The sequence below is a fragment of the Mytilus edulis genome, chromosome 9 (genome assembly GCF_963676685.1).
Source record: "Mytilus edulis chromosome 9, xbMytEdul2.2, whole genome shotgun sequence".
Taxonomy (NCBI): domain Eukaryota; kingdom Metazoa; phylum Mollusca; class Bivalvia; order Mytilida; family Mytilidae; genus Mytilus; species Mytilus edulis.
Genome location: NC_092352.1, coordinates 40545809 through 40601699, shown reverse-complemented (window position 1 = coordinate 40601699; position 55891 = coordinate 40545809). Strand labels below are relative to the sequence as shown.

Sequence of the window (55891 nt, the reverse complement as noted above, 5' to 3'; positions counted from 1 at the left end):
TGTAAGTCAATAATTCGACCCATTTTTAAAAGCCCGTTTTCATGCAACCTTTAGTTTGACCTTTAAACATAACTTATGTATTCAGCATGTGATGGTCAGCATATTTATTCATTAAGAAGAAAAGTATGTCAACATTGAAAAGTGAAACAAGGGAGAGTCAGACATTGAAAAGTGAAGCAAGGGAGAGTCAGACAATATGAATAAACATTTCGTTCTTTTTCGCCCACAAAAAAAAATGATTCGGTAAAACGATCATTTAAAATATTTTTTTAATCTATACATAACAGACCTACAAAAGTCAGATTGCACTTGCTCGCTATCGCTATGTTTATAATCGGGTTATATGATCGTCGGCAGTCTTCGGAGGTCATCTTGATGATTATTTACATTGCGCCTGGTCTAAAATACCAGCAAACTGCTGAAACATTATAACGAGCTCATGCATTGTTTGTTGTTTCTTGTGACTTTTTGTAATTTGGATATACGTATTAGTATGCTATAAATTAAATATGAGAATTTGTAATGCAAATCGGTGAAAGTAACTTGTCATCTAAGATGTCGGACCACCAGTTCATTCATTCTAATTTTGAACATATAAAAAAGTAGTCCTTCCCTGACAAAAATATAGTGTTTTTGGTGTCATAGCCAACAAATTTGTAGAAATGAAGCTTTTAATGCAGGAGAATTTTAGACCATTTTGAACCAAAATTTACTTGTCCATGAGTTTCCATTACAACTTGAGGATTAATGAGCTGCTAAACCCCTAACGGGAGGGATTGTGCTTGATTTTCACATGATGAGGACATATTCTTTCTATCGGTGTAATTGGGTTCTGGAGGTGGCATGTCAGTAGCTGCTAGTAATCCTTGGTTAATTTTTGTATCATTGTCATTTTGCTTAGTTTCTTTTGTTGCCTTTTCTGACATCGGACTCGGACTTCTTTTAAATTGAGATTTACTACGCGTATTGCTGGTTTCTATGAAGTTAAACTTCCGGTAAAATATTTAGAAAGCTGTGTAAATCTAAAAACAAATTGGTTGAATAGATGGGGATTTTGAATTGGTGGTCTGACACCTCATATATTGTGATAAATATTCGTTTCAAATATATTAAAATAATTAGCGAAGTATTTGTATGCTATAAATAAAATAATTAGCCAAGTATTAGTATGCTATAAATTAAATATGAGAATTTGATACTCCGATGTGGACTAACTGTGTCTCTCTTATTGCAGATTCGTAATAGCCTTGGATAAAGATTCAACAAAACACTGCTTGATGGCTATTTATTCTCTGTCAACAATTGAATCATAAATACATGTATACAATATCATATACGTAAATGATGATCGTCGTCCCTTTTCAAACTTGTCCTGGGGATCTGCATACCAAATTTGTACCAAAAAATGGGACAAATTTCTTTTTCTTATCGTTTATTTTCCTGTCTATTATTGGGCTTTTTTCTTTTTTTTTTTTTTTTTCGGAGTGTACATTTTCATACACTTATTCACATTGCCGTCTCAGATTTCAATGAACTATTTTCCTCGCTGAAACAGTTTACAATAGGGATAAATACAAGTCCGTAGAAATGCCACAAAGGACTCGTTAGTGCACAAGGGGCAAACATTTGGCACCAAGGACACGAAGGCTGTAATTTATTAGAACTAGGTACATGAAAATAAGAAAAGATAAGCATACAAACCATAAGGCATACGATATGAATTGGTTTAAAGAACGAATGTAGTATAGAAACTTGTAATAAATTGCAAGACCGGATGAAAATGAGAGAAGTTTAGGAGTGGAAGCTGAGATTCATTTTTAACCTAGTGTGACAATTTCATTGATAGGTACGGAAGCATTCACTACCATATGCGATACCAAGCATGATATCAAGTGGCTTATGTCGTAGGCATGTGTATATTAACATGATTAATGATATAGTCAACTTGCAGTTCAACATTTTTCTCAATCAAATTAACACAATCTTAATCTAAAATTTGATCTTTATAAATATTGAAATTGCTCTGGAACAGATTTATTTATTGTAAATCAATGGAATATTATTTTAGTATAATATGTTCTTTTACAAATATCAATCGCCAACTGTCAATATCAAATCATCGATCAACAACGGTTCTCAATCCATTTAGATTACTTTTATCAAAGTAAAAGAACGCAAAAATATATAATTATCAACGCCTCTTCATAAAAAAAAACTCCTCCTCATTTAAATATTAAATAGTATTTCTCTTAGTTTCTACAATATCAAAAAGACTTTCTTATATCATAGTATACAAGCATAACAACATGCAATCGATTTTCATTAGAAAACCGAACTTTTGGACTAAACAATGTCTGACTTTAGTTGTAAGTAATTGCAAATGTAACGTTTATAATATTTTTTGCACCAATTTATGAGTTAATTGAATATATGGTTGATATCCTAATTGCATATGGTAAATAACATGTTAAATTCACTAAACCGGTCTTTTTTTGGATCATTGCGGAATTTGTAATAACATAAAAACAAGGGTTAAGCAAATCTATTAAAAGATGAAACACATATTCATACTAATATTATGTCATATTTTTAAAGTAAGATCGACATATTTCCAACAGCATTCCATGAAGGTTAAATTTAATTCATGAGCCTTCATATTTTTTTGATTGATATTTTGTAACAGATACAAAACATAGATACTAGAACTAGTACATTATCTGCTAATTGAGTCAAGAAGTTTTCATTTGTTTGCTTTTTCATTTCATTTTCATTGTATGATTTTGGCCTACATTAAGCCATGTGTTGTGTATTGCGAATATTATGTAAATTCTACCAGAGAACTTTTCTATTTTTAAGTTCATGACAGTTTTTCGTCTCCTTGCAAAGTTCAAAAAATCTATAGCAGATTATAAATAAGAAGATGTTCAATAGTGTGTCCGTTTGATGTTGGGTGCATATCAGTTTCGTTGTCATCCGCTTCGTTTGCAAGTAAGCGTCCGACTTATATACATACAGGCTTCCAAATTTGACATTTTAGAATGCGATGTTTTCTCGGGTGATAACAAAAGCTTTCTATTACGGACATCACGAGATATATCAAAAATGGGGTAATCAGGTAAATAAAAGCTCATGGATGTTTCCTTTTTTTAATTCCTTATTTGTTGTTGTCCAGTGCGAGTGAAATTGCCATTTCACGATGAACGAACAATTGAAAATTTCTTGTACGTTGATCTGTTTACCGATTTCACGAAACACGGTGAATAACGAACCTTTTCACGGCTGAACGTGAAATAAAAATGGCAAAAAACGTGAAATAAAAATGGCAAAACACGTTGCACGAAAATAAACCTTTACCACCCTCTTAGACGTGTTTGTGTATTTATAAATCCCACACAAACAAAATTACCACCCATTTGGCAATGGTTTAACAGCCGTAGTGGTGAAGTGATGTTCTGGGTTGACCATATTTATATATCCCAGTTAATAATTCGGGTTTTATTTCTTGAAAGCTAAGAAAACAAATAAAAGTTTTAATAGTAAAAGGACAAAAAAGAAACAAAATCCGAATATTAATTCTACCTTTTTCCAAATTACTTTTTTTTTAATCATTTAATCCGACAGAAATCGGAATGGGCCGAATTGGGAACTTTTAGACTTCAATGACGTAAATGTTTTTAGTACACACCTGTTTAGTCATCTGATCGAAATAAGTATTCAAGTAAATTTTAATAATAAATATCTTATCATACAACAACATTTTTTATATGTAATCGTTAAAACCAGAGTCAAGAATAAACACATTTTCTGTAACATATAATAACATCTTTTGAATGCAAGTTTTTTAACTATTTTAAACCATTATAAAATATATTTGTACAATCATCTGTTTTTAGAAACGGGCATAGAATCTATAATCGTTCGTTTTGAATTTTTTATGTTGTAGTTAATTATTCTTTCTCACACTGTGTCAATAAGTACCGTGACCCAGTATCTTTTAAGAACAATAATGATTTGTTCGAGTTTTCGCATATACGCTTCAAATCATGCATTACCAGTGTACCTCTGATTTTTAATTCGTTAGGTGTTATTTCTCTTTTATAACGATAGTAAAATTTGAAAAATGTAATGACATTTTTCGACCATATTTTTTTATATGAAAAAAGAGTGAATTATCAAATCCCAACATTACTCGTTTGTCTGATAGTATCAGTAATATACTAATTTTGACTATACACGTTTGGAAAATATATCTTACAGTTGCATTTTAATACGTCCTTTCCTCTCACTTTCCAAATGTAACATAAAAAAGTTGGTCAAAATAAGCTTTATGTATTTCTTCCTCTAACATAAATATACACATGCATCAGCAAAAGATATATAAAGACATATCCTAAAGGAAAAAGCATGCAATCAAAATCGATTATATGAAATGAACAGGCATTGATGAAACGATTATGCTGCATGATCGAGTTCTCTACTAAAATATATTTCAGAAGAAAAAAAAACGACAATCAAAAAAGAAAATATTTATCAGAGAAAAGGGGTGGTAGAAAAAAATAAAGAAATTATTTGAAAATGAAGAAAATAAAATATGTTTTATGCTCAATTTTTGTCAAAACGTTTTATTTGTTTGATGTGAAATTGAGCCTAATTTGATATTTTTTCATTAAAATCTTCAGACATGGTAACATCTCCCGAAATTACAGTATCAATTTTAACATGCTAGTACACACGGTAAAAGTCCTCACAAAGAAATGTCACCCAAACCGGACACAGACTCCGAGCCGATCAGTCTTCGTGAGCCTAGCAAAAAAGTAGAAAATATCAATTTCAAATCTTTAGTTTAACCTAGCCGACGTTTGAGCCCCCGACCTCAAGACTCGAGGTGAGCACGCTACCACTAGATCACCGATGCGGTTTAATATAGATGGAAAGATTTCTTCATAAACAAAGGGTTTTTAGCTCAAACCGTGATATTCGGTTGTTTTTTTATAACTCTATAATTGTCTAATGTAACGCTAAATAGTTCTTTTCAATTTGGTATTTATCATTAAATATACCATTTGCTTATGTATCATGGTACCAAGAGTTGTTTGACTTCTCCTACAACAAATAAGGTAAACACGCAATAAAAATGTCGGCAAGTTGCAGTTCTTATGAATTCACTATACATTATTAAAATATGAAGATGTTATATGATGCGATTTCCAATTTGACATCTACCATAAAAAAGAATTAGGTTGTAAAAAAGCCATGACTGGTCACCGTACCTTTTAAATTGATGGACAAAATCAATTAATACCGTACGGGCGGTATGGTATATAAGGTCCCTGATCAGCAAAAAGAGACACAATATTGCATATATGATATGTTTTAATAACGTTTTACTTAGATATGTGTTTTGTTTTTTGTTTATAAAATTTGTTGCTTCTGTTTTACCATATTTGAGTACAAACTAGTTTAACTTCACATTAAATGGGCTTGAACGTCGTCACTGATGTATGAGGTGTTAATATATCAATATCTCAAACTAAGAAATGTTTGTGATAAGGGAGAGTTTTCAGAGTGTGTTTTCAGTTTATTGACAACTTATCTTGACTCGAGAAGTTTAAGGGTTTGAACTAAGCATAAGAAACCTGTTTATTTCGTATTTTGACCCATACTTATCGTTTTTAGTTTGTTCCGTTGTTTGGTTGGTATGATCATTAGTGAAAACCCCGCACTCCTTTTATTTATAGATTAATAATGGAAAGACAAACGTTTTGCACACATTACATGTTACAACATTTATGAAAAAATGTAATTGTCTAATTACATCCAAAAGGGAATCGAATTTTAAGAAACCTAAGCAAGCACTCTATTTTTAAGAATATAAAACCAAAGTTAATCATTTTCAGCAATTTTCTAGTTTTGCGACGAATTCATCTGTCTCAACAACTTCAGAGGAATCGGAAAAGAAAGTTGCAGTTATCGGTGCTGGTGTTAGCGGGATTTCTGTCTTGAGAAATCTAACATTGCCAATAGGTAATATAAAACCTGTTGCATTTGAAAGAAGTTCCACATTTGGTGGTCACTGGTGTTTTACTAACGACACTCTACCTGACCAATATGGATACCCGTCATCCTCGGCAATATATAGTGGTCTCAGGTAAATTACATTTAAATATGCGTATATATTTAACTAAAATAAAATAAAAAGAAGAGCATTTAAAGGTGGAAATGAGAACGAATGAAAGGCTTTAACAAACTTCCATGAATGATATTTTTTTGGTTAGAACTATATTATATTTCCAAAGTTTTGATGAGTTCAATAAATGTTTGATAGACCTGATAAAAGATGAAGACGTAGTTATAGCCTTTTGATTAGGTCGATGCACGTTTTTATACTATACTAATGGAAGTATACTGTTTGACTGAGGACATAGTCAATATACGTTCATCTGGGGCCTGTTTATCGAAACTGTCCTAAGATCGGTCCTAAGAATTTCTTAGGACAGAAGTTAGGATAAAGTTAGGACCGACTTACGACACGTCTCAGCATGCACATCGAAGCTATCTTAGGATTATCTTAGCTAGGATGTCCTAACTGATGTCCTAAGTATTGGCGTAGAAGAAAATGAAAATTTTTTTCATTTAAAAATAAAATTTGATATCAAGTTCAACTAATAATTACAATTTTTAAAATATGGTTAATCAGCAACTCATTATTAGTTGTAAATAAAAGGTAATACATATTTTTTTTATATCATAATTGTACATTTAAAATGTATGAAACAAAATATATTAAAGACAAAAATAATAACTTAGTTTTATATAAAAATTTAGCAAACTAATTGTATTTACTAGATATAATCGGTAAAAATCATTATATGCTTTTAATTGAGTTGAATTCGAACTGTCACGGGTTCATACTTTTAAAAGTTCAAAGTGAAATCTCGTGCATATTTCATATAAATACGGAGTACTTGAACTTTTTCATTACTGTTTAAAAAAAAACGTGTGAAAATGAGCAAGAGACGAAATCCGAATTTTACAGATGCTGAACTACAGACTCTCCTAGACGAAATTGAAAAGGATAAGACTTTGCTATTTAGTAAGCTTTCAAATGTTGCAACTAATGGTGCTAAGAAAAGGGCTTGGGATACCATCTGCAGTAAAGTAAATGCAACCAACACCGACCACAAAAGAACGGTAGATGAAATTAGAAAGAAATGGAGCACGAACACGAGTATTGCTAAAAAACAGGCCTCCCGAATACGCAGAGAATCCAGGAAAACTGGTGGTGGACCACCTCCTGAAGAGCTAACTCCATTACAGGATAAAGTTGTAGCAATAATAGGCAACACCCCCATAGATGGAATAGACGGAGGTATTGACACATGTCCTGGAATGGAATTTGATGGAGTGCCCGCTGAAGAACCTACACAGACAAGAGATTCGGACTCTTCAAATGAAAATGGTAAGCTTTTTTTATTTTATTTTATTTGAAAGTAAAAAATATACATTCACACTTTTGTGTAGTATATATTACATATTCTGTCTGTTAATGGCAGGAAAACACATTTAAGATACAAATTGCATACCCGCTTCTGTATTAGAATTCAACAGCAAACATTTCACAAGTTTCTTATCAGTTATCCTGATCGTTCATGAAATATTTGCCACTGGATGTAAAACAAACAGCAGTCAATCTATAATTAAACCACCGTGCGTTATTTGTGTTGATTCGATTTGGCCTTTAAGGGGTATTACTGAAACATTCATCAATCTGTCAATCCTATGTAGGTGTTTGTTTTGATAGTTCTGCATGATTGCATGACTTATAGAGACTGCAAGTTCATATATTATTGTTCTCTTATAATTTAATTTTGATTTTGTTGTATATGACAAATATATGGGGTTTTTTTCAGTATTTCGTTTAATCAAACACACCGATTGATCTTGCCAACCCCCCTTTTTGAGCAGTGACCATCTGCATTTCGAACTTACAAATACAGAAACTATGCATGTATTATTCATTATTTTGACGTTTTGTTAATTATTTCAGACATGTCCTACTCTTCATTTAGTGAAGCAAGGTGTACCAGGCAAAATTTGTGTGGCAATTCGTTTTCTTCTGGTGCTTCATCTTCCTAATCCTCGAAGGGGAAATATAGCGAACCAACACCAGAGGATTGTAAGTTGGTAGAAATAGAAGGTGAACGGCTGAAAGTAGAAAAGGAACGTCTCCATGTTGAAAAACAACGACTACACATTGAACAGCTTAGACTAGAAATCGACCAACAAAGGCTAGTAACTGAACAACAAAAGCATCAGCTTTATATGGCAAAGCTCAACATTAGCATGACACAAATGGGTGTACATGTAGCAGATACACCATCAACCAGTGTAGAAAAAGACAACCCGTCAAGCTAAAACTCTTGTGTTGTAAAAATGTTTTGCTTATAAATGCATCATGTTAATGTCATACTTATGTATTTAGTTATTTGATTTATTTAAGCTTCTGGTAAATTCCTGCTGTAAATTAAAGTTTTAATTTCACATATGTATTTAGTAATCAAATAAACACAAATACAGATATATGAATAAATGTTATATTCACGTTCTGTTGTACATTAAATGTGTTTGCAGAAAATATCCCTACAGTATACTGAATTGGAAAGACCAAATGTATATGCACTGAATTACAAGTTTTCTGACTTGGAACATGCACATAAATATGGGAATGCTAACAACCTCCCCCTTTTTTACAATGAGAATTGAAAACAGTTTTATATCTTTTTTTTATTTTGCATCAAAATCTGCCATTAATCAGTCTCTGACGCACAGCAGCTCCGTCGTTCAAATTACCATTGTAGCGTTGTCTGCCAAGACGTCCACGGTCTTCAAAATTGTCTGCTGGTAATGGAATTCTATGTATTATACACATGTTGTGCAATACAACAACAGCGATAACAATGTCACAACATCTCTTTGGGGTATACAATAGTGTGCCACCACTTGTGTCTATGCACCGGAAACACGATTTCAGCAAACCAAAGCTTCTCTCAACAATGCTTCTTGTCTGCATGTGTGCTTCGTTGTATCTTTGTTGTTGTCTTGTCCCTGGATTAAGAACAGGTGTGAGAAGCCAAGGCCTCAATGGATATCCACTGTCACCTAACAGCCACCCGTGTCCTATTGTTCGGTTTTCGAACATTTCACTAATGTTAGAGTTAGCCCAGATAAACGCATCATGGGTTGCACCTGGCCACTTGGCAACTATATTCATGAACTTCATATCCGAATCACACACACCTTGAACATTAACGGAATGGTAATTCTTCCTGTTCACATAGATATGTTCATCTACCGACGGGGCTCTAATTCTAATATGTGTGCCGTCTATTGCTCCTACAACATTAGGGAAATTTGCAACATTATAGAATCCTTGCATTACACTTTGCAACTCTACTGGGTCTGTAGGCATTACAACATACTCTTACTAAGCATTGGGTTACATCCCGGGTAATGTTTGAGACGCTTGACTTAGATATATTGTGGACATCTGCATTCACGAGTTGAAAACTTCCAGTTGCATAAAATCGCAACACCACCATTATCTGCAATGATACTGGGAATGCTCGTGATCTCATTGTAGGCCGTTTCGTTTCAAATCATTGTCAAACATTCTACAAAGGTCTATTATCAATGGACGGGACAATCTATACTTGCGGACAATGTCATAGTCATCAAGATAGTCCAGCGGATTATCATAGTCCCTAATAAGTCTATTCCGACGAATATTGTATGCTCTTCTTCTTAGACGTATATATGCGGCAGCCATGTTTGTTTATAAATTGACCGTCCTAAATCTATCTTAAAGTTAGGACCATCCTAAGTCCATCTTAAGACACCTAAATTGGTATCCTTAAGTTAGGACAATATCTAGGATTTTCCTAAGTTGCGACATGTTTGATAAACCCACTTAGGACTAAGATGTCTCCTAAGTTGGTCTTAGGACATGTCCTAATCCTAAGAGAGCTTCGATAAACAGGCCCCTGGTCTATAAATCAAGGCAATATTAGTTTTATTGATGTTTAAATCTCATTAATTGATTTAGATAAGAAGAAACAAATCAGTTTAACACACAAAGACCGAGGGAATCGCGTAAACTCAAAAAGGAACTAGACCGAGTGCGTCAACAGGGTAAGCGCCTCCTGCTGTGCATGCATCACCTGCCATGAGAATTCACACAAAATGTCACAATCGGTAATAGATCAGACTTTGAACGTATATTTGTTCCTCCTAACAGAAGTTCTTCTGGAATATTTGTTATAACCAATGCTATAATATCTGTTCCTGTTGGAACTCTTTATTCCTTCAGGAACATATACTGTTCTATTTCTTCCAATGGAAATTATATTCCAGAGTATGTTTTCCCTTTGGAACTAATATTATAAAGGAACTTCTATTCCATGACATTTTTATATAGAAACATGTTAAAAGATGAAGGGCAAACCCAAGCTTTAGAATAATATGATTTTATAATAATTATATTAACCGTCTAAATACAAGATTGGTTTCGATGCTTTTGTTACAACAAAGGCTTAACTGTTGATGTATAAATGCTTCAAAGAAGGAAGATACGCTTAAAAAAGAACGTTTAAAACTTTTACACTTCAAAAACGTTGATACTCCTATCAATATAATCTTCCTAGCAATCTTTGTAAATATCAGCCCATATAATGAATAAGCGATGAACATTGGCGTCAATTTCAGAACTAATTTACCAAAAGAATTGATGACATTTCCAGGATTCGAACATGATAGTACTCTACCAACATTTCCGACTCAGGATGATATTTTTGACTACCTCAGAAGATACATAGATCATTGTGACCTTAAAAAGTATATGAAGGTAATAATATATTAAAATCATAAATTTAACTAATGAATCTATTAAGGCAAATTATACTTTATTTGTTAGTATTTTGGATTTTGGTGAATTCTATTTGAATTTATAACTCGTTAAGCTGCATCTTCCAATCGAAAAAATAATATGTTTACCATTTATATTTCTACAGATACAATCAACTGAAAATTTATGTAACAGACCTATGTATGTCAATTTTTATCTACTGTAGCAAAACAACTAACGTTGCATATTAAATTATTAATTCAAGACGTGTACTCATTGAAATTATTATAATTAGAAACTCATTCGATCATTCTATCGGAAATTTTATCAACGTTACAGAAATATGTATAATTCGACGGTTTTGTTGGGATTCTTATCTTCAGTCCTTTACTTGTGTCTATAACATTCATGGTATCAATAATACTGCACCAGATGCGCATTTCGATAATTAATGTATGTTCAATGAAATCCTAACCAAATACATACGTAACAGTTGAATACCTGATAAAACCTAAAAGGACCTAACTTAAAGTCAAAGAAATTGATTCAGAGATTTGCATAAAGGAGATCCACGCCCTTATGACATTTTAATAAAACAATGTCCATTTTGTATGCCAGTACAAAATTACTGGCTGCTGGGCTGGTGATACCTTGGGGATTAATAGTCCACCAGCAGTGTATAAACATAGTGGCAGATGTAACATTCATGGTGCCCATGTAACTACACAAGATGTACATTTGGACAATTGATTTCACTTCAGTGATGCTCTAAATTCCAAAGAAAAACCAAACCTGTACGTTGAACCAGAGCTTGCATGAGGGAGATGCCTACCTTAATAAACATTATTTCCAAAATTTTATAACAGTAAATTTCCATTCAAAAATTCCCTATTTCATGCCAGTACGGAGGCACTGGCTACTGGGCTGGTTCCACACTCGAAGAGCGATTATATGTGCCCTAAATTTAAAATAAAAATAGAAAATTCAAAAATATTATATGTCGTTACATGCAAAATAATCAATGAGCAAAAAAGTATAACTTTGAAGCACTTACAATTGCCCCTTCCGCATGGTTTATAACCTCCGATTGTTGATATCTCCTGTTTAGATACTTTGGATGTTTCTAGAATATCTTTGAGGTTTTTGGGTCTGCGGTAAGCCATAACGGGAGGTGATGGAAAAATCTCTTTAAGGAAGGATCATTTTCAATAAAACGGGATTTTAATTTTCTGGGCCGTCTTTAGCTTTCATCCTGACCTGACAAATCTTACATCCATTGTCCACAAACACTGGCGTCTTATTGAAAATGATCCTTCCTTAAAGACAATTGATTTCACTTCAGTGATGCTCTAAATTCCAAAGAAAAACCAAACCTGTACGTTGAACCAGAGCTTGCATGAGGGAGATGCCTACCTTAATAAAAATTATTTCCAAAATTTTATAACAGTAAATTTCCATTCAAAAATTCCCTATAATTCAATATTAATTAAATATGACAAATATATGAAATATGTCGTTACATGCAAAATAATCAATGAGCAAAAAAGTATAACTTTGCATATAATTAATAGTCCACCAGCAGACTTATATCTATTATAAATATTAGGTTAAATATTATATAAGTAGCATATCCAAAGTAGATTTTTCCATCACCTCCCTAACATCATTTAGGCATTAGACTTAATGCCTAGGCGTTAGCTTATTGCCTAGGATTTAAGCTTAATGCCTAATTTCACTTATTGCTGCTAACATATAATTTCACTTATTGCCGCTAACATATATATATATATGTTAGCAGCAATAAGTGAAATTAGGCATTAAGCTTAAATCCTAGGCAATAAGCTAACGCCTAGGCAGTAAGTCTATTGCCTAAATGATGTTAGGCATTAGTCTTAAATCCTAGGATTTAAGCTTAAATCCTGAAAAATGTGAGCAGGCATTAAGCTTAATGCCTAAAATGTAAATGCGAGTAAATAAAAGACATTTATTCATTTAAATTAAAATATTTTTGTTACATAATAATCTTATGATAACTGTGGCCTGTTTATCGACACTGTCCTAAGATTAGTCTTATAAGATATTCTTAGGACAGAAAATATGATATAGTTAGGATCGACTTACGACATTTCTTAGCATTCTGCACATCGAAAGCTATCTGAGGATTTCATTAGCTGGGATGTCCTAAGTATTGGCGTAAAAGAAAATAGCAAATGAAAAAAATGAAATATTGTATCAAATTTGACCAAAAACATTAATTCACACACCGATTAATTATTAGAAAATAATTACTAGTTTTAAATGAAAGGTTATAAATATTTTTTATATTATAATTGTAGATCTAAACTCTTTGAAACAAAATATAAGTAAAAAATATAACTACGTTTTATATTAGAATTGAACAAAATAATTGTAAATAGTAAAAATTAAATATATAATCGGTAAAATCATGTTATGCTTTGAGGGACCTGAATTCGAAGCGTCACGGTTTCATACTTAAAAGTTCATAGGAAAATCTCGTGCATCTTCATATAAATACTGAATACTTCAACTATTTTATTTTATTACTGCAAATAACATACGTTTGAGAATGAAAAGAAGAAAAAAAATCAAATTTCACCGATTTTAACAATGCAAAAGTACAGGACCCAGTGTCATCCTAAATATAAAAAAGAAGATGTGGCATGATTACCAATATGACAAATCTCCACAAGAGACCAGAAATTAATTAACAAATAAAATATGTTATTTATATTAAAATGCATCAAATAATAATTTAGAAATATAAAAACTTGATAGAAATTTGTGTTAAAAAATCATTTTGTTATCACAAATTGTCGAACTATTAACAAAGACAATTTACTTATCCAATAAAAAAAAATAGAAAATGGTGTGATAAAAAAAAATCCAATCTTAATTTGGTCTACTTTTGACAAGTTCAAACCAGCTCGACTAATGAAGTGTACAAATTTTCAAATAAATATAATTATAATTATTCTATAGAATCTCCCCCCTTTTTGAATTGGATAAAATTACTTTTTTTAAGTCTTTTTGATACTTATTTATACCACACAAACACGAAAAAAGTATGAGTTTATTCTGTTTTTCAAAATTACTAAATAAACTTACTAATTTTGAAGATCTGTCAAATGAATGTATATTTATAAATATAGAATTAGAAATATAATAAAAAAAACGACTCTTTATCAAGAATAAATCACCCAATATGCATAAATTCCAGAGTTTACTTATTGCCTAAAATTATCTTCGGCAATAGGATGAATAATCATCATCAGATTTCAGGCAATAAGCTTAATGCCTGAAAATTTCAGGCAATAACTTAATGCCTAGGCGTTAGCTTATTGCCTAGGATTTAAGCTTAATGCCTAATTTCACTTATTGCCGCTAACATATATACAACCCTACTATACTATTCTTCAAATTAGTCAATATGTATTAAAAAAAAATCCTTTTTTTTTTAATGTCAATGTAATAATTTTACTGTATGCGCGATAACATGTATCAAATAGTCCGTTTTTATGTATGTTGCGTTTGTTTTTGTTGCAGTTCAGTGTTTCTGTTGTTCCGTATTTTCCTCTTAAAGGTGTCAGACCACCAATTAAAAGTCCCTATCTGTTCAACCAAATTTTGCAATTTTCACAGCTTTCTAAATATTTTACCTTAAGTTTAACTTCAAGGAAACCAGGTATATCCTGAATTGTACATGTACCAGCTTTCTACATGCCAATTGTCAACCAATGTTTAAAGTCTTATAACAAATTTCTGATCTTGAAAACACAGGTACTACCAAAATAACTCACGGTTTTCTGGAAATCTTAAATTAGTGTACTATGTAGCGCATTAATCCTGAATGTTTAACGCAAACTCATAGACAAGTGAATTTTGGCTCAAAATAGTCTAAATATATTTCCCTTTCACCAAAAGTGTCATTTCTGCAAATTTGTTGGTTAGTTTAAGTAAACAATGACATCCAAAGCACTATTTTGTGTCAGAGTAGGACTACTTTTACGCTCTAAATTGGAGGGAGTAATTGGTGGTCTGACACCTTATAGTTGATGTGTTTCCGTCGGTTTTGGTTTGTGACCCGGATTTGTTTTCGCTTAATCGATTTATGACTATTGAACAGGGTAAACTATTGTTTCTTTATACAGCGAAATGATGAAATAAGTGATTTTGATACTATTCCAATAAGAACAGGTGGTGAGAAGAATCGACATTCAAATAAGCACGTGATTGCAAATATTGCGCAACATGATTCACGACAATATTACGAATATTAAAAAACTGAGTAACCATAACCATAATAATAATAATAATAATAATAATAATAATAATAATAATAATAATAATAATAATAATAATAATAATAATAATAATAATAATAATAATAATAATAATAATAATAATAATAATAATAATAATAATAATAACCGAAATAATAATAATAATAATAATAATAATAATAATAATAATAATAATAATAATAATAATAATAATTATAATAATAATAATAATAATAATAATAATAATAATAATAATAATAATAATAATAATAATAATAATAATAATAAACACTCTATACAATGATTCTAACAAGTAATATACGAATCGGTAAACTTATACATCCTAGCCCTTTATCGTAAACATCGGACATTTTGTAACCACATCTCTGTTACATTTCAGTTCAATACAGTCGTCACTAATGCTGTGCCAAAGCATCCAGATGACTTTAAAACAAAATGGGAGGTAACTTACTGCCATGTCCAAGAGCCAATGAATACAACAACAGAAGATTTTGACGCAGTTATAGTTTGCAGCGGGTAAATCATTCTAATCATAGATTTAATATGTTTAACAAAAATAGTTCATACCAAGATTGCCAAGGTTATTACTCGAAAAAAATCCATAATGATATCTTCGATGATTGACAGCCAAAAGAAAATGATATTCAGATAAATTTAAAAACATGTGGTGGCTGCATGATATAAATTCTTCAAATTCATCCAGTTATGTTCAATTTAGAGACCAGAAGTAGCAAACTACTGAAATTTGACTAAAATGTTTCATTGGGCTACAAAAACATGAATATGTAAACTTCAATCTTATGTATATCTATTTTGAAAGGATATGTTGATAAAACCCATGCATATCAATAGCACATACATACCGATATGCTAAATTGCAACGATTGGTAGAAATGAAATAAGACGAATGATTGATTGTCCCTAAATTTACCCTCTAAAAACTAAAACTTTGGACAGCAATTAATACAACATTTGTGAGGTTCGAACCTAATCTTTCTTTTTATAGTACAGCGCCGAGGAGTATAAGATCAGATTTATCATCACAGTCTTATCTCATTTGAAAAATTTGTCTACAAAAAATGCGTATGTACAAAATAAAATTTAGTTTTATAACTTTTTTCTATCGAAGTTTAATTATCTTAATAATTTAATGATTTTAGAAATTGTGTATTTCCAAATGTTCCCCCTTTCCCTGGATTAAAGGATTTCAAAGGAAGACTTCTTCACAGCAGGAACTATCGAAAGGCTAAAGAGTTCAGGGGTCAAACGGTAGCTGTGATAGGATCATCTTATTCAGGAAAAGATATTGCCCGACAATTGTCTGATGTTGCTGATAAGGTAATGAAAGTTTTCACATAAAATCATTTATCCTGCAATGTACAAATAAAGTCTCCTCTTACCCCGCTTTCATGATGAGCAAGCGGTAATGTGGATATATCTTCTTGCGTAACAGTTCATTTTGTGGGTCCTCTTCGCGGTCCACGTTTAACTATGTCGATTTCTTTGATTTAGATTTTAACCACTAAAGTTTAAAGTGTTGGGTGTAAATTTCAGGATAAAAACAATATATGTACATTGTCGGAAAATATAAAATGTATTTGTACTCGATACGAAACAGGAGAAAAGCTCGGCGAGCCTCGCTTTTCGTCATGTTTCTAAAGCTCATACAAATAAATTTATATTTCCACCAATGTACATATATTGCATATTGACCAATACATCTTAATAAAATGTATTTTGCATTTCTATATTCAAACGTATTGTAAATATGTATTAAGACTACTGGTCATGGAGATTTCTCAGGACATTCGAGGTGAATAATAGGTACTTTTTGTATATAAGTTTAGTTTACTGTAAAATAAAAAAAAATATGAATGACAACGCTAATTTTAAGCAAACTTCGAGACGAAGAACAGCAATTCAAATGCAACATTCATTTGCTAAGGTTTTTTAGTGTGCGTATAGTGGTTTTGGTTTATAAATAGAAACACAATATCCTTACTTTTCTATTGTAATTTGGTTAGTTTTTTAGTCCACCTACAAAGAACTTTTTTAATCATAACACCAACAGTCTACTGCCCGTTTTAATTGTACTATGCTTTGTAAGATTTTCCAACAAAGGTTCTGATGATGCCTTGTTCTTGTCTGTGTGTTTGTTGTTATGATTGAAAAATTTCGTTGAAGGATAAGATGGTAGAATTTTTAGATGTTACCAGTAATATATTCAATTCGTATACCATTAACACGTTTAATCCCGCTGCAAATGTTTGCACCTGTCCTAAGTCAGGAATCTGATGTACAGTAGTTGTCGTTTGTTTATGTAATTTATACACGTTTCTCGTTTCTCGTTTTTTTTTTTAGACCGTTGGGTTCCCGTTTGAATGGTTTTACACTAGTAGTTTTGGACCCCTTTATAGCTTTCTGTTCGGTGTGAGCCAAGGCTCCGTGTTGAAGGCCGTACATTGACCTATAATTGTTTACTTTTATAAATTGTTATTTGGATGGAGAGTTGTCTCATTTGCACTCACACCACATCTTCCTATATCTAAGAACAAATGTATAGCGAGATGTTTTAATGCAGCACGCCTGTTGTCTTTCTTTCTTTCGATTGGTTATAAGGACTGGGATCAATTGCTTTTTAGTACATCAGGCTTTTTGTTATTCTTTGTAAGTTTAATGAAATATCTTCTTCTTTCAAAGGATAAATTTTATTATTTTTTGTTGTTCTTTTAACACGTATCCGGGAAACTTTTACTGTACGAGAAAAGGGAAAGTAAGGAAAATGTGATCCTAAACCTTCCTCTTTGGTAATTCTGGACAAAATACTAATAGGCTTTATATTTTATCTTGTAGGTGTATATTGCACATATAGATCAGCCACTTAACACTATATATCCAAATGGAAATGTTATCGAGAAGAACTACGCTGCTCAATCAATCACTAATTCGTCGTTAATTCTTGCAAATCGAGAGGAAATCGAAATAGATTCTTTGATATTATGTACTGGGTATCGATACAGATTTCCATTCCTATCTGAAGATATTCTCAGTATCGATGATGAGCACGTATCACCACTATATAAACATGTTCTCCATCTTGATTATCATTCGCTTATGGTAATAACATTATTGAGAAACATAGCAACTTACCCAATATCTTTCAGTATGGGAAAATTCGCAAGAGCAGTTATTGATGGCAATGCAAATCTTCCACTAAAGATTGATATGAAAAAGGATATTGCAAGTGAAGTACAATGGAGGCGCGCGAACAAATTGGTAGGGCCACGATGGCACTACATGGACACTCTCCAATGGGATTTTGACCAAAGTTTAGCACTAATAGGAAAATTTGACCCGTTACCAGAACTTCTTCAGATTTATTGGAATTTTGTTGAAAGGCATAGGGAAAACGATTTCATAAATTATTGGAAGTACGACTACCATATGAATGGGAACAATAAGATAGTAGCAACTAAACGAGAAAAAAGCACGGATTTTAACCTCCCGCAGAAAGTTTTTGCATAGTATTATCAAAAATGAAATTCAAATAAAACTTAAGCTATTGAGTTTAATTCATAAGTCTTTATATCGTTCAGAGTGTTTTTAGAAGATTTTTTTTATATTACATCTACATGTACTCCATGGGTTCTCGGTGGCCGAGTGGTCTAAGTAGTTACCACAGTAATCACTAGCCAGTCAACACTGAGCTTGTCAGTTCGAACCCCGCTCTTAGGGTTGCACTCGAATCCAATCTTAATTGACTAGGATTTTTAGTTTTCCTATCGAGGGTCAGTGGTTTTCTCCGGGCACTCCGGCATCCTCCACAAATAATAACTGGCCGCCACAAAATAGTCTAAATGCGGTGCTTAAAAGTGGCATTTAAACAAAAAAAATCAATCAATCAATCATGTACTTCATAATATAATTGCAATAGAATTGTAATAACTCTTTCTTCTGTGACTTCTGTCCATCCATAGGACTGGTGTTGCATCAAATTTCGTTTTATGCATAAAGTATGACATTCATAAATGACGACGTTATGCGTTGTTTTTTGCCATATGTTTGTTGTCTGTCGTGATAGGTGTATGTCCATGTTTTTGTTTGTTTATATACCTTTCTGTATTCAACCGTATATTTTTTATCTGCTGTACATTGTTTTAACTACTTTACAATTTTAAATCTTTTGCTTTCAAAATAGAAAAATGCCATCATGAACCGCATCTTTTTAAATAGGTACTACAATTGAACTGCTTTTTGCAAGCAACAAAGCATCATCAACAACATGTATTTGCTTTCTGTTGTTTATCCATTTATTCTTCTACATGCTAAATGTAATGTGATATGCTCATTAACTCTGTACTGACTTTGTAGTGGTATCAGAACAATCATACTTTTCCGTAAATTTACCAATTATGTCCCATTCCCTAAGCCTTTGTGTATTGCTTTGATGTGTATCTTTGTACTCGATTTATGAGATTTTAATATGGTTTAACTACTGTTGCCTTGTTATAACAAAGATGTTGTGTTTAAATCATATGTTCACTCTGTAAGAAAACATGTATGCTACCTGGATTCAAAACTGTTACCCTAAAATGAATGCTATTTGCCCGACTTCTAAATAATGCATGTTTGTCTGAGATGTACAACGTACCACTTGTTTGAGGCACAAAATGCTTGATAAAAAAAAACAATTAACAAAATGTATATAAAATAAGATTTTTCGTTTCTGTAAATAAAAAGTAATATAACAAAAATACCGAATTTCTTGGATCCGTGATCAAATGGCCTGCTATATGGCTCAAACACTTCAAACGAATAGATAACAACTGTCATATTCCTGATTTGGTACTGGAAATTTTTTATGTAAAACATGGTGGCTTACACCTGGTTTTATAGCTAGCTAAACCTCTCACTTGTATGACAGTCGCATCAAAATCCATTATATTGACAACGATGTGTGAACAAATCAGACAGACATAGAAATGTCAAACATAGTGGTACAGCAGTCAACATTGTGTTATAATCTTGATCACTATAAAAACAAACAAATATATAACAAAAAAATCATAAAAAGGCATATAGACAAAGCACATAAGCAAAAATTAAAGACAAAAATCAACCCAATGACGGGATGTATAAATACATATCCACGTTATATGTATCAAAAAAACACAAAAAAGTAGATGGACAAAGCACATTAGCGTACATGAAAAGACAAGAAGACACACATTTTATAATAGTTCAATAACACAATGGCGGGATTTATAAATACGGAGCCACGTCATGTGTATCAAAGAAACACAAATGGGTATATAGACAAAGCACATTTGCAAATATGAAAGACCAGAATACAAAAATTATCATAGAACAATAACACAATGACGGGATGTATAAGAGTTTCTTCGAATTTATTGAAATTTCTGTTAAAAGTTCAGGGAAAGCGATTATAATCACTACTGGAAATACGATTACTCTCTATGAATGAGAACAAAGTATGTCTAGCGACACAACGACAAAAGGACACCAGTTTTAACAGGTCGAAAACATTTTTAAAAAATATAGAACTCTGCTCATTCAGTATCACTATTTACCGAATGATAAACATTATATGTTTTATTTTTTTATTTCCACTTTTGTTATTATTATCATTTCATTATCAACGTTTTGTGAGAATGATTTTTCAACATTATACTTACAGAACAATGAAAAGTAGCGTAAAATTGCAATCGTATGTTCTACTTTTCGTCAAAGATATTGCCACAAGACATAAAATACACAGTACAATGGAGAGTATTTTTTTCAAATGCTCTTCATTTTAAGTTAATTGATTTCCACTGTGTCTAAGACGGCTCTAGAGTATGAGCAGATCAGTAACCAGTAATTCGCTACTGAAGTGAAGATATGAATACAGTTTTTATAAAATTTTGCATCTAAAAGAAATTGGTAATCATTTTTAATTGAGAAATATTCAATCGCCCTCATTCATAACTGAAATTTCTAATCCTGGTACTGTTGATCCTTTTTGGTTTAATAGCTCTTCAACTTTGTTTAGATTGTGGATATTCAAAGAGGGGCGTAAAAGGCGTATCTGCAGGGAAGATAGTTATCAAAAGTACCAGGATTATAAGAACGCGAAATAAAATTGTAATTTCACGATGAACGAACAATTAAAAATGTCATGCACGTTGATCTTTTCACTGATTTCACGAAACACGGTAAATAATTAATCTATTTGTCGTCTACACGTGAAATAAAAATGGCAAGTTGCACAAAAATATCCCTTTATCACCCTCTTCAAATATTTCGTCATTTAGCAGAAAAGACATTTGATTGTTCTTATGCACATCTGGTGCAGTGAAATTGGTACCGTTAATAGTGTTATGTTTTATAGTCGGAGTTCAATTTGGTTTATAAAGAATTTACATTTCTATCTAAATTCTAGAATTCTGGACATTGATTTTTACTTTTTCTTTCATTTTTTTTTTTACTTTTTGCGACATTCGTAATCAATAAACCATCTCTTTAAGGGACATTGACCATACCCTTTTCCCAGTCATTGAAAATGTATGATACTGAGTTCATGAGTCGGTTCTATGTGATAAAACTACAAAACATATATTCAAAAAGTTTAAACTTGTAGTAATCTATTACTGTAAATCTACAAAGTATTATTTTAATTTTGTTGGTATACTAATTTACTGAAATATTACAAAGATTGATATTGTTGTCATATTTGCTGACAAATAACAACATCATGAATATATTCTCAAAACTATCTCTTGAACAGCACGAGAAGAGTGATATTCTTTCATGCGGACTGTGAGATAAAATCAAATGTTAATGCACATCAAACGAATGGACAGCAACTATCATATTCCTGACTTGGTACAGGCATTTTCAAATGTATAAAATGTAGGATTGAGCCTGGTTTTATAACGCTAAACCTGTTTCCAGTATGACAGTCGCATCACATTCCATTATATTGTAAAATTGTCAAAATAGGGGTACAGCAGTCATCACCGTTTCACAATCTCAATCAGAACAAAAACAAACAAATATTTAACAAAGAAGCACAAAAAAGCATGTATCAAATTTAACAACCAAGTTCATTGCTTACATATTTTTGTACTTTAAATCAACCCATAAAGGATTGAAACATTTGAAGTCCTATGACCGAATGGCTACGTTCACATCAACTCTTGTGGAGAATCGATATCGCGTGTTTGGCGTCAGAATGTAAACGTCACATAGGCAGAGATATAAAATAATTTTGTCGTTCAAAATCTTTCAAATTATTATAGAACAATAAGAAAACATGGTACATTCCTGTATTGATTTACAATTCCTTAACATATGATCGTCCTGAATATGCTTGAAATATTTGTTTCTCGACCTTTTTGGTACAGGAATTACTGTTTGATCTTTGATAATTGCTTTTCTGACATTTTTGTTTCTGTTGACAAATATTTGATAAGAGCATATTTACATATTTAGCATAGTCATATTGTTAGATGTTATGTACACAAAAATAGAAACTGTGGTCACAAGAGAGTCGGTGTTATGTCACATTGTTTACAAGAGTGAAATGATATTGCCGCCCTAACAATTTGAATAATACAAAGTTATAGAATGATCTTTATTTTTCATCCCTTCTTGGCTTTTAACCAATCACATTTACATCTGCATCCCTGAAATAATTAAAAAACGATATGATATATTGTTAAGCTCCTCATATCCGTCAAGTATTTTACATCTTAGGTACAAAAAAATCAGATTTTTTTAAGATGTTGAATCATATATATTGAATATAAAAAAGAAGATGTGGTATGATTGACAATGAGACAACTCTTTACAAGAAACAAAATAACACAGAAATTAACAATTGTAGGTCATTGTACGTGCATCAACAATGCTTTAATTTCTGTAACTTTCGAAGATCGTTATTTGCATAAGAGAGCCGGAAAATATAAAAGTAATATGCAAAATTCAGAGTCAAATACAAACTGGCAATGTCATAGCAAAAAAACGTAAAACGACGAAAAGATAAACAGTTTAAAGCACAATGTAGAATAATAAAGACCACATATGAAATAAAGCGAACCGACCAACCACCGAGGTGATATTATATAGATATAGGAAGATGTGTTATGAGTGCCAATGAGACAACTCTCCATTCAAGTCACAATTTATAAAAGTAAACCATTATAGTTCAAGGTACGATCTTCAACACGGAGCCTTGGCTCACACCGAAAAAAAAGCTATAAAGTACACCAAAAAATTACTAGTGTAAAACCATTAAAACGGGAAAACCAACGGTCTTATCTATATAAAAATGTTTGTCGACTTCTAAAGGAAGAGAAAATATCACAACTTACTCTTTCTGACAGGTAAACAAGTAACGTGATGTACAAGATAAGTCGTTCCATGAACCTTTGCCATCCAAGTTGAACAGAACACAATCTTCGTCTGTGTTATCTAAACCGGTTCCGATATTGTTGGTTCTCCGGGGTACCAGTATGTTTTGGAAACCATTTGTTGAGTTGAAATGAACATTCAATGTGTTTCCTTGAAAACATCCGATATTCCAAGTGTTGATGTGGAACTAAAATAAAATTTCGGGGAACAAAAATCAAGACAAATAATTAGTCGGTACAAAATGTAACTATTGTATATTGATAAATTGAATGTATCTCTTATTATTTTTTTTATATATACAGCCTCATATAATTGAATGATATATCTATATAAAAAGTAAAATCACAAAAATATTGAATTCAGAAGAAAATTAAAAACAGAAAGTCTCTTATCAAATGGCAAAAAGCTCAAACACATAACAAAAAAATGAATAACAACTATTGGAAACCACCTGCCCTATACTACAGACATGATAAGAATAATAAACATCAGTACTTACATGATGAGTTCTTTGGGATTTGACTCACTAAGAAATTTTGTAAGTCCGTCGAGGATGGTTCTGCCAATGTCCCAAATACAGACGAGTACACAGCCTTCAATGTGATTAACAAAGAATCTTTCTAATTGATTAAATGTTTTTTGTTTTCTTTCTGAACAAAACGTATATCGTATAGGTCGGATTTACACATAACATAATAGTTCAATAAATGGTATGTAATATAACGAAAATATAAAATATAAGGTGTTTTTTTTTATATCTGTGCCGTTTGGCTGTTGTCTCATTATTTTGTAATCGTATAATAGAAAGTTTGTTGACTGTTATAGTTTATAGACAGTTACATATCACTGTGACACATACAATTATTGTTTCTTTTTGAAATATACATGCCTGTTTTCTTTTAATTATAAACAAAATGGACAAGACACAAAAATACTTATTTTATTTTGCAATCATACGAAGCATGTAATTTAACAAGTAATGCACAAATCGTGATAACAAACATATTAAGTCCGAAACAGTCCAGACAAAAACATGTAAATATAAATTATTGTTTTTGACAGATTTTTTGGAAACAGAGTCTGTCCGTAAACGTGTATGCAAAATTTTGGTGTTTCGATTAATATCTCACCAATGCCTCATACCATGTCGCCTTGTCGTGACTCAAAAAAAAGTAACACATGTCATTATGTTGAACCCAGTCATCAATGCATCCTTCTTATACTGTGTAAATATATAACAAATGTATATAAACATCAACTTGCAAATGCTCGAGATGAAAATGGAGTAAAAGCTATTTTAACAGAGAATCATGTGAACGCTAAATATGCTGGACCTATCATTCAGTTTTTGACAGTACCAGAGGAGTAAAAATACTATATATATGTTATAACTTGTTATTTTGCTACAAATTAGAGTTTTGATGATATATAGGTTTTTTCCCCCAATCATTTAATATAACTCTATTTGAAAACTATATGTTGGAATATCTTTGATAATTATCAGTGAGGTGTGAAAATTTACATTATTATTCACATTTAAGGTGTAACACCACTAATTCAGGCCCGGCCAGAAAGCACATACCTGAAAGTAGTACATATTTAACACAAAATAGTTCCTACGCATGAGTGTTACTTTCAAAATATGTAGAATATTTAGGTATTTTTGGTATCAAATGAAAGCTGAAGGACATGTGATCATTGTAGAACACTTTTGGACTTTTAATTTTGAATATTAAAAAAACTGCATCAAATTTTAAAAAGAGGGTACATTTTGTCTGTTTGTCAGATCTGAAGTACCTGTTTTGGTACATCCAAAGTTCTGGGAACCAGTTCTTCCTTATTTGCCATTAATGGTATGTTGATTTTTTTCAGTACAAGACACCATAAAGTGTTGAATGAGTGGTGTACTTCCTTAAGAGGCGGGTGACCCAAAGAAGGAAAACTTAATTCTGTATATAACTTCATGTTGTATCGTCAGTTTTTGTATAAATGTTACCATGGCAAGTAATATGTATGCTTCATCAAACAAAAATTGTTAATTTATGACAAGGGGGGGGGGGGGGGGAAATCATGATTTTTTTTTATCCGTTTACATGCTTGACTTGTACTTATAAATCAATATTTGAATAAAAAAAAATCTGTCTGATCTGAATTTTCCTAGGTCTTACCTGGTTGCCATGGTAACTATTGTTCCTAGAAACAAAACAACAGCTTTAATTTGATTCTAGTGTCAAACTATGTTATCGTGTTTAGGTTTTACAAAAGATATGACAATATTTGCCCCACTTTGTATACATAAAATTAGAATTTTACTTCTTCTTGCCCCGTTGCCATGGTAATCATTGTACATAAAAACAAAATATGTCTTCCTTTTGATTCATATGTGAAACTTTATTGATATGTGTAGGATTAACAAAATATATTGAAACATGTGCAACACTTTGTTTACACAAATTTTGAAAAAAATACAAAGAATTGCTGTTGATTACTGTGTCGGCCATGGGTAACAAAAATGTTTTTCGATGAAAAAATAGTCTGGTGACCTATATTTTTTTTTTTTTCAAAGCTCATTGTTTGGATCATTTTATGTCAAATTTAAGAAAAAATTCATTGGACCAATTTTTTGGAAATTTTAACAAAATCTTTTTTTTTCATTTGCACTATATGTTGACGAAATGGGGGTAGGATGTAATAAATATGTATATAACTGCTATTATTTGTGTTTTATTTACATTTTTAACATTATTTATGTACTAAATGAAGAACAGACCTTTCAAAAAACTTTCAAAGGCCTGAAAAAAATCCAGGATTTTTACTTCAGGTATGTATTCATTCACATATGTGATGTGCCGACTTTGGTGGCCGTTACCATGGAAACGAGTCTGGTGACATCATATTTTTAACTCAAATTTTGATAGAGGCCATTGCATAGTATATGTATGCAAATTTTAATAAAAATTCATTGGTGAAAAAAAAATTGCTTTATCTGTAGGGATCCACCTTAATGACCAGCACAAAAAAAAACATTATCTTTACATTTTGAAAAAAGTTGAATCTTAAAATTAAAAAACTGATATTTCTATGTCCGCCATTTTGGATATTACTGAAATTAGGGGTTTTAAGACATATGTCTTATACATTGTATCCATGAGAAGCACAGAAGAAAGGTTCCTGCACAATGTAATGATAGTAGCAATACGTTTAAACACATTTCAATTGCCCTCCCAAAAATAATAAGCTTACTTCAGTACACTGTCCGCCATGTTGGATTTTACCGGAAGTAGGGTTTTTTGAGACATCTAATCTATACAATATATCCAAAAGTAGTTCATAACAAAGGTTGTCTAAACTCATAAGTCAGAGAAATCATTGGCAACATCACGGAAAAAGCGAATAAGTCCACAAATACTGCATAGAAAAAAAGGTTGAGCAACACAAACCAAACCAAAACTCGATGAGCTCATGTGGTCCTGAGCGGTGAGTAGCTCCTACTCCGCGTTTGGTATATGTCGTGTTGGTAAACAAGTGCAATTCCGGTGTTTATTCGGATGCGGTGATAACACAATCGAGCAAATGACGATCGTGGTAACATTAATAGATCAGTTCCGAAGTCATCTGATATTCCATAACGGTAAGCTTACTTTCTATGGGATGACGCCAACGCTTCCTTTTAAGTAGGAACCGTCTTACAAGGGTCACCAAACGTTAGTCTATTTTGCGAGAGGATATTAACATATAGCGGAACATGAAGGTTTATGGAAATGCGAACTTTGTTTCTTTTTAAATACGAAGCTCCTGCAACAATGTGCAAGGAAGTTGAATCATAAATGAAGAAACATTTTGGCGACAAAAGGAGCTCAATGCGTACCAATTTGTTGAACACCACGTCCTCCAAACGTATCAAATATGTTCTTAATCAAAATATATAATAAGCGTACTTTTAAAATCTTGAAGAGTACTTAAAAACAACAAATCAAAAGAAAAAAAAACATCTTCCAAAGAGAACGAAGATGTCAATGCAATAATGACAGAAAGTAGTTAAGAAAAGAAGGAACGTCATGACAAAAAAAAAAGACGAGCAGTCTACTTACATGAATTGACAGATCACAAATAACTACGAATAAGTTTGAGCAAAACGAATGATAATGCCGAGGAACGTATGTCCTCATTAGGGAGAATCAAATTGTTTTCCTTTAGACACCCGTACGCGTCATAAGGTCATGTAATAACACGCATTAAGTCATATTATAAATGCAATAATAGGAGGACGGGCTTTGGTTTATACAAGAAGAACATATTTGTAATATTCTTTGCTCATGTCGCTTCGATTGAGAGATACAAATATATATTTTTGCAGCTGTTGCTACATAGAAAGTTCACAACTGGAAAATTATTCACAACTTTTTTTCTCATTTGAAATGTTAAAACAACTAGGAGATTGACAATGAGGCAACTATCAAACCTAATCAAAAGGATGAGGACTTAAACTAGAGTAATGTAAGTAATTCAAAAACGAGCAAAGCCAATACCGTAAAGTGAACTATAAACTTGAAAAAAGAAAACTAGTAGACTGAAACAACAAACTAAAAACTAAAATGGAGGGCAGCAACTACTGAATTTCAAGACTCTCAGACTTTAATTATGATTTCTACTCACAACCGTGAAACATGCTGTAGGTGTAATAATCGTCACAAAATTTGTAAATGGATGTTCAATGCATATAATTTTATTTATTACACTGTCTAAATTCCCCACATTAACTCTGTTCACTGCTTGATCTCTCATTTTCCCTATAATAAAAAGAAATATAATTTGTTAAATTAAACGGGTTTTGCATGCAACCGAAAGTTACGGTCATGATAGTTAAATACCTTTTGCATTTTAATGTGCAATAAAAATTAGTGAAAAAAGCATAACTTCTTAACAAATTGTAAATACATATAAATAGTTGAAGACGTGATATGCTAATTAAAAAAGATATACTATTGGTCCTGGTAAGGAAATTTGGAAAAATATATCACGTGGCATCTTTCAGTTTTTCAAGTTAATTTTACTTACTGATTTTAAAACATTTATCCTTTCTCTTAATTTGTTTATTTTACTTTTGTCTATATATCAACCTGTAAAAAATAAAATCAGAGTACAATATAAATACCATTTTTCATTACTTTTCATTATTACATTAAAACCAATAGATATTGCGGTCAACAAAGACTATTATTTTGATATTTGATTTTAAAGGGATCAAACTGGGTGTACAAGAGAAATCGTTTCAACAGCTTTTTGGTAGATATTCTCGAAAAGTATAACGGAAAGATCAAAGAGACAATGTTGATGAACACAGAACCAGAAACAAAATGGCTTTTCACCTCAATTAAAATTTACCTTAGTCCAGTAAATATGCTCTAAAAATATAACATAACTTGTGCAAAACCTTCCAAAAATAATCATGACATGACAAAATAGATGCATGATAACAACAGTTACACATCTTTTAAAATATTAGAGACGTCTTGAGAAGAGACATAAGTCATATTTTAAATGTTCTAAAGGTATCGTTTGAACATGAAAAAAAGGCAACGTAATGATAAACGATAACAGAATTTTTATGTTCTTTCACGTAGATGAAAATAAGTTGTCTTTCTTACTACAAAATAATATATTCTTCAGTACCCTCTTGGTGCATATTTCGAAAATGTCTATAAAAATAGGCTTATGCATTTTCAACGGCGAATGGATAAAGGCAACCGACGTATACCGCTGTTCAAAAGTCACAAATTGATTGAGAGAAAAAATAGATCCGAATAACAAACTAAAACCGAGATGTTATTTTTAACTCGTATTTCTCCTCTATAGACAATCAAATTTTGAGATTGAAAATGGAAGGCGTGTATAAAACTAAGTATAGTTATTAGATCAAAACAAACTGTAAGAAAAATAAATATTGCTTCGAGTTTGTTATTTGGTCTGTTAATAACAAGATGCATCAATAGTTCAAATATGAAAAAAAGATCTGTTTTGTCGTTTTCTCCTCTTATATTTAAGAGCTAATCGCATAAAGTTCAAAAGTAGCGAGACCGTGTTGGTCGACGGAGTAAGCTTCTTCTCCTATGCAGGCATAATTATTATTATTTATGTCACCATGACGGAGGTCGGGTGACATATTGTTATTGTTCCATTCTTTTTTTATTCATAATCTTTCTTTTTATTCCACACTTTTTTGTCCAGACTATTTCTCGGAATTGTATGGACCAATGATGATGGAACTCTAACATAATGTTAACCCCAGGTGTAGATGTGCAATCGGGGGTTGGCACTTTCAAGATGGCTACCGTTGTCATGGAAACAGAAAGAATGTGAAAAATCGGAAAGTCTTCCAAACTAAATGAAACTTTATGGAAATGTTACTTGGCATGCGAAGACATGCCACCCGTCTTTGGAATTTTCAAAATGGCCGCCTTTGCCATAGAAACAGTACAACTATGAAAATTTTCAAAATGCTTTAAACTCTCTGAAAATTAGCAGAATGGTGTATAGGGATGTATTTAAGTTAATTCAATGTTAAAAAATTTCGAAATGGCTGCCAAAATGGCCGCCATTGCCATGGAAACAGTACAAATATGAAAATTTTCAAAATGCTTTAAACTATCTGAAAAATAAAAGAATGGTGTATCAGGGTATATATGTTAATTCAATGTCTACAAAAATAGAAATGGCTGCCATTTAGTAGCAATGGGTGGACCAGGGTGACATCCGTTATTGCTCGCAATGGCAATTCTAGTTCTACATGCAAATCCACACTCAGTAAAATAATGTCACAAATAGGAAAAGTACAAACCCCCAAAAAATACAGATCAGATGCATATTCCCGGATCTAGGGATAAAAAATGTGACAACATGTCGCTAGTGATTCATATACAGACAATTTCAGTTGCATATAATGTGAACTTGCACGAGCAAAACTTATCAATTGCAATATATAGACCCCATAAGGCATAGTGCAAGCTACTGGTGAGACCTGGGAAGTTGACAATGAGGAAAGCAGCTAAAATCAAGACGTTTGTCATAGAATGTAGTTTGAAGTTGACAATATGTATAACATTCAAAACTTTAGATATTACTGTTTTGTCAATAATTAACATCTGATTAACCTCATTTGTTGAATATACTTTAAATCATTTTTTAAGGCCATCTTTTACTATAGAAAGAATGGTATCGAGAATGTTATCGAGACTGCTGGTGGACTTTTTGTCCCCGAGGGTATCACCTGCACAGTAGTCAGCACTTCGGTGTTGACATGACCATGATGAATATCAATTATATGGTATTTTTTATAAATTTCCTAATACAAAATTATGAATTTTTGAATACCTAAGGATTTTCTTATTCTAGGAATAGATTACCTTAGCCATAATTGGCACAACTTTTGGGAATTTTGGTTCCTCAATGCTCTTCAACTTTGTACTTGTTTGGCTTTATTACTATTTTGATCTGAGCGTCACTGGTGAGTCTGATGTAGACGAAACGCGCGTCTGACGTATTAAATTATAATCCTGGGACCTTTGATAACTATATAGATGTTTAGTCGAACATATATATATACTATATGGTCATTTTTTATAAATTTATACTTGTTTGGCTTTTAAACTGTTTTGATATGAGCGTCACAGATGAGTCTAATGTAGACGACACTCGCGTCTGGCATATAAAATTATAATCCTGGTACCTTTGATAACTATTATATAGACGCCCCGGCTGTATTTCGTTCTTAACCAGTAACATTTGTTTTAAACCGCTCATATTATTTATTTGTTTACTTGAAGATATTATACATATATGACTTAACAATGAAATTTCATGCTGTCCAAAAGTGGTGTTATGATTAAAGTTGGAAGGAATGAAATGCAATTAATTAAATCATGTTTTCTATCAAACCTTTTGAGTTCAATTCGTTCTTGTCCTGTAAGCACACCAATCTGCACCTCATACAATGTCTAGGACCTGAAAGTAATAGTAAATTAATTTTACAATATATTTTAACAAAAAGGAAAAGTTCCCATCTAATTTGATCAGTTAGATACAAAAAAAATACAAGTATGTAAAATTCTGGGTATAAATTCATCCTTCACAGATAATAAGTACTGACAATGCAACATTGTGTGTTAAAATCTTTCAAAATGGGTTACGCTACGAATTTCAGGACCTTTATGACATGATTGAGGGTCTGAAATGTGTGTTTGTGTGATTGATTATAAAAATGTATGAGTCGGCGGCATTTTTTGTCAGTTGCATTGAAACTGATTTAACAAGTGTAGATAAATCTACACTTGTTAGCTTTATGTTGCCATTGCCACTATGATTAATGGCAAACATTTTTATAAATCTCATTTTATTATAAGTTAGTTTCATGCATCTAACAAACATTACTTACAAACTTAAACACCTTTCATTAAACTCATTAGATAACAGGATTCAAATTTTATATTTGCACCAGACTCGTTTCTCCTACAATAGACTCTTCAATCACGCTCGAATAAAAAAAAAGTTAAAAAGGCCAAATAAAGTACGATGTTGAAGAGTATTGTGAACCAAAAATTCCTAAAGTTTTGCCAAATACAGAGAAGGTAATCTATTCCTGGGGTAAAGAAAAGCGTTAGTATTTTAAAAAAACAATCGAAGTTTTGTAAACAGTTAATTTATAATTGATTCGAGCGTCAGTGATGCATCTTTTGTAGACGAAACGCGCGTCTGGCGTATATATATAATTTGAATCCATGTATCTATGATGAGTTTATTATGACCATATTATACTAATGACATTATAGTAAAACATACCTCCACAGTTCTGATAACAATTTTTGCATTGTTCAAACGGCTTGAATTTATGTTCTTCTCCACATGCCTTTATTTGAGCTCTGTTTTCCTTTCGTGCAACATTTAATTGGTGTTCCAATTCTGTTATTGTCGCCCTTTTTACTTGTCTGTCTATCCTTTCTCCGGCTATGCGAGAAAATATATTTATCTGATTTTAACGGTAATGAAATATGGAATACAATTATAAAAAGGATGGAGCAGATACTCAATAACACGCGAAGGAGGAAGCAGTCAGTTACCCTCATTTCCCCGAATACAAAGAAGCCAATAAAAAAGACCCCAAAAATAAAGAACTAGTAGAAAAATTGCTCTCCTTCGCCGAATAAATCAACAAGTATCAATTGTAATCCTTCCTTTCAAAAAAATTGAAAGTGATCAAGAGGCATACGTCCCCCCACACACACAAAGGAGCAATAATCACTTGCCCTTATTCCCTGAAAACAAAACAGAGAAAAGTAGTGAAATGGGCTCCTTCCAGTCACACAAAGTCGTAATTAGTCAATTTCTGTACAAACGGCATTAATGATTTGTATTGTAAAATAGGTTCAAATAATTTCACTAAATAAAAGCCTCGATAAATGTTGAAGAGTGTTAAGTGTCAAGCATCACAGCTACATGTACAATTGTCTCCTTCATTACCATATATTTTGGTAATGTATGAAAAATTATAATATGTCATTTCACCAATACGATGACTTCTTAAAAATTTTGATTATTTTATCCTAGTCTTTCTAATAAATAAGACATACATTACAACTATTGTCAATTTTTGGTTCCTGTAAACGTGCAATTTAACATAACTATAACTATACACCAATTGACTGATCTAAAATTATTTTTTTTATCATTGCAAAGCTTCTTTACCTTCTCAGCGTTTTCATATGTACCCATATTTTAAGAGACTCTCGGTATCTTATGTAGCAGTCAAATGACCATATCAAAAGCTTAAACACAATAAAAACGAATGGATAACAACGGTTATATTTCGGACATGGTACAGGCATTTTCTCAAGCAAAAATGTGAATTTAACCTAGTTTATAGTTAGCTAAACCTCTAACTTGTAGACAGCCGCATAAAATTCCATTATATTGACGATTTATGAACGAAACAAACTGACATACTAGGTAAAAATGTATAATAATAAGTTCACAGTAGTCACCATTATTTTATAGATGCAATCACTATGAAACAAACAATTATGTTAATGAAGAAACACAAAAAACCTGTAGGCAAAGCACATGTATATCAATTTAGCAAAAATGAGTATACTCGCTCACCCTTTTCATTATCTTCAGACCTTTCCTCTATTCGACTTGTAACCTCCGTGCTATACGTGTCCTCTGATATAGATCTCCTTTCTATAGAATCAATTTCTCCTATTTCGTGGTCTTCTGTTTCAATCAGGTCAGACATCTGCCGAATATCAGGAACTTCATTAGTACATACCATCTGACACTCGACCAAAATTATTATAGTCAGTAAAGTAGGGAAAATGTTCATTTTTCTGCTAAAACACAATTCAAATTATTATATATACACATATTAAGTAGATAATTAAGGATTAGTCTAAGATGAGTTGATATACCGTAATTGTGATGTGGGTGAGTGTAACTAACGTCATTAAATAACAAACATAATACGGATACATAGGTTTGTCATGCGGGCTATTTTTTTCAAAACGTGCATAGTTGAGGTTATCTATTAAAAAAATAAAGTTTTTTTATAATACATTTTTCTTCAACATGTCCATTTTTGTGATTAAAAATTAAATGTGTTATAAAAATTGGACCTTAATTTCAGACAGAAGGACCTTTTAAAACAAAACAAAGGTCATGTGTATAGGGTTTCAACTGTTCAAAGTAGCGAAATATTGTATCATACTCAATACAATGACCGAATCTTTATATTATCTAAAATGTACAAAATATAAAATTGTTGTCCTGTTACTGAAATTAAAATTTAAGCAAACCCATTGTACTTTGCAACTCTTTCACCTTAGTCTACAGTATGAAAAAAGAACTATTTTCATAATAATTATCTTTAAAACGAATGATAAAAAATAAATATTTATAAAATGTAGACTCATATGAGTGATCATTGACATCCGGAACATTACGAATACATACATGTAATTATTTGTGAATGTGGGTCATACTGCGATAATTGATAATTATACAATTGAATTGGCTAATGAGCGTGTAATAACCTACTCTCATTTTTAGCAAATTGATGTAGGTAACATTAAGTGTTAAAGTCCCCAGGGTTGGCATAAATCTACGTAAGGTTATGTGTGGAAAACCTCTTCATTTTCACCCAAGTGGTATTTATTCAAATATAACTAGGGTAGATATTGCGGGTCCTTCAATCCGTTGAAAATATGCGTTTCAATCTCAATTATGTTTATTCTAACAAGTGTTAACTTTCTTAAAGGGGCACCAGCTACGAGATAATAGTATATAAAAAAAATGAAAAAGTATTTTTTCCACTCATTAATGAAGGTGAAATAGTGAAATGATAATTCGCTTTTAGCAGCCAGTATGGTTCATTTGTCAAAACGATCTATGAAAAATCGATGATGAATTATTCACCTGCAAGTGAATGATTCGAACGCATGGAATCCGTATTCATGTGTACTTCAATTTAACCCCTTAGCCAGAGATAAATTACGCATGAATTATGCGTATTCAGTTTTTGTAAGGGAAAGAATGATAAAACGTTTTGTGTATATTCTAATATGTTTTATTAATAGCTATTTTGAATAGTCAAATGATATTACAATACAAACTGAATAGTTTTTATGAAAACTTGTGAGATTTCCGCTGCTTTTTTGTTGAATAAATGCAATTTGAATACTGTGACGTTATATTTTAGCCAAGAGTAGTATGTACATAAAGTTGTAATTTTCTTTGGAAATGAATTAATCACATGTGACTGTACTTTTAAGCTTTAAATGAACTTTTTTTTTATTGAAAGTAAAATGAATTGCGCGGCTTGTTTTAAAACTAATAATACATACAATTGTTGATATTTAGACTTGAACTTCAAATTTTGAACTAGCAATTAATTCTGATATAAAAATTTAAAAAGACAATTCATGTTTATTACAGACTAAGAGTGGGTAGATACTTTGTGATGTTCTTTTATCTCAAAATATCTACCCACTCATACTCTTAAAATGTCTATAATATAATATATGAATAAAGTATATAAATTACTACATGATAATACGCCCCATAAAGAAATTTACGTGATATACACATATATGTGCGGTATTAAATCAGAGGATTTTTTCAAAATACAACAGAAAATGTACATATGCATAACTATGATTTCTTACATGTTAAAAGTATGAAGTAAACTGCCACGTATGATGAGCATGCGTATATTGATGTTCGGGTGAAATTATCATTTCTTATGCTACTTTAAATCATCATGAAATTTATGCATGGTATTCTTCTACTAGTTGCAAATGCATGCTCGAAATTACTACTACATGACATGATTCATACATACTACTCCAAAACGCCTGTTTGATAGACTAATATCTTATATACAAACTAAAAGAGGGACGAAAGATACCAAAGGGACAGGCAAACTCATAAATCTGAAACAAACTGACAACGCCATGGCTAAAAATGAAAAAGACAAACAAACAACAGCACACATAAGGTTCAAACCCTCTCAGGTTTTTTCATTTATTTTAAGATGGATTTTGCTCTTTTTTAAAATCAATTTTGAGCATACAGCTCCTAATTTTCTATGTTTTCAAGTTTATGTTGTTCTCAGATATATTTAGCCGTTTTAAGGTATATTTTAATTAAACAGCTCTTTAATTGCCACGTATTCATACATCCCTGGATTTCAAGGTTAGGTTTGAGCGTCCCTCAGATGAAGTTATTCTTGGGTGTATTTGGCCGTTTTAGGGTATATTCTAATCACACAGCTCTTTACATTACCACGTATTCGTACTTATATTTGAGCTTCCCACAATCAAAGTTGTTCTTGGATGGATTTATCAGTGTTAAGGTTTATTATATTCATAAAGCTCCTTACATTTCTATGTATTCACATATCCCTGTATTTCACGGTTAGATTAAAGTGTCATAAAATAACGGATGCACTAAATATTTGAAAGGTTATGTTTATTGAATATTGTTAAAAGTTGATACTTCAAAGTTCAACAGCGGTTTCAGCACGTTTCAATAAACTAAAATGCATTCTAAAATGTAAATGTATTTCAACGACCATGATATTTTACTTCTTTTGAAATAAGTGTACACTGGTGTTTCAAGACAAAAATTGTTAACTGAATGGTGAGTTTTCCTTAAGAAGACGTCAGTATACCCTTATCTTATATAAAAAAATTATAATAATATTTATGATAACATATATTTCTTTTTGATATGTGTACGTGAAATCAAAATGGGATCGTTTAAATATGATGCCTTGTGAAAAAGGTTCAAGTTTACAAATTTTAAAGTAAAACATTGTTTTAATTACTTCCTAATTGTGCGTGAAATGATCTGATATGTATGCCACCGGACGAAGCATAATAAATAATTCATTTTAGTTTGTAGAAAAACTTACCAACTTTTGACTTGAAACAATCAACAACCTGTTGCCATAAATGGTTCAATATTTTGATTTGCAGATGTTAGGTATCATATTTCTTACTTGGATCAGATTTTATCTAACATGTTTAAAAATCAATGCTTTGTTAGAAATTATGTATTGAAAAATATATATATTTATTTTCCCATGAAATATATTTAGTAGAAACAAATGCTAAATGTGACACAGAAAAGGTTAAACATGTAATCATGGTAATGTAACCATTATTGTTTTTTAAACCTAATTGGTTTTTTTATTCTTCAATGATATACAGTGCATTTTGCTTACCTTCTCCTACTGACTTAAGAATGTACTTACTAGGTGAAATTTTAAAAATCAAGAAATTAAAATTGACACTACATTTTGAAAGAGCACCAGTTAAAGAACAAAATAAGCTAAAAATATTAATAGGTCCTTTTTGAGTTTTAAAAAAAGCGGGAAAAGGTTGACTCGGACTTTTACCTTACATTTGCATTGTTATTATTTGAGTCTCAAATAAAAAAAATAATAAGAAATTGCTTAAAGTTTGGAAAATGGCCTTTTATGAGCTATTGAAGTCTTTTATACAAAGAAAAGTGGGTGTTATGGGTCAAAATATTTTACCATGTAATGATGTATAAATACCAAGGTGTCCGAACATTTAACACCAATTTCCAAAACCTCACCTTAGTACATCCTTAATCAACACTGTCGACGATCAATAGATTCTGATTTTGAAGGTAGAGAATTATCGTCCCACTTCTAAAATTCACAAGGAATAAAATTTTATAAGTTATCTGCGAATCTTTTTTTATTGTAAGTCTTTCATCACTATATTGACTCAAATCTAAGGCACACATTCTGGTACTTTCCAACTAATTATGTTAATAACTTTACTGATAATGCATTTTAAATAAAATTTTAAATTTCGTATTCATTCTTGAGCCCCTCCTTTTTCCGTATTTTGAAACTTTTCCGTGTCTGTTAGACGTCACGTACAAAAATATCTAACGTTCGATAAGGAAGCTTTCTCAAATCTACCTACCTACCCTAACATTCACCTTTTAATTTTTTAAAGGGAAACTTCGCAAAAAAATCAAAAATTGATATTATGTTCATTCTGTATAAAAATGTTCAAATTCATAGATATTAAAGTTTTATTCCGCTAGATAAGCGATCACCATCGATTTTAAATTTAGAGTATCAATTCTCCGAGATCCGCCATCTTGTCTTCTTTCCCCGATGAATAAAAACGATATGTCTATAAACCACAAAGAAACAAAACTACAGTAACCGATGTAGTCGTAATTGCGTGTCGATATCTTGTCAATCGTACGGTTGTTTAATACGACTAACTAACTTGATACGGAAAATATTCTTACTTTTTTTAAATTACCATGGTCTGTTGTTTTTAAACTGTTGATATTGGAATTAGGTGAAAAGTCAAAGTTGAAATCATAAATAAGTGTTCCGTGAAAATTGTTTTCGAAAATATAATTTGTTCATAATTCTTTAAAGTAATAAACTTTTTTCAAATATATTTTGATCTTCCCTTATCTGATCACCAGCATGGCTAAAGGTATTACTTCCAAAGGTATTGTGAGGGGTGTGAGGTGACACGTCCAGGTATTCAAGCGATTTCCTGTCGGGCTTGCAAGTTCATGCATCGTTTCACTTCTGCAGGTATTGATCAGTGTACACGGCTGATAACTTATAACTTATAACTTTCCATTTTGAACTATCAGATGTATAATATACAACTCTGTCTTACTTGTCATTACTAAACTCATACGCTTGTTTATAAATAACATTTCTGGTGTAAAGAATATAATTCATAATATATAAATAATACCCAAAAAATAAGATTTGATGAAATTAAAATATATTTAAATATTTTTTCCAAGGGTGAATTTGGGAAAATGTAATATATAGTCATTGTCAATAGTGAAGGACAGATTGGAACAGACCAGAAATATTGATTTAAAAAAATGTACGCACTTGCCGACGATTCGTTTATACGACTGGATATAAAGTTACGGAACTATAGCGCAATTTAAAATATATACGTGTATACATTGAACATAAGAAAAAAACATATATTTTGAATAAATAGGGGTAAAAGTGTTGTAAATAGACTAGCCAACGTATGCCAACAGTATGTAATCATCGAATGTCGATAGACTACAGTTGTATACCAAAAGAAGAAGAGAACCAATTTGATTTAAATACAGGTCGATGTATAACTTTTGCTTTGGTTCATTGAAGCTGTGGACCTAGGAAAATCACAGATTTATATTTCAATAAGATTGTTCTCAAACAAAGGAAGGAATTCGTCATCACAATTGTTATATATGCCACTGGACGAACACTAATTATCCCCAGGGGATGTGAATATTTTGCTGGGAAACTTTTGAGTATCAAAGTTTCAAATTAATTTCGGGATTTATTTTCTTTCTTGGTATTCAATAACCGAAAAAAGAATAAATTACTTGTTCGCTAAATAGGGATATTCTTGTCAGATAAAAGAATTTTAGTTATATTTAAAAAATAGGGAAATATGACATTAAATTGGTTCTGTCTTTTTTTAAACATCGTTAAAACGATGTGTGTCTAAGGTGAACGCCACAAGAACCCTGTAATACTAGTACGAGAGTATAGCATGTAAACATTCCTTCTCAATAATATGGTTGTATTGGAAAACTTTTCATACAGATTGACAACTCATTGTCCGATATGCATGTAATATTTGCCACATGACGCCCATAGTTCTTTCTACCATCATCACCTTATTCCTTGATATTGCTGTAAACATCGATGGTTCACACCCAAACAAAATGGGAGTAATGAACCTTCAGAGCTTCTCCGTGTTATACACTTGTGAAATATATAGACGAAATTTCTGTATTGAAATGAATCTACATCTCACAAACAGGATTTTCAAATAACGATTTTGAGTAATCACCTTACAAACCAATATAAACGTATGGCAAGATATAACCATGAAGGAATTTAGTTTTTGTCAGAACTCATCACTATATCATAAACGTATACGTATATATATGCATACAGTTTCAAATATCAAGAACAAGCGTTCGATGTCGATAGTCTGTTCTCTAACTGTTCAGAGTTAGACATGTCACTTGTTCATTCTTGGAAGCCTTCATATTCCCCGTCTAACGATGGGAACTCTTTCTGATTGTGTTGACTATAAATGCTTGTATGGTAATTCTGTCGTTTATCTGTACAAGCGGTTGCATTTCCTCTCCTTTCCCAACAAACAAACGAACGAAACGCAACTAGTCTGATTTCTCTGGAGCTCATCCTCAATGGCTCTTATACGTCAGGAAACTTACATGTATACTAATAATGATTGTTTCATGAACAACGATGTATGAACGAACTATTATAAATTCGTCAATATCTGTAATGCATGACTAAAGTATAACTTTTATTACAACTACTGTATTACTTATTTGGATTAATGACGGCTATCATGTTCAACATTGCACAACTATTATCATAGAATTTTTAAAAAAATCCTCAAAAATCCTCAAAAGATATAATGCCTTAGCTTAGATAATTAGTATTCTTTTCACAAAAAGTTCGTGTAAATGATTGTCAAATGAATTTAATTATGTAAGAATAAAATGTTAAAAAGAAACTAAAAAAAAATTATGCATGTTGTATGTTGTATTTTTTTGTCAATTAAAAACTTTAAAATTGCAATAGTTTTATTAGCATTTAAACACAGCCAGATTTGAATACAAGTTAAGAAATTCCGGTAAAGTCAATGATATCAAACAGATGTACAATGGTATATCAAATTGGGTAATATTGCATTTAGTTTTTATTAAAGATTAAAACTACTATTTTTTGCTTCATATTTGAATCTTTACGCCAATTGCCGCTAAGAAAGTAATCAAAAATTGTTTCCTTTTATTTTTATACACTTTCGGAATTACGAATCTGAATTTTATTTTCAATTAATTTACACAATTTAATTATTGTATCTTTATTCTCATCGTGTATTTAATCTTAGTGTATTAACATCATGACAGCATATACTCTAATCCTTTCTATTTATCCTTTCCAAATAACAACATTTATACCTGTGTACGCTTGAACTCACACCTGCGGCTAAATAGCTACAAGGTAAACGAATTGACCTCAAGCCGAGAAATATACAGTGACCTTTACAAAATAATATACACACTCTGCTCACACATTAGTTGCATTGAAATGATTATCAAAACAATAACGGTAAATAGAACTGAAATATTTTCAGTTCAATATCAGTAAAAATGTTCAATAAATATTTTATGAAAAAAATCTCAACAATAATTAATTAAATTTATTCAAAAACATTTACTAGAGATAATTTTATAGGAGTTTAATTCAATCAATACAAAACGGTATATATATGCATATTCACTTTCGTTCATTCTTATATTGTGGTTTATAACTTCGACCATTCGTCAGCTGTGCGCTTTTAATTACGTATATTGTCGATAAGCTATAAGAGTTAAACAGATTTTATTTTTTCCCAGAATTCAATAAATCGGGCTAATACGTCACGACCCACTCGAGAATTCAACCAAAAAAGTTACAAATACTTGATTTTCTCCGTTATTAGAAGGAATATAAATTTAAAACTTTGCAAATGTGTTTTTTATGTTAAGATGAACATAATTAGATGATAAGTAAAAAATCGCGGAATTTCCCTTTAAGGATATTTTTCTGATGTTGTCTTTTGATGTTTTTCAGGTTTATGGCAAGTGGTGATCCATCAGACGCGGAACACCGATTCGGCGAGACAAACGAATTTGTTCGGAAAAAATATAACCACATCATGAACTTTCAACTTCAAAAAATGGTCATAACCATATAATTCTAAGGTAGACCATATGCTACAATATATTTTTCTGTGGGACAATAGCGAAGTTTTTTTATTATTAATGTTTTTCTCTTCTTTACCAGAGCGGCCGTTTCATTATACCATTAGAGGAACTTTTGTCACTTCTGTTACCAAAAGAGCATGTACCTACTTGCCAATATTACAAATGTCGGCGGTTTGTATCCTCTTCCCATACCTTGTTTACTGATTTGTTTCTGCGGACGATATTATTACACATAGTATTTCTTGAGTTACTAGCTTTTAAATCTTTGCCTATGTGGTATGTGATAAATTAAGTATGAGAATTTGGGCAAATAGATGAAAGTAACTTGAACGTCATCAAAGTTGTAAGACCACTAGTTCACTCTTTCTTATTTGAACATATAATATAATGAATTTGGTAACATATCAGCACTAGGTACATGAATATAAGGAAAGATTTAAATTGCCATGGAACATATTTTGTTAGTGTAGTTCAATGGAATATTGATTTAGTATAATATATTCTTTAACAATTATAAATAACTATCTTTTAATACAAAATCATCGATCTACAACGGTTCTCTATTCATTCAGATCATTTTTATCAAAGTAAAAGTATGCAAAAATATATAATTATCAACGCTTCTTTATAAACAAAACTCCTCCCAAATTAAACACTCATCTGGATATATTTAATAGTATGTATCTTAGCTTTTCCTTTACCAATAATGCAATCGATTTTTATTAGAAAAATTAACTTTTGGACTAAACAATGTCAGACTTTAGTTGTAAGTTATTGCAAGTGTAACGTTATAATATAAGCTGCAACAATTTTTGAGCTAATTCAATATATGGTAGACATTATAATTGCATATGGTAAATAAAATATTACATTCACTTAAACTATATATGTTTATCTTTGTACAATTTGTTATAACATAAAGAGCAGGGATAAGCCAATCTATTTAAAATTAAAGGCTAATTCATACTTATATTTTGTTACATTTTTTTTAATTAGATCAGCCTATTTCCAACAGCATTTAATGAAGGCTTAATTAATTTCATCTGCTTTGATATAGTTTTGATTGATATTTTGATATTAATTTATACCAGAAGTAGTATATTATCTGTCAATTGAGTCCGGTACTTGCCATCTGTTATTTTATTTCAATGAAAGGATCGATGTTTCGATGTTATTCTATGATATTATTAAGCCATGCGTTTTCTAGTTTGAAATTCATGTTAATTTTACCAAGGAACACTTCTATTTTTTAAGTTCATGACAGTTCTTTGTCTCCTTGCATAGAAAACAAATGTACACCAGCTTAAAAATTAGTGGATGTTCAATTCTTTGTCCACGTTTGGGGTTGGGTTCATAGTAGTTTCGATGTTATCCGCTCCGTTAAGAAGTTAGTGTCCTACTTATATACAAACCCCTTACATTTTTTAAGTGCATGTACACCAGCTTAAAAATTAGTGGATGTTCAATTCTTTGTCCACGTTTGGGGTTGGGTTCATAGTAGTTTCGATGTTATTCTATGATATTATTAAGCCATGCGTTTTCTAGTTTGAAATTCATGTTAATTCTACCAAGGAACACTTCTATTTTTTAAGTTCATGACAGTTCTTTGTCTCCTTGCATAGAAAACAAATGTACACCAGCTTAAAAATTAGTGGATGTTCAATTCTTTGTCCACGTTTGGGGTTGGGTTCATAGTAGTTTCGATGTTATCCGCTCCGTTAAGAAGTTAGTGTCCTACTTATATACAAACCCCTTACATTTTTTAAGTGCATGACAGTTCTTTGTCTCCTTTCATAGAAAACAAATGTACACCAGCTTGAAAATTAGTAGATGTTCAATTATTTGTCCACGTTTGGGGTTGGGTTCATAGTAGTTTCGATGATATCCGCTCTGTTAAGAAGTTAATGTCCTACTTGTATACAAACCTCTTACATTTGACATTGTAGAATATATTGCTTTCTCTTGCCATAAATAAACGTTCTATGAGGTATAGTATGCGATATATTGAAAATGTGATAATCTGGTAAATACAAGCTACTGGATGTTTCTTCATTTTAATTCCTTATTTGTAGATTTTTGTTTTGTTACGTTTAGTGGGATTTCTTTTGTACATTATATTCAGAACGAAAATAAATAAACAATTGGAAAAATTAATAGGGTCTGAAAAGAAGGTCGACAGAGATGAAAAACAGGCACTTTCAACCGGTTTGCGTATAGATGCATACCACACACACAAAAGTACGACCCATTTGGCAATGGTTAAACTGCCGTAGTGGAGATCTGATGATCTGAGCTGACCATATTCATATATTCAAGTCAATAATGAAGGTTTTATTTCTTGAAAACTAATAAAAAACTTATTAAGTTGAATAGTAAATTTTTTTTTATCATTCAACCCAACAAAAAGAACATAATAGGCCGGATAGAGAACTTCGGTAACGTAAATTTTTATGGTAAAACCCGTTTAATCATCCGATCGAAATAAGAATTTAAGTAATGCTTATCATGCAATGACTTTTTTATGTTATCGTTAAAACCAGAGTCCAGAATAAACAATTTTTTTTTCAAAATATGATAACATTTTTTTGAATGAATAACTTTTGTAAACCATTATAAAATTTATACTGCAACTAGTTGTGTTCATTTTCTAAATATATTTACACAGCTATAGTTTGTGCACTGTCAATTTCATCATCGATCCCCTTTCCTACATCAGAGGTTCATTAAAGGATGATTATAAGTTTGATATTGAATTAACCATTTGAATAGCTATCAATGTATTAATTTAAGTTGCAGTATAAAAACAATATTAGGTCAATGTCAGAAAAATATAAACTTTTTTTATACTCGCTAGAACCTCGCCCTTTCCCAGTTTCTAAGCCTCATAGAAAACAGTTTATATTTTTCTGACATTGACCTAATATTGTATATTTATATTTGTACAATCATCTGTTTGTAGTAACGGACATTGAATCTATAACCGTTTGTTTTGAATTTTTTATGATGGCGATATTCTTTTCGTATATTGTGTCAATAAGTACCGTGACCCAGTATCTCTTAAAAAGATAATAATGTTTGTTCAAGCTTTCGCAAACAAACGCTTTAATCAATGCATTACCGGTTTGCCTCTTCTTTTCAATTCGCTACGTGTTATATCTATTTTATAACAATATAAGAAATTGAAATATGTTACCTTATTTTGTATATGAAAAAAGAGTGAATGATTACTGCTGAAATCCCAACATTACTCTTTTTATCTGATTCAATGTTTGACTATAAGCTATAGCAAATATATCTCACAACTGCGATTTATAACCTATTTTCCCTCTCACAACATAAACAGTTGGACAATTTGAGTTTGATGCATTTTTTCTTCTAAAATAAAGGAGTAGGTCCGGTAAGGACCGATTTTGGCCTCAAATTTTAGGTTCATCTGACGAAAGATTTTGACCACTTTCTAAACACTTAAGTGTCTATTTTATTTGAATTAATTAGTTTATGTGAAAGATTTTAACAGATTTTGTCATTAAAAACGATCCGATTCAAGCTCAAATATGAAAAATCTACCTAATATGCCGAAAAATGTCACTTTTCAGATGGATTTTGGTAAAAATGAAAGTGGCCGCATCCGTGTTCAATCTCAACCTTTATATATGTTATGTATTATCATAAAATACAACTTACATTTCAATATTAAGGATGAACACGAATGCGGCCACTTTCGTTTTACACGAAAACCGTCTAAAATTTAACTAAAATACTAGAATTATGAGGATTTCAGTAATTTAGCATGACTTAATGGTACTAGTACCGGATATATGTGCATTGTATTGTCAAAAACAGCCCATATTTATGTAGCAGAAGCATTCTACTGTCCAATAAATAACTAAAGGTTTACATTTTAACAATTTTGTAAAACTGCTATATTTTTGGGGCCAAAAAGGGGTCTTACTGAACCTACTCCTTTACACATAAATTAGCGATTAGTATATAAAGACAAAGCAAGCAATCGAATTCAATTAAATGAAATGAACACGAATTCACGAAACGATTATGCTGCAAGATAGAGGTGTCTATTGAAAATATTTCAGAAGAAATAAAAAAAGAGAAACATTTATCAGGGAGAAGGGCTTGTAGAAAAAAAAAATATGTAGTCATTGAAATCTTTAGACAAAGTAGCATCTCCTAAAACAGTTTCAATTTTGACATGCTAGTACATATGGTAAAGGCCCGCACAAACACATGTATCCCTTCCTGGAGACAATTCTCTTACACTGAGTCGAAGAGTCTTCTCACGCAGTCTTAGCGAGGAAGCAGAAAATAGCAATCTCAAATCTTTGATTTAAACCATCCACAGTTTCAGTCAACAACTTCCCACAATGGAGGTGAGCACTCTATCACTAGAACACAGATTCGGTTTAATAAAGATGGAAAGAGTTCTTCAAAACAGAGAATTTTCGGCTCAAAACTCTATAATTGTCTAAAGTTACGCTATTCAGTTCTTTTTAATTTTGGTATTCATTAATTAATTCACTATTTTCTTATGTATCATCGTACCAAAAGTTGTTTGACTTTTCTTAAAACAAACAAAGTAAACGTACAATACAAATTCTGCAAGTAGCATTTCTTATGAATTCGCTATGCCTTATTAAATATGTAGATGTTATATGATCAGAGGCGGATTTAGGGGGGCAGAGGGCCCGGGCCCCCCCTTTTTGAGAAAAAAATTGGTTGCTTATATAGGGAATCATTGAAGCGTGACTGGAGCGGGCCCCCCCCCCCCCCTTTTTGAGAAAAAAATTGGTTGCTTATAGAGGGAATAATTGAAGCGTGACTGGAGCGGGCCCCCTCTTAGGTCAGTCAGTGGCCCCCCACTTATGAAAATTTCTGGATCCGCCACTGATGATGTGATTTTAAATATGAAAATTAACCATTAAAAAAAATGAGTTTGTAAACCATGATAGGTCACCGTTCGTTCTTAATTGATGGACAATATTAATCAATAAACAAAATTGAAAACAACAACAACACGTTTAATAATTCTATGCGTCCGAAGCGCTTTTGTTACGTTTAGTGGACTTGTTTTTTAACAAACTATCACCGTTCCCATGGGAACAAATTGTGTCCCTCTTCTTGCCGACTGGTTCGTTTATTCTAATGAGGCTGACCTCATACATGATATTCCGAGGAAGAATTGCTTTCAGCTATAAAGATGATGGTCTCTTGCTAAATAACTCAAAACTTGGTGACTATGTTGAACGCATTTATCCCATCGAACTAGGGATAAAGGATTCAGCAAATACAGTTTAGTCTGCCTCGTATCTTAACTTACATCTAGAAATGGACAATGATAAGAGCGTAATGTAGTGGTTATTGCATCGGATTACTAACACAAAGGTTCCTGGTTCGATTCTTGTTCACGGGATGAAAATCTCAGGGACTGAATTTTCGGCTCTACCTTGACACCATTTAAGAGTATGGTCTTTAGGAAACGATGATAGTCCGTCGGAAGGGGACGATAAATGGTGGACCCGTGTTAAGAGAGAGCCAGATCTCTTGCACGTTAAAGACACCTTGTAGATTTCGAAAAAGAGCAGGCTAATACCGCTACAATGCAGCACTCCCACCGGCAAAGTGAAAAGGGATTAATATAATTTGCAAAACTTTCCCAATCCACAATGAATGATATGTTTAAACTAAATGGACAATGAGGGTCGGTTAAAAACCAAACATTACGACAAAAGTTATGATTTTAGCGTCCCAATTTTGAACTTTCTATTTCTTTTCAGGAACATTCCAGCAATGCCTGCATACGGATGATATCTCCCAATTGATACGATATTCATGGGCTTGTATTTCCTATCATGATTTCCTAGATAGAGGTTTGCTTGTCTCAAGGAGACTATTTAACCAAGAGTTTCAAATGGTGAAGTTTAATTCACCCCTTCGTTAATTGTACGGACGCCATCACGAGTTGGTTGATCGTTATCGGATAACGTTCCACAGATGATATCAGATATGTTACTTATGTCGTAACTAAAATACTTTTTCATTATTTACGAATCTGACCTTCCAAATTAGACTATTTACCGGGTTTTTAATAATATCAGCTACACGACTTGTGCCACATATGTAGAAGGATCTGCTTACCCTTCCAGGCATTTGAGATCCCCTCCAGTTTTTTGGTAAGGTTCGTGTTGCTTAGTGTTTAGTTTTCTATGTTGTATCTTGAGTGCTTTTATTTGTCTATTTGTCTTTTTCATTTAAAGCCTTGTTGTGGTCAGCTTATTTTCAATCTATGCGTTCGAATGTCTCTCTGGTATCTTTCGCCCCTCTTTTGCACACATTCACTTTTACAACTTTTATAAACACAAACGTCATTTTAATTACTTCCAAAAAGGAATAAATTTTCAATTAACCAAGTAAAGTTCTTTATTTTTAAGACCAAACAACTAAATTTAATCATTTACCGGTACCAAGTCAGGAATATGACAGTTGTTGTCCATTTGTTTGGTTTGTTTGAGCTTTTGTCTTTCCCATTTGATTAGAGACTTTCCGTTTTTAGTTTTCCTCGGAGTAAAGTAGTTTTGTGATTTTCACTTTTTACAGCAATTTCATACTGTTGTGACGAATTCGCCTTCAGCAACAACTTCAGAGTCATTGGAAAAGAAAGTTGCAGTTATTGGTGCTGGTGTAAGTGGGATTTCTGTATTGAGAAATTAGACATGGCCAATAGGCAATATAAAACCAGTCGCATTGAAAGAAGCTCTACATTTGGTGGTCACTGGTGTTTTACTGTATAGTCAAGTCAAGGTCGTTAAAAACTTCCATTTGTTGTTGTCTGGTGTTTTACTAACTACACAGATTCAGACCAGTTTGGATATCCGTCATCCTCAGCAATATATAATGGTCTTAGGTAATTCAGTTAAAATATAAGCACTAAATTATTCTGATATGGAGTTCTAGATCAAATTGATTTCTATGTTATATTCTTCAATGTCAAGCATTCATAGCCTTTATTTTAAGTTTAAATGAAGCGACAAACCATTTTTGTCCAAGCTCTTGTGTTGTAAACATAAACATGCCTTCAATTGTATATAGAATGAAATTCAAAACAGTGTGGCTGTGGCCATTCATTGACACATTAAATTCATCCATTGACTGGGACAATTTAGGTGAACGTTTGTATGTAACGACCACTTCTCACTTTGTACTTTTTAAAGACACTTAAACTATGGGGTCACCAAAGGTTCTCAACACCTTAATAAAGTAATTCGAAAAATTAATCAGAAATAACGCGATGTTTTGATTTATATCAATTATATAAATCAAAACATAAAGGTTATTCCTGATTAATTTTCGAATTATTTTATAATTAAAGGCGTTAAGAAACCTTTGGTTACCCCACAGTTTAAATGTCTTTCGTAGGTACGTCGTGAACAGTGGTCGTTACAGACAAACGTTCACGTAAATTGTCCCAGTCAATGGATGAATTTAATGTGTCAATCAATGGCCACAGCCACACTGTTTTGAATTTCATTCTAAGTACGTACTGGGAAGAACAAAACAGTAGTAGTTTATTGATGTTAAGGTCTCATTACTCAATATACAAGACACAAATCAAGATAACAAACAAAAACTCAAGGAATCACATACACTAAAAATAAGCAAGTCTGTTTGTGCCGACATGGTAAGCAACTGCTGTTATGCATACATCACTGACCATGCGAATATACACTGAGTCAAGATGTCACAACCAGCAAAATTATAGATCAGTCAACTATTCAACTTAGCTTACCAAAGTGAAAATTGAAATCTCTGTTCTGATCTGAGAAAACACTTTATATAGATCATTTCAAATGTTAACTATTTAAAACTTTACACTTAAAACTTGCATTTATGTGTAGTCATCGATGTTTTTATTGCTTAGTCTTAACATTTGATGAGTGAATGGTTCTATATGATTCAAAGAGGGAAGATATGATTTTAAAAGAACGTCCTTAATTTTACACTTTAGAAAAGATTATACTTATAATTTAATTTTCCTGGCAAAACAGTTCCTATTAATGATCATCCCATATAATGAATAAGCGATGGTCATTGACTTTCATTTTAGAAATAATTTACCAAAAGAATTGATGACATTTCCAGGATTCGAACTTGACAGTACTCTACCAACATTTCCGACTCAGGATGATATTTTTGAGTACCTCAGAAGATACATAGATCATTGTGACTTTGAAAAGTATATGAAGGTAATATCATAAATGTATTCAAAATCATAAATTTAACAAATGAATCTGTAAGGCAAATAATACTTTATTTGCCAGTACATGTTGGTTGTATTTAGCTGTTTATGAATCTTGTTTGCAATTATATCTCATTATAATAAGCATGTTAAGTTGCATCTGACAATTGAAAAAAATAGTCCATAAAAACTAGCAAAATCAAACGTTTGACTTTGTCAACCAGCGGAACGAATAGAAAACAAATGTCATATTCCTGACTTGGCATGCATTATGGGATGAAAAAGAGATATAGAGTTTATAACATCAACACCAATTCTTTGAATAATAATAAAAGAAATCAGACATGGTATAATGCCAAAGTACAAATTTTACTATATGTGTGATATTTTGTACAGCGAAATGATTAAATTAGGAATTTGTGATACTAGACTCAATGTAAAGTAAATGAGGTTCGATCAATATATATATATATTCAAGCTACCACTTGATTGCGCAACATGAGCCTGGAAAATGTCTCAAATATTAATAAACAAAAACATGAGTTACTTTCATAATATGATTAGAACAACCTTCCACAAAATTAATTTAACCAGTAATATGAGTCGGTGAACATATTCACCCTAGCCCCTTATTGTAAACAATGGATATTTGTAACAGCATCTCTGTTGTATTTCAGTTCAATACAGTCTTACTAATGCTGTGCCGAAGCACCCGGATGACGTTATAACAAAGTGGGAATTAACTTACTGCGATGTTCACGAATCATTGAACACAACAACAGAAGATTTTGAAGCAGTTATAGTTTGCAGCGGGTAAATGTTATGAAGATGACACGCGCGTCTAGCGTATTAAATTATAAGCCTGGTACCTTCATAACCGTTCACACCACTAGGTGAATTCCACTGCTGGTGGAAGTTTCGTCCCCGAGAGTACCACCAGCCCAGTAGTTAGCACTTCGGTGTTGCCACGAATATCAATTATATGGTCATTTTTATGAATTTTGCGATATACAACGCTGTAATGATTTTCCTATCCCAGGCATAAATAACTGTGTCGTATTTGGCACAACTTTTTTGAATTTTGGGCCCTTTATAACTATAGCTATAACTATTTTCATCTGAGCGCCACTGATGAGTCTTATCTAGACGAAACGCGCATCTGACGTATTGGATTATAGGCCTGATACCTTAGATAACGATTTACTGATGATACATTTAAAATGTCCAACAACACATATAAATACCAAGATCGCCAAGATCAATGGAATAACCCCTAATAATATCCCTAATGATGGATACCCAAAAGAAGTGACATTCATTTAAATATAATAAGTGGTGACTGCATGAAGTATAACTACTTTGAAATCATCTAGTTAAGTTCAGAGAACCGAAGTAGCATATAACTGGACTTAATATAAATGTTTAATTGAGCCTGAAAATGTATATTTTAAACTGCATGCTTGAGTATTCTATTTTGAAAAAAGTAACATAAAAAAATACCGAACTCCGAGGAAAATTTAAAATGGTGTCTTTAATTTAATGGCAAAATCAAAAGCTCAAACGAATTTATAACAACTGTCATATTCCTGCCTTTTAACATTCATTTTCTTATGTAGGAGCAGGTGGATTAATCCTAGTTTTATAGCTAGTTAAACCTCTCACTTGTATGACAGACACATAGAATTCCAATATATTAACAACGAAAGGATACGTTGAAAACAAAAGTAGAATATCAATAGAAAAGACAGGCAAAATTACATTTTTTTTTTAAGAAATGAAGTAACACAAATAATTGCAATAGGTACAAAACTTGTTCATGGATTATCCCTTATTAAGTACTCTACAGACTTTTGGAAAGCAATACATAATACATTTGAGATTTGAGCCGAATTTGTCTGTTTTATAATACAGCGCCGAGGAGTATGGGTGATGCATTATTATTCGTTGGATACCAATTTTTGTTTGTTTCGTGAATAAACGTAATTCACGAATTAAAATGTTTAACAAACAACAAATTTTCTATTGAATTTATATACAAAAATTGCCAAAAGCCACAAAAATGCAACTTGTCCTCTATCTATGAAAATTAATACCAACGAAATTGTGAATCCAATGTATAAGATCAATTTTGTCATTTTTGTCTTGTCTCATTTGTTAAATACTGTCTACAAAACAATAATTATATATGTTAAACTAGAGGCCTAGTAATTACAGTGGGAAATATTTTCTAAAAATTTACAAAAATTGTTAAATAATGACTATAAAGGGCAATAACTCCTTAAGGGGTAAACTAAAAAATTTGGTCATGTTCACTTATTAGTAGATCTTACTTTGCTGAACATTATTGCTGTTTACAGTTTATCTCTATCTATTATAATATTCAAGATAACCGAAAACTGCAAAATTTCCTTAAAATTACTAATTCTGGGGCAGCAACCCAACAACAGGTTGTCTGTTTTCTCTGAAAATTTCAGGGCAGATAGATCTTGACCTGATAAACATTTTATTCCCTGTCAGATTTGCTCTAAATGCTTTGGTTTCAGAGATATAAGCCAAAATCTACATTTCGCCCCTATGTACTATTTTTAGCCATGGCGGCCATCTTGGTTGTTGGCAGGGTCACGCCACACATTTTTCAAACTAGATTCCCAAATGATGATTGTGGCCAAGTTTGGTTATATTTGGCCCAGTAGTTTCAGAGAAGAAGATTTTTTATAAGAATACTAAAATTTAAGAAAAATGTTAAAAATTGACTATAAAGAGCAATAACTCCTTAATGGGTCAACTGACCATTTTGGTCATGTTGACTTATTTGTAGATCTTACTTTGCTGAACATTATTGCTGTTAACAGTTTATCTCTATCTATAATAATATTCAAGATAATAAGCAAAAACAGCAAAATTTCCTTAAAATTACTAATTCAGGGGCAGCAACTCAACAACGGGTTGTCCGATTCATCTGAAAATTTCAGGGCAGATAGATCTTGACCTGATAAACAATATTATCCCATGTCAGATTTGCTCTTAATGCTTTGGTTTTTGAGTTATAAGCCAAAAACTGCATTTTACCCCTATGTTCTATTGTTAGCCATGGCGGCCATCTTGGTTGGTTGGCTAAGTCACGCCACACATTTTTTAAACTATATACACCAAAGATGATTGTGGCTAAGTTTGGATTAATTTGGCCCAGTAGTTTCAGAGGACAAGATTTTAATAAAAGATTACTAAGATTTACGAAAAATGGTTAAAAATTGACTATAAAGGTCAATAACTCCTAAAGGGGTCAACTGACCATTTTGGTCATGTTGACTTATTTGTAAATCTTACTTTGCTGAACATTATTGCTATTATAGTTCATCTCTATCTATAATAATATTCAAGATAATAACCAAAAACAGCAAAAATTCCCTAAAATTACCAATTCAGGGACAGCAACCCAACAACGGGTTGTCGGATTTGTCTAAAAATTTGAGGGCAGATAGATCTTGACCTGATAAACAATTTTATCCCTGTCAGATTTGCTCTAAATGCTTTGGTTTTTGAGTTATAAGCCAAAAACTGCATTTTACCCCTATGTTCTATTTTTAGCCATGGCGGCCATCTTAGTTGGTTGGCCGGGTCACGCAACAAATTTTTTAAACTTAATACCCCAAAGATGATTGTGGCCAAGTTTGGTTTAATTTGGCCCAGTAGTTTCAGAGGAGAAGATTTTTGTAAAAGTTAACGACGACGGACGACGACGGACGACGGACGTCAAGTGATGGGAAAAGCTCACTTGGCCCTTTGGGCCAGGTGAGCTAAAAAGAGAAAAAAAAAAGAAAATTGGAAAATGAATACAAATTCGGAAGGCAAATTGATGTTCCGGAAACACGTGATTTATACCATGGAATTTTATTCTTAATATGTATACACTGTATTTAAAAGAATGTATATGTTATATAATTAACACTTTAATAATTTAGTATACTTTACTGAGCTTTTCCCTGGAAATTCAGTAACTAATAACAGGGATACTCGGGTTAACGCTGTAACCCCAGTAAATTGTTAAAATAGCAGATATGTAATAAAAGATATTTACTTATAAAAAAAAAAAGAAAAAAAAGGAGATGTTCCATGATTGAAAATGAGACAACTCTCCATAAGACCAAATGACACAGAAATTAACAACAACAGGTCAACATACGGCCTTCAACGATGAGCAAACTCCATACCGCATAGTCAGCTTTGAAATGACAAATGTAGAACAATTTACACGAGAAAACTAACGGCCTAATTTATGTACAAAAAATGAACGAAAAACAAATATTTATGTACAAAATGAAGTCGTGTTAAATAATTTTTTTTCAAAGTAGTTTAATGATCTTAATCAAATAATGATTTTAGAAATTGTGTATTTCCCAACGTACCCCCTTTCCCTGGATTAAAGGATTTCAAAGGAAGACTCCTGCACAGCAGGAACTATAGAAATGCCCAAGAGTTCAGGAGTCAAACGGCAGCTGTGATAGGATCATCCTATTCTGGAAAAGATGTTGCCCGACAATTGTCTAATGTCGTAGATAAGGTAATATTTTACATGAAATCATAGAATACATGACATACAACTCAAAATTTACATCTTAAAATGTTACATTCAATTCTATACTAGTTAGAAATGTAAATAATTGTAACATATGTATGACAGGTTTTGGTTCCTCATTTATCGGACATGATTATTATTATTATCAAAAATATGCTCTTCGGTTCTAAGGATACTTTAGTTCACTTTAGTCGTACTTTAACACGTGTCAGTCCGAAAAAGGGAAAGTAAGGAATTGTTTAGCTAAACCTCCCTCTTTTGTCTTCTCATGATAAAATACTAATATATTTTTTATTTTATCTGGTAGGTGTATATTGTACATATAGATCAGCCTCTTAACACTATATACCCAAATGGAAATGTTATCGAGGAGAACTACGGTGTTCTATCAATCAATAATTCGTCGTTAGTTCTTGCAAATGGAGAGGAAATCGAAATAGATTCTTTAATATTATGTACAGGTATAGATACAAATGTCCATTCCTATCAGATGATATCCTCAATATCGACAATAAACACGTATCACCACTTTATAAACACATTCTCCACCTTGATTATCATTCACTTATGATAATTACACTATTAAGAAACATAGCGACTTACCCACTTTCTTTCAGTATGGGGCGACTCGCTAGAGCAGCTATTGATGGAAAGTCAAATCTTCCACTAAAGATTGATATGATGAAGGATATTGCAGGTGAATTACAATGGCGGCGTGATAACAAATTGGTAGGGCCACATTGGCACTACATGGATACTCTACAATGGGAATATGACCGTATGCTCGAAAAGGAACATTTGATCCGTTACCAGAAAGTCTTCAGGTTTATTGGAATTTTGTTGAAAGACATAGGGAAAACGATTTCATAAATTACTGGAAGTACGACTACCATATGAATGGGAACAATGAGATAGTATTGACTAAAAGAGAAGAGAGCACTGATGTTAACCTCTCTTGAAAGTGTTTGCCTAATTTAATCATTAAACTGATTACAAATAAAAGCTTTGCTCATTCAATTCACTTCAAAAACTGTTATTTTTTATCGTTCAGATTATTGTAATGATCA

At 31.9% G+C, this 55891-nt stretch overlaps 4 protein-coding genes and 1 long non-coding RNA gene across 6 annotated transcripts; 2 read left to right on the top strand and 3 right to left on the bottom strand.

Annotated features, from left to right (window-relative positions):
* Positions 1-5902: 5902 nt before the first annotated feature.
* On the top strand, positions 5903-18784 carry LOC139488389 (trimethylamine monooxygenase-like). Its single transcript, XM_071273940.1, has 5 exons — positions 5903-6148; positions 10762-10900; positions 15602-15738; positions 16383-16560; positions 18076-18784. Exons 2-5 carry the CDS (start codon positions 10784-10786, stop codon positions 18745-18747), a joined length of 1104 nt encoding a protein of 367 aa, XP_071130041.1. The 5' UTR covers positions 5903-6148; positions 10762-10783; the 3' UTR covers positions 18748-18784.
* On the top strand, positions 7006-8512 carry LOC139489340 (myb/SANT-like DNA-binding domain-containing protein 4). Its single transcript, XM_071275648.1, has 3 exons — positions 7006-7459; positions 7827-7831; positions 8146-8512. The coding sequence occupies exons 1-3, from the start codon at positions 7006-7008 to the stop codon at positions 8413-8415; spliced, it is 729 nt and encodes a 242-aa protein (XP_071131749.1). The 3' UTR covers positions 8416-8512.
* On the bottom strand, positions 8795-9469 carry LOC139489960 (putative nuclease HARBI1). The gene has a single exon (XM_071276810.1). It carries the CDS (start codon positions 9467-9469, stop codon positions 8795-8797), a length of 675 nt encoding a protein of 224 aa, XP_071132911.1.
* A 4060-nt stretch (positions 18785-22844) lies between the features above and the next one.
* Positions 22845-26447, bottom strand: LOC139488388 (uncharacterized). The gene is made up of 3 exons (XR_011655997.1): positions 24137-26447; positions 23598-23824; positions 22845-22910 (listed from the first exon to the last, which is right to left on the bottom strand). It is a non-coding gene; the product is annotated as an uncharacterized lncRNA (long non-coding RNA).
* A 1896-nt stretch (positions 26448-28343) lies between these two features.
* On the bottom strand, positions 28344-37154 carry LOC139488387 (uncharacterized). 2 transcript variants are annotated; one of them, XM_071273937.1, is made up of 6 exons: positions 37100-37154; positions 33790-34019; positions 32473-32637; positions 31573-31638; positions 28696-28757; positions 28344-28427 (listed from the first exon to the last, which is right to left on the bottom strand). In XM_071273937.1, the coding sequence occupies exons 2-5, from the start codon at positions 34010-34012 to the stop codon at positions 28753-28755; spliced, it is 459 nt and encodes a 152-aa protein (XP_071130038.1). In that variant the 5' UTR covers positions 34013-34019; positions 37100-37154; the 3' UTR covers positions 28344-28427; positions 28696-28752. The 2 variants fall into 2 exon arrangements, with proteins under 2 accessions (XP_071130038.1, XP_071130039.1); XM_071273938.1 differs by having other exon boundaries at positions 33790-34016; positions 37100-37126.
* Between the last annotated feature and the right edge of the window lie 18737 nt (positions 37155-55891).

Coding starts and splice junctions, on each gene's coding strand:
- LOC139489340 (XM_071275648.1), top strand. CDS start 7,006: ATGAGCAAGAGACGAAATCCGAATTTTACAGATGCTGAACTACAGACT.
- LOC139489960 (XM_071276810.1), bottom strand. CDS start 9,469: ATGCCTACAGACCCAGTAGAGTTGCAAAGTGTAATGCAAGGATTCTAT.
- LOC139488389 (XM_071273940.1), top strand. CDS start 10,784: ATGACATTTCCAGGATTCGAACATGATAGTACTCTACCAACATTTCCG. Junction 15,739..16,382: donor GCAGTTATAGTTTGCAGCGG/GTAAATCATTCT, acceptor TAATGATTTTAG/AAATTGTGTATTTCCAAATG. Junction 16,561..18,075: donor TGTCTGATGTTGCTGATAAG/GTAATGAAAGTT, acceptor TTTATCTTGTAG/GTGTATATTGCACATATAGA.
- LOC139488387 (XM_071273937.1), bottom strand. CDS start 34,012: ATGAACATTTTCCCTACTTTACTGACTATAATAATTTTGGTCGAGTGT. Junction 32,638..33,789: donor GTCTGAAGATAATGAAAAGG/GTGAGCGAGTAT, acceptor TTTCTCGCATAG/CCGGAGAAAGGATAGACAGA. Junction 31,639..32,472: donor TTGTTATCAGAACTGTGGAG/GTATGTTTTACT, acceptor TATTACTTTCAG/GTCCTAGACATTGTATGAGG.